Source organism: Toxorhynchites rutilus, chromosome 2 (assembly GCF_029784135.1).
Source record: "Toxorhynchites rutilus septentrionalis strain SRP chromosome 2, ASM2978413v1, whole genome shotgun sequence".
NCBI classification, from domain to species: Eukaryota; Metazoa; Arthropoda; class Insecta; order Diptera; family Culicidae; genus Toxorhynchites; species Toxorhynchites rutilus.
In genome coordinates, this window is record NC_073745.1 from 247,056,181 (window position 1) to 247,120,765 (window position 64,585).

At 37.9% G+C, this 64,585-nt stretch overlaps 2 protein-coding genes and 1 long non-coding RNA gene across 3 annotated transcripts; 1 reads left to right on the forward strand and 2 right to left on the reverse strand.

Moving 5' to 3' along the window:
* Nucleotides 1-2,716: 2,716 nt before the first annotated feature.
* LOC129767482 (uncharacterized) lies at nucleotides 2,717-39,559 on the forward strand. The gene is made up of 6 exons (XM_055768450.1): nucleotides 2,717-3,278; nucleotides 24,647-25,012; nucleotides 25,115-25,200; nucleotides 25,265-25,571; nucleotides 38,060-38,346; nucleotides 38,405-39,559. Exons 2-6 carry the CDS (start codon nucleotides 24,763-24,765, stop codon nucleotides 38,495-38,497), a joined length of 1,023 nt encoding a protein of 340 aa, XP_055624425.1. The 5' UTR covers nucleotides 2,717-3,278; nucleotides 24,647-24,762; the 3' UTR covers nucleotides 38,498-39,559.
* LOC129766793 (uncharacterized) lies at nucleotides 12,536-57,368 on the reverse strand. Its single transcript, XM_055767389.1, has 4 exons — nucleotides 57,104-57,368; nucleotides 55,600-56,940; nucleotides 13,210-14,058; nucleotides 12,536-13,139 (listed from the first exon to the last, which is right to left on the reverse strand). Exons 1-4 carry the CDS (start codon nucleotides 57,185-57,187, stop codon nucleotides 12,693-12,695), a joined length of 2,721 nt encoding a protein of 906 aa, XP_055623364.1. The 5' UTR covers nucleotides 57,188-57,368; the 3' UTR covers nucleotides 12,536-12,692.
* On the reverse strand, nucleotides 50,182-51,047 carry LOC129767483 (uncharacterized). The gene is made up of 3 exons (XR_008741524.1): nucleotides 50,710-51,047; nucleotides 50,530-50,642; nucleotides 50,182-50,468 (listed from the first exon to the last, which is right to left on the reverse strand). It is a non-coding gene; the product is annotated as an uncharacterized LOC129767483 (long non-coding RNA).
* Nucleotides 57,369-64,585: the final 7,217 nt, after the last annotated feature.

A 64,585-nucleotide genomic window follows, 5' to 3' on the forward strand; every position in this document is an offset into this window, starting at 1 on the left:
CTGATTATCAGCTAGAAAAATAAACTGAAACGGTTGGAATTTTCCCGGAAACATGTTAACAAGCCCAAAGACTTTTGGGAAAAAGTACTTTGAACTGAGGAATCGAAATTTTAGCTTTTTAACCCTCCTGTACTCGCGAGCAAAATCATAACACGTATACTCGCGCACGGTGTCACAGACCGAAAATTGAACTTTTCTGTAATGTTGTTTATTTGAAGGAGAGGGTATGATTGAATGAAAAAACTCAAAAAAATATGTTTTCTTCATCTTTATTATGTTTTAATAGTCATCCAATTCAGCCTCCTCAAAACAGAGTAATTTTTGATACTCAAACACAAATAACAAAATTCGAATTTTTCACTGTTTTAAATTAAAAGTAAACAACTGAATATAATTCATGGAAGTACAAAGAGCTATAAAACAACATAAAAACGTATTAATCGATTGTGGTTTCATTGAAGTAAGAATCAGAACATAGCGTAACTGCATGCTCGAAACAAACATATGTTTTACATGTCGCGCAGTTGATTCTAGATAATTCTAGATAGTTACCAGATGATAAAGGTTCTGGAATATAAAGTTTGCATATTTCTAATATTCTTTGTCTATGTATTCTTGGTAAACTAAGAATTAATGCCTTTTTTTAGATGGGGCATGAAAAAATGATATAAAATGATTTCTAAGAACTTCCTTTTCTTTTCTTGTTTTCTTTTTTTTTTATTTAAATCGTTTATTTTTACAGGCTCAGTTACATAGGTTTAAAGGAGCCGAACTCCTTACTGTATTGTTACTAGTATATATACATTTTTCCTTAATTCTAATGTTAATAATATAGGAAACCGATTACTCGCGGTCAACTCGAGTTTAGAAGGGTGACATATTTTCATCAGGAAAAGGAGGGGATATGAGGATATGTTGACAATGATCACACTCACACTCTCAATCACACTCATCACACTCAATTCTTAAACCTATCTTATATCTAATATGTATTTACATTTCATCTTATTCTTAAGAAGGGATCCGATCTCTCACAAAGGAAAAGGAAAAGGAAAAACTAAGGGTATAAGGACAATCACACACGAAGATCTTGTTTTCTTGTCGATTATAAAAAATATCCCCGAAACTGTAACTGTTAAAAATTAGCATAAACCACCGATTAGTTTATAGTTTACTGTTTACACTTATTCCACAAGTGAAATTTTCTCACAAGTGTGTTTATGTATGACCATTATATTATAGTTACGAAAGTTAAACATTTATATTATGCTTTTGAACGTAGAAATCTAACGACGAATAGTTAATATACGGATCCGTTCAATCCAGTTACAAAAAGAACTGAAATCAAATAAGAATAGTCCGGTAATGATCCTATGCATTACATGCAATAAATATTCCACGCCATACTGCTAGGAAGACCAAAGCCTATTTCCGTTCACTTGAATGGCCTCCACAACCCTGATGATCTCATCCCGATCGAAAACCTGTGGACCATTCTCGACAACGAAGTGGTGAAAGATGGTGTCACTAACAAGGACACTTATTACATAGTTTTCCAGAAGGCGTGGAACCAAATCGACCTTCAGCACCCTCAGAACATGGTCGATAGTATGCCCAAACGTCTTCAACAATACCGCACAGCTCTGACTGTCATAACATGAAGAAACGAGAGTTCACTCAAAGGTTTTGAGTGATTTCAATATTATTTTTTTTGGGGTGGGCTATTATTTTTGTCAACACATATTTGCGCACATGAAAGAAGTCATGTAAGGGAGTAAACAAAATTTAACAGTAATGGCAAAGCTTGTTAATTACTTGAAAGAGTAATAGTTATCAATCAATTTCATAAAATTTCGGTAGTAGTTTTTGACAAAATAGTCCAGAAATTTAGACAATTTTCTAAATATCCAAGGTGGGTTTTTATGCATATCACTGTAGGGCGCGTTGATTTATTTAGGAATAAAAATGGATTTTTGTGACGTAACGATTACGGCTACACAAACCCCCCCCCCCTCCCCTTATGTCACATTAAGTAACAGCACATCAACTCCCCTCCCCACCCTACAAGCGTTACGTAATTTGTACAAGAACCCTAACGAGAAACTTGACAGCCCTAATTAGCAGTACGTGGAAACGTTGATCTGGGAGGTCCTACTCGAAGTAGGGTAATCTCCAGACGTTGCCCCCTGATTATCAATCACTCCGTTTGATGCGCACCAGCTGGGTGACAGATACATTGGAAAGAAACAGAAACCTGAATCTATTCTCAGATCGCCTCAAAAAATGATCATGCTGACTTAAGAATAGGAAAAATAGAAAGAATGCAGATTCCAAAAAGTCGATCGATCGAGCGGATGATGGGTTGATCATTTCGTGTGATGCAGTTTTATCGTAGACACTGCTGTCCGGGAGAAAAAAAAGAGCAAGTTTCGAATTACGTAAATTGTTCAAAACATAACTGTTGTATTTTGATGAAAATTTCATATTTGAAGAATGTCACCTGATAATCTTGAATCATTATAATAATTTTTAAACAATGTGATACGAACGAATATGATACGAAATATCCTTTGAGTTCATCTTATATCTTTTTACAGTTATTCGTATAATGTGTGAGAGTGTCAAGGTTCTACAACGCATAAGAGAAATTGCAAGTATTCTGTCAGTCAAAGATTCAAGCATGCGCAGATCAACTGTATGTGTAATGCACGGTGTTTGCCATTCACAGGGATATGACGGATTGTCATTACTCATAGTGTGAAGGATTTTCTGTTCAATGGAAATTGTACGGAATTGCGACGGATGCTTCAGCAGAATAGAAAATACTTTTGAAGTTTGAAGTGAAGAACACTATCGCCATCTAGTCGTCAAAATACCGTAAAGATGCTGTCAATGAAACCTGTCATCATGGTCTGTCTCTCAAAGAGTGTATACGAGGAAAACAACCCCTAAGACGAACTTGAGAAAATCATTGTGGTAACAGTGCATTTTGGAGAGAATAGAAACCCATCCATATTTTTCCATCCTCTTGAGGAAACGAAAAGAAAGACAAAAGTGCTCGGCAGTTCTGGTGATTTCCATTAACTAAGCTTTGATTTCTGATCATAAACTGAGTATTAGCTGAGTGTTACTCCAACAAAAATCGATTCTTGTAATGTTTGAAACTATGAACCACCACACATATCAACCTGTCGAAGGAAATAAAACATTTTGTTCAAGCTTCTTACGTTTGTTTAGTATTCTTGAACAAGCTTGAACAGATAGACGCAGTTAAAAAAGTGAGTATACCTGGAAAATTTACTCAAATTGGTTTCATTCGAGGATACAAAACATGCGCAAAAAAAAATTTTGGGCTTTTTTATAGTGCTTTCGTTTTCCTAGGCTATCTAGAACAATTTTCTTACGTACATAGTATTATCTCGTCTAGTTTTTATGCTTCGAACCCAGTCTTGTTGTCCCGCCAAGGGTTTTTTTTTCGCTGTATTAGTTTGCGTGTTTTGCTGTACAACCCAGCAGCTGTGAGTATCTGGTTTATGTCTTAATTAAGATATTTAATTCCTTTACCCTTGTGCTGAAGATGTCTCGTTTAATTGAGTCATGGTTATATAGCGGCGGGTTGCGAAATGGTGAACAGGAAAGTTGAACTCTGATTGGTAGACAAAGACAAATCTACGTTAAGGCGCAGTACAATAACATTTTGAAATATACCCATGACAAGGAAATCGATTGAATTGATCTGTTTTATAATTTATTTCGAATGATAAACATTGTTCACCTTGGAGTGAACGGATGAAAATCAATAATCATACATTTGTCTTGTATCGACTATTCGAATAATTATGGTTATTTTCATTCATCGTCAAAAAAATCTTGATCCACATTTCCTTTTTTGTGATATAAACAACCTTTTCGTGTTCATAAATTGATGTTTGATCGCTTATAAGAAAATATTAATCAAAGAAAACTGAATTTGTGAACAAGTGGAACGGATTATTAATAAACTAGAAAAAAATATGGTTGTTCTGGCCTTCGGTATTTCAGGACATTAAGAGAGCTTTTGATACGGTTTCCATAGAAATTCGTTGGTGCTCCCGTGGCCGAGTGGTTAGCGTCACACCTAACATGCTGGGGGTTCGGGTTCGATTCCCGTTCTGGTCGGGGGAACTTCCTGAAATTTTGAATAATTTGTTGTCGGAAAAGGGAATGAACCTCACCCCTGGGTAACTGACAACTTCCAGAAATAGTTATATGGGTCTGCCCCAAGGCTAATATCTCAGCCCCTTTCTTTATAATTTTTAGGTGAATGATATTGACAGTTGTTTGGCAGAACAATGTACGCTAAGGCAGCTTGCAGATGACGGTGTGGTTTTTGAAAGAGGTACACAGTTCGAAAATTTGTAAAGACCATTGCAAAATTCCTCAGACTATTGGTCTTCTTGGGCAAAGAACTTAGGGATCGAACTTTCGCCGCTGATAATAGAATTCGTAGCGTTCACTCGAAAGCGGTTCCCAGCCCTATTGCAACTTAAGCTCACATTACGTATTTGAAGCAAAAATTTCAAAAGAGAGTCAACTTTCTCCCCTTGATTTTCAGCACGTGGTGCGGAGTTCATCAGGGAGCCCTCATAACACTTTACATAACAAATATTCTGTCTATTCTGGATCAAGGATGGAAAACAAGGGAGCATGATGTGATTTACGATTAATCGCAAACTGCACAGATCGCAATCTGTGCAAACTGCGACTAACTATTAATCCTCTCCCATCATAACCAAATGATTTTCTCTTGGTAACTCTGAGTTGACCAAAGCATTGCTAGACTGAAACTAGTTCGAATAATTGAGTTACTCTCCTTCCTCGTTTTGTTTACATCTCCTAACAAGAAATTGCTCCATGGGAATCAGTATCTCTATGACTTACGCTTTACGACTCTAGCTCTCTCGTCCTGGCGTTCAATTTTCCTCTCCGAGCGCGTTTACTTCGATGAAACTGAGGAAAAAATGCGCTACAGCAGATAGGACGACATTAATGTTTAATGTTCCACAGAGGATTTCTCGGATGGTGTTCAAATTCATCTACAAGAGACTACAAACAATAATCCCCCTCAAATCACTAATTTTATGAGTTAATGTAAATGCGTTGTTGGTCAAGGCTATTACGATATCGAATACGTGGTCTTGCGAGATATATTTTTCCGCCAGCCCAAATACAGAACACTCCTTTCGGGCTAGAGTAAACTGGTGGCTATAAAAGACCTCAATTACTTTGATTTAATCAAAAACATAAATTAGCGCAAATATGTCAACATGTGTTTTTTGTGTAAGCACGTAAATATTTACTCATAAAATTTTAGAATTGTGGAACTCTACATAATTTGTATGCAGATAGACTATCCACAGTTTGTGGGGGGAATACTCATACAACTCAAATGGGTAATGATTATCTGCTATCACAAAGCTGAGAATTTTTTTTTGACGTTTTGTTTTACTACTGATTCATTAAAAAAAATTAAGCTTTATTCTAAAATGTTTTCTTATCCTGAGACTAGCACACCATACTGCACTGCTACTAAAACCTTAGGTAAACCTCAAGGGTATTTTTTTATCCATTTTCGGCGAATAATCAATAGAGTGCCGTGTTATGAAACATCAGAACAATAGCAAAAACAACATCACGATCATAAAGTGTTGGTTCGGTTATTCCGAACATTCCGACATTGGAATATATCCCATCTGATCATTTTTAGGAAGGACGACCTTCAAAAGATAAATTTATCTTGGGAACATTAAATTGATGTTCATGACTTCCAGTCGGACGTTTATCCGCTCTGATAATAATTGTGTGGTCCTCACAAAGCATATATTCCAATGCCGTCAGTTCACTTAAATTCTTCGCATACCGTTTGATGTTTAGGTAGGATGTTGATAATCATTTTCTGCGATACCTGAAATTAACCAGATTCAACCAAACAAATCTGCGGACAAAGCAGTATGTACACTCAAGAGATGCAACAAGTTTGATGGGATATGAAAAAAAAAACATTGGTCGTTCAATAAATCTACTGCCACATATGTCGGAAGTCCACGATATATGAATAACATATGTCCATACTAATTCATTACATTTATTTGCAACGAAAAACGTAACCACACAGAATTGAATTAATCAAATATGTGATCCGTTTTATCTACAGAATAAAAAAGGATCTTAAATTCCATTGAATTCGAAAAGTGTTTCGTGAAATCACTAATTGAATTATTATTAGAAAAAATATTTGAAGAGAAATGTGAATGTTCAGAATTATTGGAATCTAAAAAACAGGAAGTGGGTTATATCTTTGGTATAACCGCAAGGGTGACGTAGGACTATCGTTGATTTAGAAATCATTTGTTTGAAGTTGAATCTAAAATTCTGAATGAATGAATAAATGAATATTTGGGGGACTTCGAAAACGAGAGCGTTACGTTGGAGGCACAAGGTTTTATGCATCCAATATTGGATACAAAAAACCTTGTTCTGAAGAATTTTTTGCGTGAAATTCGTCGCTATCAGAAGTCGACCGAATTGCTGATCCACAAGCTACCTTTGCAGCATTTGGTTCGTGGACTCAGGCTCAGGACTTCAAAACCGACTTGCGCTTCCAAAGTTCCTCGGTTATGACGCTGCAGGAGGCCTTTTCGAACATACCAATTTGTGTGCTATCCATACAAAACGCGTCACATCATGCCCAAGGTCATCCAGCTGGCCCATCGTATCCGAGGAGAGCGTGCTATATTAGCTTAGCATATAATCAACGGCCCTTTTCAAGGCTCCAAATTTGATGGATTAAAGTTCAGAAAAGTTTTCTACAGGCCGAACTGAAAGGAGCATTTAGCGAAAATCGTGGTGTCAATGATAATTTGATACCGATAGGCGCCATGGATATGGACTTGATAGTGAAGAATATGAAATACATGACATGATGTAGTGAATATTTCCCCATATCGAAGAAATCACTTTGATGAAACTGCATTATAAAATTATTTGTGTACGAATGCCGCAATCGATGATCGACTCTAATTTGCGCTGGGTAATTTCCTCGGAGGACTCGATTCCTCCTTTGGGCATTAATAATCTCTTTCTGGCAAAACGAAGTGGTATGAATCACATTATTCGAAAGATAAAATGAAGAAGTTTTCTGCCAATTTCCTTCAATCTCCAAACATCTCTTTCTCCCTTTCGTCGTTTTTGCGTTCGCTAATCCTTTCTCACAACACCCATTTCTCGTTTGAGAAATTGTTGAGTAAACATCGTTTGCCAGTGCGCGTAGAGCTGAAATTCCTAAAGATTCATTGCACCTCTTATAAATTGCCGAAAGATATAGTCTTACGTTGACTTGATTGAAAAATCCAAGAGGAAATGTATTTGGTCGCAGCATTACATGAGTAGAAAGCAAATAATCGCTCGAAAATGACTTGATTTTCGCGATGTGAAACATTTTCCGTTTTTCATGTTATGCATCCAATATTGGATACGAAAATTTTCCACTGATGAGGAAAAATAATATTCAGAAGCTTTCCTGTTAATTGCGATTGATTGAAAAATCACAAAACCAAATGTATTTGGTTGCAGTGTTATATGAATAGAAAACATCAAAAAACTCTTTCGCATGAATGCATTTTTCAATTCCCAGGGGAACTGGCAGATTATTTTTCAGCAACGATGATAGCAACAAGAGTTCCGCGCGTGTATATGTGTGTGGCGGCTGCTCCGATGTTTCAAGCGGAACCGTGGCATCACTCTCCTCTTGATGGATTCCCTTCTGGCCATAGGTGCACAAACAGGCTCTTGGTGACACCGCTCGTCAGCGCTTTCATGATAAACGAATTTAGCTTCACCACAACAGCGACAACATGCTCCAATCGCTGTTCAATTATAACTGAGTGGGTTTATGAGCGGCGCTCGCTTATATTCCGATTGGTGATTTCAATAGCCTGTTTTGAAAGTAATTTTAAGGCTATTGAAACAAGTTTTTGGATGAAAAAGTAACAAATATATAACGCGTCGACATTTTATTTTTCGAATGAAGTGTTTATCATACCATTTCGTTCAGTTGTTTAAGAACTATTAACGCTCAAAATCTCGGTCTCCGGCGTAACGCTTTCATTTTCGAAACATTGATTTTACACCCCGATATAGAAATGAAAGACGTAGTCCAACGTCAAAAAGATTTTGGGCGGGATGAGGTTCGCCCAAATCTGCTGGTAATCAAATTAATCAATTGCATCCATTACCCGTCTGCTGTTTATCGAGCGGGAGACGACAGCAAAATAAAATCGACACGAGACTGAGTCAGCCACTCACTGCGGTCAGTGCAATAGAGAATTAAAAATCATTCGACGAGTGTCGTATAATTTCAATTGATCGTCTCTTGTACACTTTCCGATCAAGAACTCACCATCCGCTCTATGGGATGAGATTAATTGTTTGTGGCTTGCACTCACGATAAACCTTGAGTAGTAGAAGTAATACTTCGAGAGTGCATACAGTGGGGATTCCTCTTTCATATTGCTTTTTTGAGATCTTGGTAGCTCACCGTTCCAAGTATTCTCTCTGTGTACATATGAGGGATAAAAGAGCATCGCCTGCTGGGGGTGATTTAAAAACATCCGACTAGAGAGAAATACTTATTCATTGATCGTTGAATGTGATTTTTTACTATCACTGTTCTGGAGTATGGCTCTTTCTGCTTTCTCTCATTTTTCTAAAATTGGAACGAATTTAATATTGTTGTCTACGTATAGCTCTCGGCTGTGTACACTTAACGCATAACATGAGTTTCGAGGTTCTTGCAGGAATTACACTCCTACAGAACCGATTCTGGGAGCTTTCTCTTAGAACACTGGTGATAGGCAGAGTCATGAACGCACTTGCAATTGAAAACTTTGAAAAAAATCTTTATCTAAATATTCAATCTCGGTTTAAGAGAAATGATCACCACTATATTTCGTCAGATATTTGTCTTCCATCGTTTACACCAGACCGTGTTTGCTCACTTCACCATCAGCAGTTCCTCAATTGAATACGATTTGACGATGAAACAAGCAACCAACTACCATTCCCTATATTTTTATCGAAAATACCAAATTGCATGAAAAGTTACTTCACTGATGGATAACGCCTCAATGGATCCTCTGGTTTCGGCGATTTCAATGAAAATTATTGCGCCTTCCATAAACTGCCGGAACTTTGTTCCGTTTATGTTACTTAGCTGGCAACAATCGACTTCTTGTTGGGTATGATCTCCGACAATCCTGCAGACCTTTTCTTTATTTTCCCGGATAGTCTCAGTTCGCTTGAGGGGCGTTCACTAGTTTTCATCGACTGGATAGATGAAAACTAGTGGGCACCCATCTTATTTCCACACAAAAGTGAGGCAGCAGATGAGTGAATTGATCGAAAGATCTTATGAGTTAACCTTTGCATGGGTTCCCTCTTTTTGCTCAATTCCTGGCAATGAGAAAGAGGACACTCTCACAGAGGCGGATGTCCAGGAAGGCAAATTGTTTGATAAATAGATACTTTGAGTTTTTCCAATTTTTGCGTCAGAGTTCCCTCTTCAATTGGCAAACCGATTGAGACACTGAAAGTCTTGGGCGGTGGTTACATTCAATTATACCAAATGTTTCTCCGAGAGCGTGGTTCAAAGGTTTGGACGTAAGTTGTGACTTCATTCGTGTAATGAGTAGACTTATGTCGAACCACTACTCGCTAGATGTCCATCTCCACAGTATAAATCTTGTTCAAAGCAATCCCCTTTATTCCACGCGACGAATGACAGGAGATAACAAAGTTTCTCGTTTTATTTTGGAAGCCACCTTACATTTCAGCTCCTTTTTGATACCCGAATCGATAAGATATGCGGACACGACTTCAAATTTCACCTAGTAACAAACTATAATCACACCATTCACCTGCGAGAACATCGTAACATGAGCCGTCTCACGTCATTCGCCGCGCCGAATTAAGGGGAATGTCTGTCGGTGTGGAAACGGTTACGATGGCATCGGCCACGCAGTTTGGCAATATAGGGATAATTACGCCAGAAAGTACCTTTTGAATACACTCGAGGCACAAGAAAGACAACCCTATGTTCCTATCAGAAATGTGTTGGGATTTCGGGACATCGGCTATATGCAGTCGATCTATGTGTTTGAGAAAGAATTTAGTATAAGAATTTAATGCTTTTGTGTTCTTATTTTTGGTTATTAGTTTGTTTGTCTTGTCCCCTCATCTCAACGTCACCCACCATCGACAGCCAGATGCTATCCCTGGTCATTATGTACAATGCTACATTGCGTTGTCGGTTGAGAGCAGGGATGCCAGGTGATTTTTTCGAATGTCTTCACAATCATATCGAAGAAAACTAAATTTCATAATTTACTTTTGAACGAAATTTGTTAGGTTACTCAATGTGTATTCTAATTGGTATTGGTACTTCGTCCCGCCCAAAATTTGCAATATTTGCAAAATTTGCACCTGCCCCCCCCCCTTCCTCAGAAAGGTGGGAGGAGTGTTGAACCACTTTAGAAATTTTTCTTGCCACCTTAAACCTCCACATGCCAAATTTGGTTCAGTTTGCTTGATTAGTTCTTGAATTATGCAGAATTGAATGCTTCATTTCTATTGCAGGATCCTCCTTCGTGTCTCCTAAAACATTCGCATGACGAACTTGGCTCCATTTGCTTGATTAGTTTTCGAATTATGAAGAAATTTGTCTTTCATTTGTATGGCAGCTCCTCCTTAAAGAGGGGGGTGGAGTGTCTAACCACCGTAAAATATTTATTACACCCTAAAACCTCCACATGTCAAATTTGGTTTCATTTGCTTCATTCAATCTCGAGTTATGCAGAAATTTGTGTTCACTTTTATGGTAGCCCCACCTAAGAGAGGGGGGAGGAGTATCTAACCACCATAGGATCATTTATTGCACCCTAAGACCTCTACATGCAAAATTTGGTTCAATTTGCTTGATTAATTCTTGAGTAATGCAGAAATTTGAGTTTCATTTGTATGGCAGCCCCCCTCTTAGAGAGAGGGGTGGAGTTTCTAACCACCATAAAAACATTTATTGTACCCTCAAACATTCACATGCCAAATTTGGTTTAATTTGCTTGATTAATTCTCGAGTAATGCAGAAATTTGTGTTTCATTTGTTTCACTTGCCTTGAGGGGTTTTGAAGTTTATTTCAATTAATGTGAACGAAAAATATATTCCGCAACTGCGAACTGAATTTTATGAGTTTATGAATGATAATTAGCTTGATATACTTGATAATTAGCCAAAAGTCACTGTTTGGTGCGCATTATGGTCTGGTGGAGTCATCGGGCCGTTTTTCTTTGAAAATGAGGACGGCGAGACGGTAACTGTGAATGGTGAGCGCTATGGCCGCATGTTAATCGATTTTTTTTTGCCACAAATTGAAGATATGGATACGGATGACATGTGGTTTCAGCAGGACGGCGCCACGTGCCACACAACACGACCGAACATGGCCATATTGCGAACGAAATTTGAGGGACGCATAATTTCGCGTTTTGGTGATGCCAATTGGCCGTCCAGATCATGCGATTTGAACCCGCTAGACTCTTTTTTTGTTGGGTTATGCGAAAAACCGTGTCTATGCCAACTCTTCGCAAACTCTTGAACATTTGAAAGACAACATTCGTGAAGTTATGACCGATATACCGCCCCATATGTGCCATATGTGAAAAGTCATCGAAAATTACCTGTTCCGGGTCAAGGTGTGCGAGGAAGCCCTAGGTGGACATTTGAATGATGTTGTATTTCACACATAATGGCATAAACCAAACTTTAATTTGAAATAAAAGTTTCATCGAAATTCTAATTCTAAGTGTGTTTTTTTTTTTCAACTTACTTTCGGAATTTAAAGTTGGAAAACCCTGTACTTGTGGTTTTTATGCTTGGAAAAGCGAGCGAATGACACTGAGACAAAAACCCTACTTCTTTTGACGAATAATAGTTAGAACTTTATGGAAATAATACCTCTGAAAAATTCACATACGCTATAATAATGAATTATGTACATTTATTTCATAATGTTTTCACAGAATCAAATGTCTTCACAGTAAGTCAAATGTTTTCAAAATGAAGAATGTCTTTAAACCTGGCATCTCTGGTTGAGAGAACGATTCCTCATATTCATTTCCCTGACCTGACCAGTCCCATAAAATATTGTTGTTCCTCCAATCTTGAGTAAACCGTGAGTAATCGGTCGAATCATACTAAACATAAAATTAAGTGGAAATTTTGCATAAACAAATCTTGAATTAGCAGCTCCGCAAAGCTGATGCGATTTACAAAAAATGAACTGGAAAAATAAAAAAATATATTGTTTGTCAACTTTGCGATAGACTGTATGTCTGGTGAATACACTGGGCGTAGAAGAGTGTTCATTATGTGATTGAAGGAAACAATGTGATATTTCATCCCACAATTTCGATGTTCTGATGAAATCTTCTTCATCTTCAAGAACTCTATTACACATTTACTGTATTTCTGCAGCGAAATTTACACTAAGTTGATCAATAAAACGATAGATGAATCCCATTCAGTTCAATGAGATAATATCAACTATACATATCTCATTTCGTAATGTGACAGTCGGGGACAGAAGCAATAAGCCATCTGATCAATTCAGAAAGATACGATCACTTCCTTTCCCTATAACTGCAATGCTGACTTTTTGTTCTTCTGCGTCAATACCTACTCCATCGCGGTTCGATAGGAACCATCTGTTCCATGCAATCTCCACTCCGATCAGTATTATCGCTGCAGCGTACCCCGCCGCGACGTAAAAATAAGCATACCGTAGTTCGATCAGACCAACCGAGTTGAACGCTAATGACCCAGATTCGCAAACGGGCTTCTGAGATAACCATATTCTGTTGAAACGACGAATGATGCCAACTTCTTGCTGTTTCACAAGACGTTGTCGAATGAGTTCCCTATACTTGCTGCCCTTCACCACAGGTATACCGAATGGGGGCAACCTAATCGCCTCCAGTTCATGAAGTTTACACGTGTCCAGCTGAGTAAATGTATTCTTTATCAATTGGTAACCGGCGTTTGACTCAACCTTGAAAAATTTAATACATTAACTTCCAAACTAAAATCTCTCCATTACTCGTCAGTTCTTAAAAACAAACCTGGAAAGCATAGAGCTCGTTCTTCACCCGTCCCATTCCAACGTCAGCTTCAGTAAACGCTGCCTTTCCTTGTGGTGTTATCTTTTTCCGGAAAAGTTTCTGCACGGCAGGATCCTTGCTTTCGTTGAAATACACCCAGCCATACACGGTGTCCATGGCGCCTACTTTCAAGGGTGACGCGGTAAGATCTGTCACCGACATGATGGCTCGACTTGGACTCTGGAGCAAGGCAACAATACTCGCGGAATAGGAGGTGAAAATGAAAAAGCTAGCTAATTTTGCGAAAAAGAAGAGTAGTTTAGTTCCATTGAAGTGGGTTAGCAAAGCATAGCTCTGCTGGCACATTGTTCCAATCATAAAAATCAACGATTCTATCGGTGTGAAGGGCTCCGATTTCGAAATTACTTTGAAGACCATCAGCGAAAGCCAATAAATGATAACGAATCCACAACAGGAAAACCATACACCCACACTGAAAGGTAACTCGAAAATGTTCGACACCAGTGAAAGCGGCGGTTGTTTGAAGAATATACCAGTTTTTATAATTAGCGTCACTATTGTAAAGTCTACCACTTCCATACGCTCAGTCCTCATCAACACTCCAAGGCATCCGAGCTCGATGGACTTGTTTTGAAATTTGCCCATAACTCCCGTAAACGATTCGTTGATTTTCCACCCAACTTGATCGACCTGAATCAAGTTGAGGGTGAAATTCAGATCGTACATCAGGGTTTGGATCAGTGGGTAATTTGTCCTTGTGAATAGGTCGTGTATGGTATCCGAGCGGTCGTCAAATCCATTAAAGAACTCCGGGGCAGTTATCTGTAACGATAATGCATTTATGTTTATCATAGACAAGTCAATGTTATAATGTTAGCAATGTTATCAGACTTCTTATTTATGCATAGAATTGAAATATACGGCACAGTAATAGCGCCTATGAAATAAAACTAATAAACTGAAATACAACGGATTCTAATAAAGCGAACGAGAAAGCTGCGGTAGAGATAGTATATAAATTAAAATAGAATAAAATAGATGGTAGATATAAATATTTCTACTATAGACGAATTTCATTTTGCAGTGAAAAGTTGGGGGTGTAAAGACATTTGTTATTTAAGCATCTTTACATACTTGAAAACCTCAAAAAAGAATCAAAATTTTTTTTCCAAAAACTTACACTGAAAAAAAATTAAAAACGTATTTTTATGAAATTTCAAAAAAAATATGAATAGCCCATACCAAATTACCAACATGTGGATCACAACTAATGCTAATTTTGTTCAAAGTGAAGATACCGATATAGTATATTCGACAAAGTTTTAGATCTAATTAAAATACGGACTCTAGCCGATACGAGAATTTGTATTAGGTATGTTATTCACATCTTTGTAAATAGAAAAAAAGGTTTGCAGAAGATATCAATCGCAATAATATACATACAAAAGTGTTACGTGTAGAACATTAGTAGTAGTAATTGTTCGAAGAAAACATGAAAAAGTAGTTGTTAGAAAAATTCTGTCCCTATAACAGTACCCTTCTACTGATGTATTGGTGACTTGTTGATAATTGTATGAACTGTTCATGTAATGTTCATTTTTTTTTAAATATGTTTTTGAGAAAAATGAATCTTAATTTCCAGAATAATTTTCAAAAATTATTTTTAAGACATTTTCTTTAATATTCCTCAATGAAAGATTAAACCATTGCCTATATTATATTCATTCATTGATCAAATTTTCGTTGGTTCTACCTTTTTTAAATTTTAACTAAAAAACTATGCCTATACAATTGAGGTCAGAGAATGAAATATATGAAATCATTTAATGTTTCTTTGAATAATATCAAACAAATTGTTGAAAAAAATGATTCATTGGAAAAAATATTTTGAAAGTTATAATTCATTCACCCTTCGGCTGGAGGAGGCCTAGATGTTGAAGTCCGGATGTAAAACTTCTTAATTTTGGCGAAATGGAGAAATTGAAACATTTTGAATACTTCTGAACAACGAATGGTATATATTCGCGATACTTCACAAACAAAAGTTGGATTTGGAATAAAAGTGTGGTATTGGTATGGAACTTTCTAAATCCAATTACATCTTCGAAAACATGTGTCATATTTTATGCTGTGCATCGGGCTATGATGCTGTTTGTAGTTGTGTCCGACTTCTCATGTTGCAGTTAGAATGCGAAAAAATAGTTTAGCTGGAGAGAAGGATAAAAAAAAATTGGAAGGGAAGGAACACTTGCTCTTCGCCTGCATTATGGGTTTCTAACATCATTTGTGCTTGAGATGATCGACAAACTGAAAGTGTATGCTATTCTTTGGTATCACCGGTATCACTGAAAATTTGATGCATGGCCATTTGGCATTTAGGCATATTATGAATACATCACAGAACAATTTAGCAGTTCTACTTCAATTCACCAAAAATATAAATATATTCATTATATAAGTTCGCGCTAGTGTAAACGGTTGTTGCGATTTCTATAAATCTCATCATATTTCTTCACTAGAATATATCACTAGTCTAAACCCACCGTAAGTCTGATGAACAAATCACATGTCGTAGTTGATCTCAATTGAATAGTTCAACCGTTACCCTGGCCTGTCGGAGACAGTTTTTGTCAAGAAAATAACTATCGAGCTCTAGATGAAAATTTTCCCCTGAATTCGCTCCCTGGACCATTGTGTATTGGTGAGAATCGATTTTTTTCCCATCTGTTTTATTTTTATTATTAGGCTCATTCAGCTGTAACAGAGCCGAATTTATTGTGTACATTTTTACTCATGTTCATGATGATAATGATGATGGATTAAAGAGACTTCAAACTTTGGGAGTCCATTCGTCTTCTCATGTTGAATATTACACAGTAGCCATATAGGCGTAAAAGTATTCCTATCTCATCGATACACATTTTTATCTACTACACATTAGCCATTTAGGCGTAAGAGTATTCATTCCTATTCTACCGATACACAACGCATGTCGCATTTTTCGGCGTAAGAATATCTATATTGTTCTAATGTTCACAGTTGGACGCAGCAGGACTGTTGATATAAGGCTTCCATTGAGAATCGAATGACACGAGTCATGTTTAGGTCCTCAGAAACTTCTTCAACGACGATTCGACGATTGACCAATACTATTTTCTTCACTTCATCAATATTTTCGTCTGTTGTTGACGTGCTCAGGTGTCTTGCTCACTCTTTTTCGGCAGTTTGAGAACATTTAGTACCACCGATAAACATTGCTTCAATTCAAGATAGCTTCGCCATATACCACAGTCAATATTCGAAATGTGGCCGGGTATTATTTTTTTTTCTCACAAAAAATTATGAATCAAAAACGAGCCAAAATACGTGCAAGTGAAGCAGCTCTAAAAAATTAGCTGAGCATTCAAACAAATATTGAAAATTTCCTCAACACACACGACAATCCTGTTCTGTTTTGACCGGATTTGACATTCCGTGTTTGTGTTTGCGCGTTGAATATTGACCGTTAAGCATTGAGCGGTTTAGGACCACAACATTTATGAACCATACCGATCAGTAGAAAATATGGTTAGACTTAGAGTTCAGAATTATAGCACACATTTCAATGCTGAAGTCTCCAGAAAAACGAGAATAATGAAGGGTCATTGCAATTTAGGGGGGTTGCGTCAGAGCCATCATCTTCTATCCAGTTTTTATCCTCGGTTACGATCCGAGGCAAAATGACTTTCTTTTGTACCTGGCAAGCCAAAATTTGCAAATACTTTTCGGTTATTATTATTATCTGTTAATCAAATCATGTGGAACCCATCTTCATGACTTTAGAACATCGGGAAACGGTAGATTGTTCAACATTTGACTGTCCTGTAAGTTGTTGTTGAATCCGTTCATCGTGTTTGCAATTCACTTTTTTCATCGTTATGGATAAATTACTATCATTCTTGACTTATGCAATATAAACTTGATAAAAAAATAGAGCAACAGAATTTGAAGTCGAAATTTCTCGAAACCGTGTAACGTGGAGAAAAATCAATGCATGAAGATGGTATGTACATCATTTCAAAGCTTCAAATTTCAAGTTTTGTAATATTCTGCGAACATATTTTCACCTTGGTGTACAAAAATATCGGGAAGAAATAAAGAATCGATTTCTCTCCGTTCTTCCATAGGACCAACGCAATTTTGTGCAAGCTAATTCAATAGGAAATTCATTTAAACTTATCAAATTTTGTTTAACCTTATAAAGTTCTTGAAGAACCTTTCAATTGAAAGATATTTCTGTTTAAATGAAACAATAACGCTTCGTATTTTATGACGAATAATTCGCCCCACAAACCGAGAGGCAGTTTTGAAAACTCCAATGAAATATGTACAAGTCTAATTCATTGTTTTGAGAAAAAAAATATTCAAATTGTTTGCATCGATTTCAAAAAAGCACCAAATTTTTTCTGCAGTGTTTTAGAAAATATTCTTTAATTTTTCAAATATTACATTAAGTTCAGATGTTTGAAGATAGTTTTTGAGCCTTGTGTATCCTTTGAACCCCTGTGGATGTTTCATATTGATACGTTTAGCCTTTTGTTTAAGCCGATCGATCAAAGTTTGGAGCATGTTAGAGGAGCACTTCATTGCAAATTGTACCAAAAATACAAAATATTATGCGTACTCTCGGAATGAACGATTTATGCTGAACGGAATGAACGTAAAATGCTGTACATTACACCCTCATGCGTTAACTGTTCACGAAGTTACACCTAAAAAATTTCGATTTTGATCCTCTAATTTTATGTAGAGTGTATATTAGGATGCCAATGCAAATGGTCATCTCGAATTTGCAAGCAAAATGTTGATTTGTTCAATAATATAGCCTATGCCAAATGTCTTACAGTTATCTCAAAAAAATGTTTTTTGTGAAAAATTGACTTTTCAGACGAAAAAACGACCAAGTGCAAAAAAAAAATTTTTGACAATTTTTTTTTTTTGACGTGGAACTACGTCTTTCAGGAAGGGTGCCAAATCAGAAAACAGGTCACGTTTTTATGAAATAAAGTTAACGTTAATAACTATTTTCACTGTGGATGAATTCACATGATTTGTATACCAATCGAATCTGAAATTTTCTAAGATTTGTTTGATATGCTATACATTACAATTCGCTAATCACTAAACGGTTGAAATTCATGAAAACTGGAAGAACTTCCTTTTTTCCCATACATTTGTTCTGCCGACTTGTGTGTTAACCCTACCCGTATATCGAATGCTTATAACTCGAACATTTCTTAACAGATCGGAAAGATGTTTGCATCAATTAATAGGAAATATTTCTACGCGTCTATCACAATTAACAAAAGACGGGTGGGTAATGTCGGGGACATAACCGGAGTGACGTAGGACTATACAAAGGGGACAGCTTTTGTTAAATATATATTTTAAATATATTGTTTTATTTTCTTCTCCTATGTGAATACCTACCTATCTACCTTAAAAATGGATTAGTTTACTGTTTACTCTTCATGAATATGTTGATGGTTCTGAAAAGAACCTTTGGTGTTGTGTTTTTGTTATCACTCGATATTCCTATCTTGTTCGGTTAAACCTTCCTGTTTAGCTATTGCGTTTGCCACTCGCCACAGCTTTCACAGTTGGAAAATTTCTTCCCATCCAGCTTGTGACATGTTGTTCAGTAAATTACATTTGATGCGAAGTGCCGGAGAAACACTTTGCCACTCACTGAAACTAATTGTTGCCTTCATGAGCGCCGAACCGAAGCTGCTCTGTTCTTGATGCGGGTTTTCTGATTGTCGTGAGCAGCTTTGCAAGCCAACTCGAGCACTCCGACGGCCGAAACTCTATAATCGCTGTTAGGTATACTGGTGCTCCGGCACCAATCCGTTCGGCCTAGTTACCCTTGCCGAGCAATCAGTGAATGCGACCAACAGGGAACTGGAGACTTGCACGGTTCGAGTGAGACTTTGCCTTTCCCTTAACTTGTCCTCCTTTGTTACGTCCACGATGCCGATGCCGTACAACCACACGGGTTTACGGTTTGAAAGAAAATAAGATATTTTTTTGGGGTCCGCGTGTTTTATACTCTAGCGGTACACACTCACAGGATAGAGACAAATCGGCAGACTCAGCCAGAGGGGCGAGTCCAACGAGACGAACGAATGAGCGTTAAAAGGGAGCGATGGCAAAAAAAATACATTCATTACGATTTGTTCGCTCGTTGAATTCACATGCAGGCTAAAAAGGGTCCTTTTCAGGATCACAAAATTATCTTCAATCTAAAGAGTTTATTGTTTTGTTATCACTCGATATCCCCATCTTGTTCGGCTAAACCTTTCTGTTTAGCGATTGCATTTGCCACTCGCCACAGCTTTCACAGTTGGAAAATTTCTTCCCATCCAGCTTGTGACATATTTTACAGTAAATTACATTCAATGGCATGTCGCATTACCACCACTCAGTATCGGATTGGAGGTAATTTTAACCTGTAATTGAACATTTGCGATGACAGTGGTACAGTGTCGACCTTCAATGTGGGGTCATAATTTGGACCCCGAACTCTATGTTTACAAAAATGTCCAACTAAATATGTCGCATTACTGGTCCGACCAATTAGCTAAATGTCGAGATAAGTGTAAATTACTGTACTTTCAATCTAGAAGCAATTTAAGAATTAGTGAAAATCAATAAGCTCAGATCAACTGCCAAATTCACATATTCATCAGATCCTGGCAAACAAATTATGAAAAAATCAATTTGTGATTTATTATTATTTTGGATATTGTTTTAGAAAGCATTGAACTGTATTTCCTAAACTCTTTTTTGGAAGGTTTAATGGCCCTGAAAAGCGCCTTGTTTTATGGAATGGTTCAAATTTAGAAAACTTAGTACTCATGGTTTTGAAAAAAACCATTTCGAACGCCCTCGATGCCGCCTTGTTCTGGATTTGCCACCAACAAACTTTTTTGTTCTGCTACCTGCTACCGTTTTGCGATTGCGTTTGCCGCTCACCACTCGCTGCAACTGCCTGTTGTCTTGATGTCCACCGAACCGAATGTGTTCTGTTCCGAATGCGGGTTTTATTATCGTCGCGAGCAGTTTTGCCAGCTAACTCAATCACTTCGGCGGCCGAAACTATATAACGCCGGCTAGGTGGACTGGTGCACTGGTACTAACGCGCTCGGCCTAGCTACCCTTGCGGGGAACTCCAGTTCAACACGAGCGGGAACTCCAGATCAAGGTTCGAGCGGGATTTTGCCTTTCCCTTCACTTTTCCTCCTTTACCATGTCCAGACATGGCTGCTTGGGTTGGTTTGTTGATGTGTTGTGATGCGAACCGATGTGGTGTACGGTTTGGATGAGAATGATCGTTACGGCAGCGGAGCGGGGATTTTTAAGCTGACTGGCTGGCTCGAGAATTACGCATGTGTGAGACTGCGACCAATGTTTCGTTCATTTTTTTTCTTTTTCCTTTCCAATCGTGCTTCATTCTATTTCGCTGCTGCTCTGGTTGCCCGTTTTGGTCGGTACGATTTGAGGAGCACAAAATGGACCAATCAAAAATGGGCACATAGTGCATTTGGACAATGCTTGATATTTCACAATTATTCAATTATTTATCTCAAGAAAAATGAAATGTTATTCGTTATGATAGATGCGTAGATATATTTCCTATCAATTGATGCAAACACCTTTGCGATCTATTGAGAAATGCTCGAGTTATAAGCGTTCCAAATCTTGCATTTTTTCCTACTTGTGCAGTGCCTAGATTTCCATTTCATCCCCTATATCTTCCGGTTAGACGTAGTCCTACGTCAAAAAATATTTTTCATGAGATGTACAACTGAATAACTGTAAAATGTCAAGCATTATCTAAACGTCCTAATTGCTAAGTTTTGATTGGCCCGATTTACGATTTCCCCAACACAGACTTCAAAATCGATGTACCTGTGGAAATCCGCTCTGCAAATATACATGCAAGTTGGGGGTATTTTTGTTCCCACCGAGCTGTGTTTCCCTAACACGGACTTCAAAATCAATGTGCCTGGGGGAATCTTCTTTGTCAAAACATGCATGTCGGGGGTATGTTTTCCCACTGAGCTGTGTTTTCCTAACACGGACTTCAAAATTATGTACCTGGGGGAATCCTCAAATACATGCAAGTCGGGGGTATTTTTGGTGTTAATACTTATGTACTCGCTTGTCGTTGTGCAGACCGGAATATGTTTCCCTAAAACGTACTTTTAAACTGAGAAGCCTGGGAAATACGTAAACATGAGATGTGCTATAATTTCAGAGGGAAATGTAAAATACAATGATCGTTTGACAATTCTTCCGTTCACATATTTTGGTAGTCCTAGGCATCATATCAAACGTAAAAGGACGTTCATAAAATTTAATCTATTATTTCGATGCATTCTAAAATGATATTCGAAGTGGTAAACAAGTGGATTGCATCATATAATTGCATAATTATACTTCGAAAATATGCGGTCGTGTCCAAGATACAACCCCTTACTTTTTTTTTTCGAGATGACAGTAAATTTCGGTGTTTCGTGAAATTTTAAGACATTCGGCATCAAAAATATTTTTTATAAACCCCGATTTTTGGAGATTTTTCGGTTTTCAAAAAACTCAAATTTTAACGTCTGCGACACTAGTAAATGAAGCAGGGTATATTATCGTGCAAATTCGCAGCAAGTTCCGAATAAAAAATAGAGATAACTATTTTTATTGGCACTCAAAACCATAAACGAGCGAGAGTTCATTGAACCGCATTCAATTTTGAAAATTAATTTCAAAATGGTACGGTCCAAGTTAGACTTTGCGACCGCAGTACGATCTGTAAGTGCATAGGCTGCAAAATGTCCAGAAAAGGTTCCTAAAGTTTGCGCTGAGAGATTTAGTATAGAAGGGGGCAACTTATGTTAGCATACGTTAGATCGCTGCTGTTGGTAGATCTGGATACAGTCAACAGCAGGCACAATTATCACGGATATCACTTTATTGTAATGTACTGGGAAGACGGATGCAGTTCTTGTAAGTGAGACTCAAGAAGAGATATAGTTTTAGAAGGCCATCTAAATGTATATGTTGGAGATGTATATTTTGTGTTCCCATGTTTAGTTTCAAGAAGGGTAGCGACTGAAAAACAGGAAAAACAGGCTTAACAAAGAAAATATAGGCACCACTTCCGGTGGAATGAATTCGATGAACTTCAATACTAGACTTCCAAATAAATCAGCCAATCCTAATTTCAACATTTGCGTGGTTTTCCAAAATGGCAGAAGTTGTATTATTAAAATGGCTGCAAACTATTTTTTATTAAAATGGCTGCAAGTATTTTTTTTTAAGTAACTGTCAATGTGACAGTTTTTTAATTTTTCGAAATATTGTATCCGGAGAAACGGATAAGGAGTTTTCTTACAAACCAAATGAAATTATTAGCTCCGTTCTAGCCTTTTTTCAGCATCATTCAGCATTGCGTAAATCCATTATTTCAAAGTAACGTGACTGTTATTATTTAAAATAATTTTGAAAATGATCTCAAGATATATTAAGTTAATTAAGTTCAGCTGATCCAAGATGAAGCAAAAAATTATCTGATACGACCCCTCGATAAAAAAGTTTCTTCATTCACCTATCGATTTATGAGCTAACATTTTTATCTAACTTCTGTCATCACTTTCATAAAAACTTTGTGAATTTAGCTCAAACAATCACATTTTAATAAACTAAATATGTGCCTCCTCCATGGGAAGAACTAATCCTCTTTGAAGAAACATAAATCTCTCGTTTTCTTTCATTCTCAAAGCTAGTTTCCTTACTTCAAATTGAACTAAAAACACTGGGAATGGGAATAACACTTACCGCTGTCCCAGAATCCATTGCAAAGCCTTGAAAATCTAGTTTTCTTTCAAATCTTGCATCTAAGGCGCGCAAAGCTCTTTTCATATTGATCAATTTGGTCAAATCCCCGTTTCGATAACTTATTCGATGAAATTCCAGCGGAGCCTGTCTATGCAGTTGGCGAACCTCGAACAAACTCCATGTCCCCCGAAATATCCCAACTACCAAGTGGCTCAACGGGAGGACATCTACATTTCGGAAATGGTCTCTATATTTTGCCTCTATGCTCATGGGAAGAGCAGTGTCACAATCTTCCCTCAATCGATCTGTGTGATTATTCACATCATTCAGAAATAACCAGTGGATATTGGTAGACATAAACGGATTCATGTACTTCTGAAATTTATTAATTGTACTCATGTGCAAAATGAATGTACTCACTAGTATGTACAATAAGTGTTTTCACTCTTTGATCACATCCAGTATATACAACAACTCCGCTGTAACTTCTGGCCGAAACATTGAATTTGTTATAATTTGATACCATTTGTACATAGAATCCATGTTCAGTGTATTCCTTCGCCACGCTGAAACTTACTTCAGCACTCGAGCAACCAATGATGCTTATCGATTTCACTTCTCTAGCTTTGAAGTAACTGATAGAGATATCAAAAAAGTCCTTCAAACTCCACAAATGACACAAGGCGAACAACGTGGAAAATGTAAGCAAATGAAAAGCGTTTCTCGTCATCATTTTTGTTCTCCGTTAGAGCGATGCTAAGATTGAAGGAATTCTGCAAGCCACATAAGTTTACTTCTTTTATCGAGTTCGTGAGCTCATTTCGTATGTAAATATGCTCGGAAATAACTTAATTGTGTTGTTGATCACAACATGCTAATCAAGTGATTATTCCTGGCTGTACGATGTGATTATTCATTCCTGACGACTTGCGTGTTTGAAGATTTTGTTTCCTAGAAGATTTGGATAAGATTCCATGACAACAGTCGAAATCTTAAAGAAAATTGTACTAAAGATTAAGTTAACATCGCATTGGTAACTCATGAACCGATATATCCATCCAGAATAATTCCATAATGCTGACACTATTTGATTGCGTTGACAGAGGCACAATTTTACCGGTTAACGTACATGAACCATTTATTTCGACCATCACATCTATAGGTAAACGGCACAGGCAGAGTTGTACACCTAATATAAGCATCAATGTTCAAACGATTTTCGATTCGTCACAAAATCTCATTGAAATCAATCAACATCACATCAAACTTCTTGATTATCTTGAGTATCTTGATTATCTTTGCATGACGCTTTAACCAGATTCAATTCTAGTTCTTGCACGTATCCTACACTCACTCACTGTCTCTTTCCACACGTTCTAAAATATTAGGAATCCTACTCGGCTATTTCTACCAAATTTCTCTCCACATTGTTTTTCCATATTCTTTCTGTTGTATTGGGCACAGTTGATTTACAAAAAAAGACGCTTCCAGTTGATTACATCTTTTAAGTTTTCTTAATTGAGTACTTTCACTTGTTTCCTTCTCTCCCTTCGTCTAATTTCAGTCCCTAACCGTTCTAAGCAATCCAAATAATCTAAGAAATTACATTTAAATCTAAACTTAATCGACCCACCTGGTGGCCACGTGCCAAACAAACACACACGTTTCTGTCCGCGATCGATGGCTCCCTTTAAGCTCAGATTCCGCATGGGTGGAACCACATCCCGCAGTGCCTCGCAGGAGCAGGATGTCGTAGTTGATAGTCAGGCCAATCAGATCATTCCGAACTATTTGAACAGTAACACACCGATCACTGCCTATGGCAGCAGCACGACCTTAGACTCTGAACAGAATAATGATAGCCTTGTTTCTATGAACAACGACCAACGGGCCCTTATTCAGAACAGGGACTCGTCCGACGAACGAATAGGTAAATCCTTGGTAAACCCATTGTAAAATATCATCCTCACGATTGTTCAAGTGCAGAAGCGTAACCAATTTGCCATTCAACTGATGTTTCCGATCGTTCTAGGATATGTAAATCCCACACTAACGCATACTGAAATTAGCACTATACCACTGAGCCCACCGCCTTCTTACGAACATGTTTTAGAAGAAGTATGTTTTACTATTCCATTGATCAAAATTTCCATTGATGTCTAACAACCAAATTTAACCGCAGAACCGCCTCGCAGCTTTAGATAAAGAAAACAACAAAGCATCGACATTGAACCTGTCGTCATCCAGTTACGAAATGCACGGAAGCAATCAACAATTGAACATCACAACGCAGGAACAGCAGCAGCAATGTTCCGGACAACAGTCACGCCAGGCAACGCCAAACACAACGAGGAAGCAGGAATCGTTTGAGTCCACTCTGTATTCGTGCAGTTCGGCTACATCACCTTCTCAGGAGAATCTACTCGAGTGCACCGGTTCGTGCGATCCGTTGTTCAGCATGGTCAGCCAGGAGCAGCTTTGCGACTTAGGTAGGTTGCCCGAGATAAAGAAATCTATTTCTGTACTTGTTTTCAGCCAAGGATCGTTCTTTTTAAAGACGATGAAATGCATTCGCCGTTTGACATACGACTAAGTTCAAAAGGAAGGTTTGGCGTGTAAAATAAGAGTGTGTTGAAGTCTGCGTCTTGTTATAGCTCCGCAATTGCAGAGTAAATGTTCCGAGGTTTCGCTTTCAGCATTACAAAAGGGAGAAATACCACCTTGTACTAAACCTATGTTTTTTTTCAAAGGTATTTGCTCGAACAGTGACCTGTTATAAAACCAGTGAATATGCTGAAGTCTTTCTCATTAATACTCAGCAATTGTTGAGTGATTTTAATACTCAGCTCGATAAATTTGTTTGATTAGTTAAATTCTACAGCCATCCAATTGGCTATCACTTCCCGGTCTTCCAATTTCTTCAGCTTATTCTTCAATACACAATCAGAAATTCCATAGAATGGTTTTGGACCAGTGAAGAGTGAGTTTGAGCAGGGTCTTGCGAGTTATTCTATCTGTTCATTTCCCTCTATACCTCAATGGTCAGGAATCTAATATAATTGTACCGAACTTGTCTGACTTAGATACCGTTAAAGGCAAATGCATTCCCAGATAATTTTTGACGAGCACTTGAAAGCATTAAGGGCTTTAAGTGCCGCTTGACTATCTGAAAAGATGCAGATATTAGTCTATAATTATTTCTGCCTGAATAACTGTTGGTCAGTTCCCCATAGCTACAGAATTTTTTATTCTGGGACCGTACACTCCAGCACCTGTTCTGTTACGGATTCCCAATGAACCCAATGTTCTTGGTTTGGGACTTTCGTAACCCCAACGCTTATTAAGTGAACGACCGTGGGTTCAACCCAGGACCCTCAATTGGTTAATGTTGTAATACAGCCATTCCATGCCAAACCGCTATAGTGGTTCTCAGATTTGTTTCTTATCGCAAACAATTAGACCCGTATCTTTTCGTTAGGGTGACCTTTTTTCTTTTTAGGGTGGTCCGAAAAATCACTTTTTTCACTTTTTTTCTCAAATTACTTTTTTCAAATTAATAACTTTTGAACTACTAAAACGATTCTAGTGATCGACATATCAAATTAAAGCCAATCACCTCGTCTTTCTAAAAAAAAACACTTCAATTGCAGAACATTAAAATTTTGTTTTCGTTATTATTGATTGTATTTGTTTTTTATGGTTTTTTATGGTCCCGAGACCATGACCAAGGGCGCTATATATTTTTTTATATTTTGACGTAGGACTACGTCTTAAATTAAGGGAGCCAAATCAAAAAACAGGTTACGTTTTTATGAAGTAAAGTTAATGTTAATTATTTTTGCTGCGAACGGATTTTAACGATTTGCATACCAATCGAATCGGAAATTTTTTAAGATTTGTTTTATATGCTATACATTACAATCCCATAGTCTGTATATGGTTTAAATTGATGAACGTTGGAAGCATTCCCATTTCCCCATTTATTTGTTCTGTCCATTTGTGTGCTTTCCCGAACAGAGCTGTTAATAACGAGCAACTTATGCAGCCGCTAGAATAGAAACAGTCGGAGACGAATGAATTGTTGGATTTAAAGTCTCCGTAAATAAAGGAAAAAAGAAGAAGAAAAATAGAAACAACGAAGGGGGATAGCGAAAAGAAAATATTTGCGAAATCAGTAAGATGTCGCTAGCATATAAGTATTGCATCTCCTCTGAGGAAAATTCTCAGAATCTCTTGTGCCTGAAACACCAAAGGTCGCTTATTCTGCTCGTTTTGTGTTTTATGCTTCCCCTCGAGCTGCGAACGCTAGTGAATATTTCACTTGAAGTTTATCGCTGCAACTGTGTGCGTATGTTAGACGCGTATTTGATGCTTGTTGAATGGCGATGCACGGAAGATGCCTCTCGTTAAATACTCAGTGCAATGCGTGCATTGATATAAAAAAACAAATTGCGACATATGACCAACTAGTGTATTGTTCTCGCAAAGGCCAGAATGAATCGTTGCTTCTCGAAATGATTCTACAAAACCACGCAAGCCATTGAACCATTTCAGGGTCCCAAAACTTTTTACTAAAGAGTTATTTATGAACTTTCGGCGTATTGGCAAATAATATCCGAAATGATAAACCAACAAATTTCAAAAAAAAAGATTACGTAGTCCTACGTTCTAAGCGGTCGTGTCCCAGATACAACCCGCGATTTTTTTTTCTAATAAACTGAGGATTTTTCACATAAAATATCTCAAAATAAGAGATGTGTTTCATTTTCGTTTTTAAGTTATGATTTTTCCAATTTAACCGATGGTTCAAAAAATCATTTTTCACCTTTATCTCAAAAATGACTTTTTCAAAAAATCAAAACTTTTGAACTTCAGAGGATTGACATATCAAATTTAAGCACATTAGCTAATTTTTTTTTTGCGAAAATACTGTCCTAGCGAATGAATTGAATTCTAGTTGCATTGACCCAGTATAATCGCATAGAGATATTGATCGAAGACTAAAAACATGTTAACCTTCAAAAATCATAACTTAAAAATGAAAAAGAACACATATCTGATTTTTGGATATGTTCTGTGAAAAATCCTCAGCTTTTAAGAAAAAATATAAAAAATATAGCGCCCTCGGTCTCAAAACCATGGAAACTATAAAAAATCAGATGCAATCGATAATCACGAAAACAAAATTTATTTTCTTCGCAAATGTAATATTTTTCCAAAGAATTCTAGCTCATTGGCTTTAATTTGATGTATTGATCATCTAAATCGGTCTAGTAGCTCAAAAGTTTTGAATTTTTGAGAATAGGAAAAAGAGGAGTAATTTATATTCCGAACTATCGGTTAACTTTAAAACACCATAACTTAAAAAAGACAAAAAACACATCTCTGATTTTGAGATATTTTATGTAAAAAATCCTCAGCTTTCTAGAAAAAATATTTAAAAATATAGCGCCCTTGGTCCCAAGATAATAAAAACAATAAAAAAAAACAAATACACTTAAGAATAGCAGAAACAAAATTCAAATTTTCTGCAACTAAAGTAAGACGAGTTGATTTGCTTTAATTTGTTATGTCGATCATTAGAGTCGGTCTTTCTGTCATTTCGCTATCCAACTCTTGACGAGTAAAGTTCAGTGTCGTTATTGTGCGTTGCCACTTTTACTATTGTGCGATTGGTATAGTGTACGAGTGAAGGTCATTGCTGTCCGCTTTCGAATTGACCTTTTGTGAAGTGGAACAAAGGAAGCAGCGCTCTTGCAGCTTGCAGCCCTTGGCGGCTGTTGAACATTGGCATCAAGACGGGTCTATGGTACTAGGTGAAGCCGTTTCATCACTAAGTTGGTTAGGGGAGCGGTATATGAAAACAGTACGGAAGAAAGCAGAAGGGGAATTTTTTCCTTGAAGTGTGAAAGAGACAGACTGATCACGAGCGAGCTTGAGCACAAGCGTATTGTGTTTTGTTTACAAACAAAACACAGTAGACTTCCAAGATGGCTGAAGAGTGGTTTTAGCAAGTTGGCCCACCTTAGGATATACTTCTATGCGCCTTGATTGGCATAACGGGATCGCCATCGTGTGGCTGTCGTTAACGGGAATTATCATCACGTGACCGTGTGAGCTATTCTTGCGCTATTGTGTTGATCCATAGCGCGTAGCCTCTGTCTCTCCCTGGTTAGGGCAGTAGAGCGCAGTATCGGAACAACTTTTATATTAAGGTACACATATTTAATATTAATATTATTGTTCAACTCATATGTTCATTGCTTAATATTATCATATTTTTGTTTGTTTGTTTTGTTTTTTTTTTTTTTGAGATTATTGTTAAAATCAATAATAGATTAGAAATAAGACAAAAATTTTTGTAAAATGGAGAATAGTGGAGGACCTCCAGAGATGGAGATCTCCGATAATGAATCCCATTCAAGATCTGGGAAAAAACATAAACGAGTCCCTCAAAAAGAAGATAATTCTTCTGGGGACGAATCTGCTCATCCTTCCAAGCCCCCCTCTAAGAAAATAGCAAGCCTCCCTTCTGAACCCACTGTTACTTCCACTCCTCCTCTCCCATCATCGATTTCGCTTCCCCCTTCTGATGTTTCCGATCCAACCCAATCCTCGTCCTCGTCCTCGTCCTCGTCTTCTCCCTCTGTTGTCTCCGCTCCACGTGTCAGAGTTTATCCAGAAGATGCACCTGGAACTGGCCCGTGGGTTGTTTTCCTCCGGCCAAAACCAAAAGGAAAAAGCCTTAACGTGATTCAGATCATGAAAGATCTGGTCAGATACACTTCTGTATCTGAAATTCGCAGGGTTAGACCGAACAAATTGCGGGTTGTCGTGAATGAACGGAAACACGCAAACGAGATTGTTGCTGACCAACACTTCACTCTCGAATATAGAACATTTATACCCTCCCATAACGTAGAAATTGAGGGGGTGATAACTGAAACGGGTCTGACGAGCGAACAAATAAAAAAAGAAGGAAAAGGCAAGTTCAAGAAGCTTCCCTCAATGGAAGTAAAGATCTTGGACTGTCGACAACTCGGGAAACTCTCCCATGATGGGGACCAAACGAAATTTACGCCGTCCGACTCGTTTCGAGTCACCTTTGCTGGTGCCGCCCTCCCTGACTACGTTATGGTGGACAAATTGAGACTACCTGTGCGACTCTTCGTGCCAAAGCCCATGACTTGCAACAAATGCAAGTCAGTTGGTCACACTTCAGATTATTGTGCCAACAAGGAGCGCTGTGCCACTTGCGGAGAGCAACATGAGGGGAAATCCTGCAGTGCGACTGAGCATAAGTGTCCATATTGCGGAGGATCCCCACACGCGCTCTCAGCTTGTGAAATTTACAAGAGTCGCTGGGAGAAACAGAAGCGCTCTTTAAAGGAACGCTCGAAGCGCACTTTTGCGGACATTTTAAAGGGCGCTTCTCCACTGGCCCAACAACAACAACAACCAATCTCAACACACAATATCTTTTCCACGTTGCCAGTTGATGAAATGGAAGCGGACACAGCTAGCGGGGGAACACCGTTTATTTTCAAAGGGAATCCCCGGCGCAAAAATGTGACCACTCCCAAAGTTCAAGAACAAGTCCCCCCGGTGATCCCCCAGTTAGCTTGCCTAAAAAATCGAGTGCAGCGGACAAGCAAAATCAGGTTCCTCCTGGCTTCCGTGGGAATAGTTCACCTTCGAACGACCCAGCACTCGAGGGGACATCAAAAACCCCAACTGTCCCTGTTTTTCCGTCCAGCTCAACTTCCCAATCGGGATTTATACAGATGTCTGACCTTTTGGATCAAATCTTCAAGTGTTTTAATGTTTCCGACTCCATCAGAACCCTTGTCATCCCAATGCTTCCAGTATTAAAGACAATTTTACAGCAATTGATGCAAACATGGCCCCTTCTTGCAATGATTATCTCTCTTGATGTCTAATTTAGATAGAGAGGTCGGAGATATCACTGTTTTTCAGTGGAATTGTCGTAGTCTTATCCCTAAATTGGATACATTCAAATTTTTAATTCATAACTTCAATTGTGATGTTTTTGCTCTGTCCGAAACTTGGCTTTCTTCGCGAGATGATATCTCTTTCCACGATTTTAATATTATGGACCGTGTTGACAGATACGGAGGGGTGCTATTGGGGATCAATAAGTGCCACTCATTTTTTCGAATTGACCTTCCACCTATTGGAGGGATCGAAGCTGTTGCTTGTCATGCAAACATCAGAGGCAAAGACCTCTGTATTGTCAGCTTGTATTGGCCTCCGAGAGCTGCGGTTAGCCGCAAACAACTTGATGACATGTGCTCACTCCTTCCTGAGCCATGATTGATCTAGGGAGACTTCAACTCTCATGGAACTGCCTGGGGGGAACAGTACGACGACAATCGTTCATTGTTGATATATGACCTTTGTAACAACTTCAATATGACCGTTTTGAACACTGGGGAAACAACACGTGTGCCTAAACCACCTGCTAACCCAAGTGCTCTTGACCTCTCGCTTTGCTCGAATTCACTATCGTTAGATTGCAAGTGGAATGTAATCCAGGACCCCAACGGTAGTGATCACTTGCCAATCAAAATTTCCATCACCATTGGGTCGAATTCTTCTGAATCTATAAACATGGCATATGACCTCACAAGACACATTGACTGGAAAAAATATACGGACGCGATTGCTCTAGCCATCAATTCCAGAGATGGTTTACCTCCATTGGAGGAGTATAACTTCCTTTCTCGTTTGATCTATGACAGCGCGGTTCGCGCTCAAACGAAACCCATCCCAGGTTCCACTATTCGTCGAAGGCCTCCTAATCTATGGTGGGATAGCATATGTTCCAAGCTTTATGTAAAAAAATCGAATGCATTTAAAGCTTTTCGGAAACGTGGAACCCCTGAAAATTTTCAGACGTATTTGGACCTTGAAAATCAATTTAAAAACTTGATCAAAGGGAAAAAACGTGCTTATTGGCGAAATTTCGTGGGAGGTTTGTCACGAGAAACGTCAATGAAAAAATTATGGAAAGTGGCTCGAAACATGAGAAATCGCTCTTCAACGAATGAAAGCGAAGAATATTCACATCGATGGATTTTTAATTTTGCACGGAAGGTTTGTCCCGATTCCGCTCCCGTGCAGAAAATTGTTCGAGATATACCACAAGATAGGTGCGATCTTGATTCCGAGTTTTCGATGGTAGAATTCTCTCTTGCTCTCCTTTCATGTAACAATTCTGCTCCGGGATCGGATAGAATTAAGTTCAACTTGCTGAAAAATCTCCCTGATGTGGCGAAACATCGCTTGTTGAACTTATTCAATCGGTTTCTGGAGCATAATATTGTTCCAGATGATTGGAGACAAGTACGAGTTATAGCTATTCAAAAACCCGGAAAACCCGCGTCCGACTTCAATTCGTACCGCCCAATAGCAATGCTGTCTTGTATACGGAAATTGTTGGAGAAAATGATCTTGTTTCGCCTTGATCGATGGGTTGAAACGAATGGCCTACTCTCAGATACACAATATGGGTTCCGCAGGGGCAAGGGGACGAATGATTGTCTTGCGTTGCTTTCTTCAGATATTCAAATGGCTTACGCCGAAAAAAAACAAATGGCTTCAGTATTCTTGGACATAAAGGGGGCCTTTGATTCTGTTTCAATAGAGGTTTTGTCAGACAAATTACACTCTCGGGGTCTGCCGCCTCTATTGAATAATATGTTATATAACTTGCTTTGTGAGAAACATTTGAACTTTTCTCACGGAGATTCGGCAGTAAGTCGGGTCTCTTACATGGGCCTCCCCCAGGGCTCATGTTTAAGCCCCCTTTTGTACAACTTCTATGTAAGCGACATCGACAATTGCCTTACACAAAATTGCAGCCTAAGACAACTTGCAGATGATGGAGTGGTGTCTATCGTAGGATCAAACGAATCCGACCTGCAAGGACCCTTACAAGATACTTTGAACAAATTTTCAACCTGGGCCATTGGGCTAGGGATCGAATTCTCCACGGAGAAAACAGAGATGGTGGTTTTTTCTAGGAAGCATAGACCAGCAAAACCAAAGCTTCAACTTTTGGGTAAACCGATCACTCATGCTATGTCATTCAAGTATCTTGGGGTCTGGTTCGACTCCAAATGTACTTGGGGGGCCCATATTAGGTATCTGAGTAAAAAATGTCAACAAAGAATAAACTTTCTCCGTACAATTACCGGCACCTGGTGGGGAGCCCATCCCGAAGATCTTATTATGTTGTATCGAACAACTATTCTCTCAGTGATGGAGTATGGCAGTTTCTGTTTTCAATCAGCTGCCAAAACACACCTCATTAAACTCGAGCGAATTCAGTATCTTTGTCTCCGTATTGCGTTGGGATGTATGCCCTCAACGCATACCATGAGTCTCGAGGTTTTGGCAGGCGTACTCCCACTAAAAGATCGCTTCAATTTATTATCTCTTCGGTTCCTCATCCGGTGTAAGGTTATGAATCCATTGGTGATCGGAAATTTTGAGCAATTGATCGAGCTAAATTTTCATTCTGGATTCATGAATTCATATCATGAATTCACCTCTATGCAGGTTGTTCCTTCTTCGTATATTCCCAACCGTGTTTGTTTTCCTGACTACATCAATTCCTCTGTACATTTCGATCTGTTCATGAAGGAGAAAATCCATGAAAATCCAGATTATCTTAGATTGGGGTTCGTTCCTACAATCTTCAATGCAAAGTATGGGCGTATCAATTGTGATAATATATACTTTACTGATGGGTCCTCTATGAATGAGTCCACAGGATTTGGAGTGTTTAACGTATTTTTTAGCACCTCACACAGTCTTCAGAATCCTTGCTCAGTGTATATTGCTGAATTGGCAGCAATACACTGGGCGCTGGACAGCGTCGCCTCACGACCTGTTGAACACTATTACATTGTAACGGATAGTCTTAGCTCTGTCGAAGCTATCCGTTCAGTGAGGCCGGAAAAGCACTCGCCGTACTTCCTTGAGAGAATACGAGAAATTTTGAGTGCTTTATCCAGACGCTGTTATGTCATTACCTTTGTCTGGGTCCCTTCACATTGCTCAATTCCGGGTAATGAGAGGGCTGACTCATTGGCAAAGGTAGGTGCAATTGAAGGCGATATTTATCAGCGTCAAATCGCCTTCAATGAATTTTATTCTTTAGTTCGCAAAAATACCATCGCTAACTGGCAACGCAAGTGGAATGAAGATGAATTGGGCCGGTGGTTTCACTCGATTATCCCTAAGGTTAGCCTCAAACCGTGGTTCAAAAGACTAGACTTGAGTCGGGACTTTATCCGCACCTTCTCCCGACTCATGTCCAATCACTGTTCGTTAGATGCACTACTCTTTCGTTTCAATCTTGCCAGCAGCAATTTCTGCGTTTGTGGCCAAGGTTATCACGACATCGAGCACATTGTTTGGTCGTGCGAGGTGTATCTGGTCGCCAGATCGAATTTAGAAAACTCCCTTCGGGCCCGAGGAAGACAGCCCAATGTGCCGGTGAGAGATGTGTTGGCTCGGTTAGACCTTGATTACATGTCCCATATATATGTTTTCCTTAAAGCTATAGATCTTCGTGTGTGATTGTCCCTACATCCTTATACCCTCCTTTCCTTCCTTTGCGGGTAATTCGTCCCCTTGCTATAAATAGTAGAATAAGTTGAAATGTAAATAAACTATAGATATACGAATAGATTTAAGAATTGAGTGCTCATCAACATTGTTACAATTTCCTTATATCCCATCCTTCTCCTAAAAATATGTCACCCTTCTAAACTCGAGTACACCGCGAGTAATCGGTTTTCCACCTTACTAACCATAGATGTAAGAAAATTGTTTCTATATATATATAGTTTTAAAAATATATTTAAGAATTCGGCTCCTTTAAACTTAAGTAACTGAGCCTGTAAAAATAAACGAATTAAAAAAAAAATTAGAGTCGGTCCAGTAGTTCAAAAGTCATGAATTTTTGAAATAAGTAATTTTAGGAAAAAAGTGAAAAAAAGTTATTTTTCGGACCATCCTACAACAGAAATGGTCACCCTAACAAAAAAATTTAAAAAAATACGAGTCTAATTGTTTGCGATTAAGAACAAATCTACAACTCTTCACGAAAATCTGAAAACCACTATATTGGTTTGGCATGGAATGGTCTTTTACAATGGTAGAAGCGAATGAACTTTATAGTTCAAAGCTTCTATAGTAGTATAAATTAATCACAATTTCCTGATTTTAGGGTGCCTCCGTAGCCATAACGGTTGTACGTCCGCTTATCAAGTAAACGACAGTGGACTCTCCAGGACTCTCCATTGAATGTTCTTCCAATAGTTCTTTTTCAAGACAAGAGGCGAATGAATTTTGTAGTTTTATGTCTCTTTTTTATACCTTTTATACCTTTCATACATCAATATTAAAGTCAATGTAGATTGATTAACTGTATTTGAGGCAAAGTTTTGTTAGTTTGAGGTGTGGAATGAGAATACCCAGAAAAGCTTTCCCAAAAAGATTATCGGACTGCACTCGTGTGATGTTTTCTATTTCCTTCATTCATTATTCAACTATAATCTTAATCACTAATTATTGATTTGATTGATTCAAACAAATATTTTATTTTTTGACGTGGGACTACGTGAAAGGGGCCTATTTCAAAGTATGGGGTGGAAAATGTGAAAGATTTTGAATGTGTTTTCAATTAGGGGATGGATTTTTATCGATACACAAATTATTTTCTCTTAATTACTTAATTTTTTTCTCTTAAAGGGTGTGTCACATCGAATTGCATCACGGAAAAAACGCTGTAGAAATTTAATTTTTAGGAATTATATCTTCAGCTTTCGCTTATAATCAGATAAGAGTGTATAGATCACGTTGGCCATGCTTCTCTGTCAATTTTTCGTAAATTTGGAAAAATGTCGTCGAACGAAAAAGAGCGTCGTGAATTAATCCTGTGCACTCATTTCGCGAATCCGGAGTTGTCACATCGGGACATCGGTAAGATGCTGGGAATCGTCCAATACACGGTCAGCAGAGTACTAAAACGATACTTCGAGAACCTAACCATCGACCGGAAGGTGAAGAACGGCAAAAATGGATGCTCCGTCAGTGAAAAAGATCACAAGCGCGTAGTTAAACAGTTTAGACGTGATCCGAGAAGTTCGGTCCGGGATTTCGCCAATAAGCTGAATTTGTCAAGTTCATTCGTCCAGCGGACCAAGCAGCGGGAGGCCCTTGTACATTCAAGTTTCAGAAACCGCGACGAAAGGCAAAACATGGTGGGGAAGACGCGAGCCCGGAAGCTGTACACCGAAATGCTGACGAAGCCGCATTGCCTGGTAATGGACGACGAAACCTACGTCAAAGCGGACTTTCGTCAGCTGCCGGGCCTGTTGTTCTTCTCCGCAGAGGACAAATTCAGCGTTCCGGAGGAGATTCGCAAGCAGAAACTATCCAAGTTTGTCAAAAAGTACATGGTGTGGCAAGCGATCTGCTCTTGCGGAAAGCGGAGCGCCCCCTTCGTGATGACCGGCACGGTAAACGGGCAGGTTTACCTTAAGGAGTGCCTACAGAAGCGCTTACTACCACTATTGAAGCAGCACGAGGGCCCGACCATCTTCTGGCCGGATCTCGCTTCGTGCCACTATTCAAAGGACGTGTTGGAGTAGTACGAAGCCAACGGGGTCACCTTCGTACAAAAGGAAATGAACCCGCCCAACGCGCCGAAGCTTCGCCCAATAGAGAAATATTGGGCGATTATGAAGCAGGCCCTCCGGAAGAACCCAAAAGTTGTCAAATCGGAGGCGGACTTCAAGAGAAAATGGATTTCTATTCAAAAAAAAAACTACAACCTGACGTTGTACAGAACCTTATGGACGGGGTAAAGAGGAAGGTGCGAGCATACGGGCTTGGGCTCGAAGTATGAATAAAAAGAAAATGCCAAAAGTTGTTTAATAGTTTTTATTTTACTGTCTAAAATTTTCAAAAGGATCGGTCTACTGGGGGAATTTCTACAGCGTTTTTTCCGTGATGCAATTTAATGTGACACACCCTTTAATATAAAAAAAATATGTTGTTTTCAACAAATCAGAAGCCATGTTCATTCCCAAAATTGCATCGGAATACGATATACTGCTGTTTTAGTCCTTCCACCCAATACCCATATCGTTAGAGGTATCCAACATTGTTGGTCATTTAGAGCCCTAATCAGCAAACCGGAAGTCGAAACAAGATTATACTGTTTTTCCGTTCGTCAGTTACTTTCATCCAGTACCTACATAATTAGGTATGTTTGTTATTTCCGGGCAATTGGAAATAGAATCGCCGGTTCAGGACCATGGAGAGGTCGGCTTAGGACTCCCATTTTTGAATGTGTCGGAAAAAGAGTCTTCCGATTTGGCCTTTGGTTGGTCCCCTTTTTTGGCACACATGAACCACACCGACCAGTACAAAACATAGTTTAAGAGTTATAGTTTTCATCTGCAGAAATCAAAATCCTCCATAGCTCTCATGATGCGATTTGGAAGGAAACAGATCAGATCAATTTTCGACTTTGACTTTGACTGTGTATGTATGGTCGTACCATACAACAAAGCACGAAGCTCTCCATTAGGAGACGAATGAATCGTATGATTTGAACAAAGAAAAAAAGAACCGTGAACAAACAAAAAAAGAAGAAATAAGAAGAAGAAGCTCTCTATGAAATTTTGGCCAAATTCGAATAAACCTGAAGCATTGCAGAATAGTGGACAACAATTGCAATATGACTTGGAAAACCCGGGTCGGGATGCTAAACCGATATGGAGATCTCAGGTCCAGATTTTCACGAAATTTATCTTTAGACCTCCCACAGACTGCCGACTCGGCCGATAGTTTGGTCGGGTTGGGTTGCTAGTGTAATGTATCCCGTCTCGTATACAAAACGTATGACAAATGTTTTTGATTTTTCATTATTTAGCCGAGGAACTGGAGTCTATGCACGTCGAGGAAACCTGCCTCTCGATAGACAACCCCAACCATTCCCTCTCGGATGAGTGCCACTCTTACGACGCCCAGATGTATGATGGATCATCCACATCTTCCATGATTCCTCAACAGGAAATCAAAGGGCCGGAAATTTTGTACAAATCCAGCAAACAATTATATAAAGCAGTTGCCAAAGAGTGTGGTATAACGTGCAAAATGTCTGACCAATGCCGATGTTTGGACTGCCAGAGCCGTTACTTTGATTGCGAATATGACCAGGTAAATGATTAAAAAGGATAGATGTTACTTAACGAATAATTTTATCACTTCTTTACAGAACGAAAACGAGAAAACTGATGGAGGCCTGGGCGCTGGTACGCCAATGTTCATTAGTGAGGTTATGCATGGTACAGCTTGTACCATTCTTTAAACATTGAAGTATAAAATTGTGTCACTGAATAAATGCCTAATGGTCCTACTAAATAATAGCAAACAATCATACAGTCACACCTAACGAAACAAACTGTTGCACAAATCTTACAGCATAACTTATAATGCATAAAATATATAACAGAAATAAAGCCTTTTGAAACATTTTATCTTTGAAAATATTAATTGAAAGATTTCGTCACGACTGCATAGCTATAGTAAATTCACATTGTAAGAAACTACTGGTTAACATACTGTTGAATTACAAATAGCCATGGATACTTACTCAACTCAATGTTCAATGGATACAGAAAAAGAAAAAAAACTAACATTATTGCTAATCAGTGAAACTATCCTAAATAATAGCCGGTAAGGGATTTGAGCAGTAAGAACGCGAACAACGTTCAAGATGATATGAATGGCCTTCACGAAAATGTTCGGAAAACAATGACTCCAGTTTTATTTCATTATCACAAAACGATACTTTATAGTTGTTGTAACATATTTAGCAAATGTATTATCATTTAAAATGTTTTGGTAAATTGCCAACCAAATGTATAGCTCCTAAATTACAGTTTACTCAGCATAGACTTATCCGTTACATGATTGATTTCACAAAAAAAAGAAAAGTAAATTCAGAACGCGGAAAACTTATTATATATTTGATAAAGCGATAAAGTAGTGATACAAAGCATATATTTACAACAATATTTGCCCCAGAAATGTGAATGTAAACAAAAATCTATTATAGAAAAAACTACCCCCCTAGATTCACTGCAGCTCTGAAACGGGTTTTTGATACACTTCAAAGTGATATGGTACTTTGAGGTGGATATCGAAAAGTAAATAGAAGATACCTTAATGTTCAGCACAAGTTTCATGTTTGATCGATCATATTTTACAGTTTCGAACAAGGACGAATATGATAACAAATTTTGTTCAGTTTATCTAGAAGAACAGTACTACAATCCATAAAGGTGAATATGTCGACTTATTCTGAGTAAAGGCAAAAAGCGCATTATTTTATATCGATGAAAATATTCATTACTCTGTGGTATACATAATGTAATGTTCTCCTCATAGAAAAAAATAAAAAGTATTACTAAAAGCGCAAATTGTTTTAATTCTAATAGCTAACAGAAACCGAAGAGTATCAGAGATTATTCCTGCCTCCACATTCCCAAAATGGTCCGCTCAATAGCGGTTCTTTCGTACCGCACTCTCCGTTTATCCCTTAGAGGTGAACGAACTGAAAAGTTTAAAACCTCGTTCTCCGTTTATCGGATAAAATTTACTGGTCCTTTTCGCCTCTTCTTTCTGGGATCATATCCCAGAAGCATAGGAGCCCAAACTGCAAAATTTGACAACTCTTCACGCTTTCCCACCGTTTTTGATGGATTTTAAACATTCAACAACAGCTAATTACATACAGTTACATCTTCATGTCGTCCGTAGAGTATCAGCTGCCATCATCGTCCTCAAATGGTCATCATGTTTTCTCGTATGTTAACCCATTACTGTCCAGGTGTACAAGAACTTGATCCAAATGGCATGAAACTTTCTAGTCCATCTAGGTTTGTCCCGAAACAGGTGGGAAACGCAATATTTTGGTTTGGAGTTCTTTGGATGTTGAGATATCTGACGTATGAAATTTCATACGATGAGCCGGTACAGTATCAAAAATGGAAATCATTTGAATATCGAACAAAATGGTTTTATTTCATAAAATACTTCAACAACCAATTTCATGGTTTATTAGCACTTTCGTGTACTGCCGTTCTACGCATAATTGTCCCACGGTTCATAGGGATTGCATAGAACATAGTACAGTTATGCGTAGAACGGCAGTGTATCGGATTTAGTATCACTGAGTAAAGGATGTGTCACATCAAATTGCATCACGGAAAAAACGCTGTAGAAATTTTATTTTTAGGAATTATATCTTCAGCTTTCGCTTATAATCAGATAAGAGTGTATAGATCACGTTGGCCATGCTTCACTGTCAATTTTTCGTAAATTTGGAAAAATGTCGTCGAACGAAAAAGAGCGTCGTGAATTAATCATTTCGAGAATCCGGAGTTGTCACATCGTGACATCGGTAAGATGCTGGGAATCGTCCAATCCACGGTCAGCAGAGTACTAAAACGATACTTCGAGAACCTAACCATCGACCGGAAGGTGAAGAACGGCAAAAATGGATGCTCCGTCAGTGAAAAAGATCACAAGCGCGTAGTTAAGCAGTTTAGACGTGATCCGAGAAGTTCGGTCCGGGATGTCGCCAATAAGCTGAATTTGTCAAGTTCATTCGTCCAGCGGACCAAGCAGCGGGAGGGCCTGCGTACATACAAGGTTCAGAAGGCTCCTAACCGCGACGAAAGGCAAAACATGGTGGGGAAGACGCGAGCACGGAAGCTGTACATCGAAATGCTGACGAAGCCGCATTGCCTGGTAATGGACGACGAAACCTACGTCAAAGCGGACTTTCGTCAGCTGCCGGGCCTGTTGTTCTTCTCCGCAGAGGACAAATTCAGCGTTCCGGAGGAGATTCGCAAGCAGAAACTATCCAAGTTTGCCAAAAAGTACATGGTGTGGCAAGCGATCTGCTCTTGCGGAAAGCGGAGCGCCCCCTTCGTGATGACCGGCACGGTAAACGGGCAGGTTTACCTTAAGGAGTGCCTACAGAAGCGCTTACTACCACTATTGAAGCAGCACGAGGGCCCGACCATCTTCTGGCCGGATCTCGCTTCGTGCCACTATTCAAAGGACGTGTTGGAGTGGTACGAAGCCAACGGGGTCACCTTCGTGCCAAAGGAAATGAACCCGCCCAACGCGCCGGAGCTTCGCCCAATAGAGAAATATTGGGCGATTATGAAGCAGGCCCTCCGGAAGAACCCAAAAGTTGTCAAATCGGAGGCGGACTTCAAGAGAAAATGGATTTCTGTTCAAAAAAAACTACAACCTGACGTTGTACAGAACCTTATGGACGGGGTAAAGAGGAAGGTGCGAGCATACGGGCTTGGGCTCGAAGTATGAATAAAAAGAAAATGCCAAAAGTTGTTTAATAGTTTTTATTTTACTGTCTAAAATTTTCAAAAGGATCGGTCTACTGGGCGAATTTCTACAGCGTTTTTTCCGTGATGCAATTTGATGTGACACACCCTTTATGGTACCGGAAAAAGCACTCCGAAGGGTGCAAACCCATATCACACTTCAAGCAAATATACGTCGTACATCGGTTGCAATACGCACACCTTCGTTGGGTACCAGTTGGAGTCGTATTAATGAAATGATTTATTCCGTCAAACCTAACTTCGGATGACTTCGAGTGTTTAGGCTTGATCTGCATGAACTCGAACCTTGCTGGATTTATGTCACTCATCCGAATTTAAGGACATTTTTCCCAGTGTCTGGCTCTTCGCTTCTTGCTGCTGCCCGAGGAGCATTTTTGTGATTGGCCTTGTTCAATGTTGCTCTCGACATTCACTTGTTTGCCAAAACGGGGAGGGCCGTTCTCCGAGTCACTATCTCCAGCATCCACATCGCTGTCTCCACCGCTTGGGGGCACGATGACAAAGTCAATATCATTTGTTGACAATAGATTTTCGAAAGCGTCTTCGTGCAAATCAATCAGATAATTGTACAACTCCTCCGGATTATCGGGAAGCTGATATATCTTAATGAGAAAAAAATATACCGTAGTTGCACAGCGTATGAAATTGTATACGCTCAAAAGTAAACATAGATTCTTTTGCGGTTTCATAATTTTCTTCGGATTTTTTGCTAGATATCATTTTTTACACTTGTCTAGTAGTATTGTGTCACAGGTTTTAGCAATTTAGATAAAGGATTCTAAGGTAAAACTTTGATAAATTTACGTTTACTTTTGCGACTCCATTAAACTCGAACTTTACAAGCTTCAATACACAACAAAACAACAAAAATGACAGATAAAATGACACTGACACAAAAAACAGTCTTAAATTGGCATGTGGTATCATTTAAAAAGCGCTTAACACTTTAGTTTCATCAAAAACAGTTTATCAAAAACGGGCATTTTTGCATATTAGATTTCATACGCTGGGCATTAATGGGTTAACCGAGTATATTTTCAGGACTCAAATCAAGGAATCAGATTATTCAAAACCTACGACGATTACCATGCATACACACCTGTAAAGATTGATTTACATGCTTCAATAGTGACGGTTTAGGATAAGAAGTCAATAATTTATTATCAGTTTTGACGTAGGACTAGAGCTTAGGACAGACTCGCTACTCGCATTCTCGCATTCAATTCAATCTTGCATGGATTTTTATTGCATACAATTTACTTTTGTACTCAGATGAACTTGAGAGATGCAATAAATTCAGAGGGAAATGTTGAACCCAAATTACATAAGCTTAAAGTTAAACTTAAGCAACTAGCTTCTTCGCTGAATGTCTTGACCGAATAATAACTCTAACGAAAGAGCGATCTGCGCTGTAAATTTAGGATTGTTAAAAACGTCTAGTGGTATTACTATCGATACTGCTTCCTGATCTTTGCATTGAAATGTTAATGAACAATCTTACCCGTCTAAATTCTTTTTGGATAGTCTTCTTTCTAGTTGCCAGCTGTTTCTCCTGTATTAACGTTCTCGCCTGTCAACACTCACTATCAAATATGTACGAAATATGTAGGAGACATTCCATGAAAGTATGTCAGTATGTGATGTTTTCAACTAGCGAGGCAATAAGTTATACAGGGTTTTCCATTTCGGGCTTCCGAAAGTATACAGCGCTGCGCTGACAACCGTTTGACATAGCTGTCAACCAAAGCGTCATATCGTTAGTTGAATGTCTGCCATTTTACAATATGGATCGTTTTAGCATCGCACAACGTGTTAATTTTGTTAAATTATACTATAAAAATGATGAAAAACCGGCAAATGTTTTTCGAGCATTACGGACGGATTTTGGTCGTCATGGACGGCCTACAGAGCACATAATCGCTAATGTAGTGCGTAAATTCGAACAAACTGGATCCGTAGCGGATATTGTGAAACCTGTGCATCATCGTAATGTGGAACCAAAGATGTGGTGATCACTGTACTATCATCACGACTTCAATTCGGAAAAATTGCTTGCAGTTCGACCGGTCGGAAGCTTTGTCAAAGTCCCTTTCGATCAGAAGCTCTTCACTTACCTGCGCCATACCAAGTGACAATATGCGTTTAGTGGTATGATCCACCAACGATGGCAGTGAAGTTTCTGCAGATATTGCGAGCATTCTTCAGCACTCCGGAAGACATCGTTCGCAAGCTTCAATCATTTATGTATTACCATGTAGTCAATCAGTACAACTATTGAAATATATAAATACATACCTTTTATAATAGGAATTAATCTGCGGAACATTGCACTGCTTAGTTGATCTACGTAGAAGAGTTCCCATCAATGAATGAAGACAAGACTTCATCTTCAATTTAAATCGTTTAGATTCGTTGTGAAATTTCCATGCCCGCCGAATTTTGCTCGCTAGTGTAGGAGTTGTTTGCAATGCTGCATTTTCAATTTTTAAAAATGCATATTTCCATATAATAACTATTCGCCGATATATTCGTCGTTAGATTCATATGTTCAAAAGCAAAATATTAAAGTTTGACTTTCGTATCGTTATTCGGTAAATATAATAGTCATACATATACACACTTGTCAAAGAATTTCACTTGTGGAAGAATTGTAAACAGTAAACTATAAACTAATCGGTGGCTTATGGTAATTTTTAACAGTTACAGTTTCGGGGATATTTTTTTATAATGGACAATATCGACAAGAAAACAAGAAAAAGAAAAGGAAGTTCCTAGAATTTTTTTTATTCCATCTTTTTATGCCCCATCTAACAAAAGGCATTAATTCTTAGTTTACCAAGTAAACAGAGACAAAGAGTATTAGAAATATGCAAACTTTATATTCCAGAACCTTTATCATCTGGTAATTATCTAGAAGGTCGTTATATATCCTTCCCTTCGATAAAAGACCCCAAAAACACGCAACAACTGCATGAAATGTAAAAAAAAATATGTTTGTTTCGAGCATGCAGTTATGCTATGTTCTGATTCTAACTCCAATGAAATCGCAATCAATTAATATGTTTTTATGTTATTTTATAGCTTTTTATACTTTCATGAATTATATTCAGTTGCCTACTTTTAATTAATAACAGTGAAAATTCGAATTTCGTTATTTGTGTTGGAGTATCAAAAATTACTCTATTTTGAGGAGGCTGAATTAGATGACTATTAAAACATAATAAAGACGAAGAAAACGTATTTTTTGGAGTTTTTTCATTTAATCATACCCTCTTCATAAAATAAATGCCAATAAAGCCTGAAAAATACACAATGACAAAATTACAGAGAAGTTCAATTTTCGGTCTGTGACACCGTGCGCGAGTATACGTGTTATGATTTTGCACGCGAGTACAGGAGGGTTAAAGACGGTCAGCCTATGAATATTGTTTTGTGCGCTGGTGCCTGAATCGTTCAGCATCTGCATGTGCTTCTCATTCCTCCTGCGTTCATCGTGCATGAATTCGCGACCCATGTTCTAGAGTCTAGGGTAAGTTGGGGGAATTTGGACATACGGGGTGATTTGGACCACCCCTTTATCTCAAAAAGTTCGGTTCAACTTGGATTTATTATAATGTCATCTCCTTCCGAGGTGAACATTACTTATGAAATTCGAACAGTTTACTGGACGCTAAATTAATCGGCCCCGATCCTCTCAATTTTTTTAAATTTGTTCGTTTTTTTCAACAAAATCATAGTTCTGAAACATGCTGCCCGATTGAAACAAGTTTTTGAGAAATCAATTAAAGTAAATGATTTTGGTTTGTCCAGTCGAAAATATGATCATGGTTTGCCCACTTTTTTGAATGCTCTAATTCAGCGCTCCTGTGTCAAATAAGGTATTCGTATGTTTTAAAGCATATAAATAAAATTGTCTTTTCATGATTTACAGTAGTTTTATAATATATTTTTACGGAATCACATGTTTTAAAGGATTATCAAATATACCTTCTATTTATGTCAATGCGCCCCTCATTCGAGCTAAATTTCATCGATCACCAGATGATTATTTGGCACGTATTCAGATCTTTTTCTGGATTATAACACTTATAAATATTGTAAACAACATGCTTGCACACCATTTGTATCAGATTTACAAAGCTAAACCATTAAATTAACGCAAATTGATGAACTCAATTCTGATCATGAGTTGTTCAATTCAATAATGTTGTTTTGTCCACAGAATTTCTATGGCAACTGCTTGGCGCGCTGAAGTTTGTTTATTGTTTTCTTTCGCGCATAGCAGAAATAAAGTTTCTCTGTGTTGAGTGTGTCGAGGGTAACACTTTTAAAATGTCCAAGAAAAGGCAATATTCTGAAGAAAGCCTAAATTATGAATAGATCAATATGATGGCAGTAAACTCAAGCAATGATAAATGCAACATCTACTTGTGAATTCGAATGTTTTCATTCAAAAATTGTGATTTTTAAAACCGGTCAAACCATGATCATTTTTTGGACAAACCATGATCAGAGATGGTCAAACCATGATCATAATTCTTCTTTAAGGGAAATCCGTAAAAAACATAAAAATTTGAATAATTTCAACACCTTATGGTAGTATTAGCAACTAGAGACTTGGGACTTTTCAACAAACCCAAACTCGTATCGAGTATGTGTGATTTTCATGAAGAAAACTCGATTTGCATTTACTAGTTGCGTAAAAACACCCCAAATCGGACAAACCGAGATCATTTACCCTAGCTTTCTATGAAATTTCATCTTGATCAACGTACTTTCTAGATTTGAATTATTTTAAGGCAAAAAATTGGACTCAGGAAAAGTTCAACAATTCTGTCCTTGTTGAGAATTGACCATATACGTAGAAGGATTAAGGATTTTTTCCATGAAATATGATCCTCTATCACCTCCTGAAATATTCCGAATCAGTTACCTAATTCCATGTATATTTTTATTAGAGGACTGGCTCAACTATTTTCAGTTGGGCAACTAGTAACAGTTCGGCTGAAAGTTCATAAGGTTGACGTCTAGATGGCGCCTCTTGCAAAAATCTACTTGACTATCACAATGCAACATCTTTCAATGGATACGTGTCAAAATTTGATAGCAATCGGTCGATTGATTCGTGAGTTACAGCATTGTGAGTGAAACAATTTCTGTTATTGTGAAAAAATAGAAATATCACGAATCAATGAAAACGATGGCCAAATTGCAAAATTCCACCGTATTCTCAAGATCTGGTCCCAGCGACTATTTTCTGATCGCAGACCAGGAGAGAATGCTCGCTGGCAAGAAATTCAAAACCGATGATGAAGTGATTACCGAAACTGAGCCTATTTTGAGGAAAAACCGAAAGAGGACTATAAAAATGGTATCAAGTTGTAAGATCGCTATAATCGCTGTATCGCCCTCGAAGACAATTATGTTGAATAATAAAATAGAATTTTGCAAATAAACTGTTACTGTGTTACTGCTACTGTGTTACCTTATAAGCTTTTCAGCCGAACTGTTTGTGCATTAGTATTCTTATACAAATGTAAATATTGATTCCTAGAAATTGACGAAATTAAAATATTTTGGAACATTCATTTTACACGCAATTCTGTATGAAAAATTATACAGAAACTATACTGTTTTCGAGATATAACAAAATTTATAGAAAATTATCTTTGATGAAAAACCATTTAAGCATATGATGAAATATCAACCATTAAATCGTTTAATTTTTATAGTTTTGGGCTATGAGCGACCCCGTAACTATAAATGTTCGATCATAGGAAATAGCTTGGTTATTCATAGTTTACGTGAGATATTTTACGAATACATATTTCACTGAAAAAGTTCAATGATATGGGGTTCTGGAAATTTTTTTTTTATATTAACTTATATCCTTTAAACGGGTATGATGAGTTAGGATGCAGAACCACATTCTAACATGCACACGAGGAACTGGAAACTATTCAAAAATGTGCACCATTAAAGCCATCACCACCCTTTTCTTCTATTGATTAAATTTTTCAGAAGAGGACAAGGAGCCATCAGTTATCAGAGCATTTTTGAACACAAGTCTAAATAGGATAGATCTACATAGTTATAAACCTAAGTCTGATAAACATATAACTACAATAGAATATAGTATGAATAAAAATAGCATTTACTCCTACATTGTTACGTTGTCCGGAATATTGTTTGTAGAGAGTTGTGATAACTTTATAGTCAGGTAATGTAAATCAAGTATCTTATGACGGGTGTTCAGTTCTGCTTATTTGTAGGGAGGGGAATGGAGAACGGACAAGTGAATTCGGGGAAGTGAAACAGACAAAATAATAACATAATTATTTCTAAAGAAATCATATACCGTTCTAAATCATAATTTTATATTAGGCTGTCAAAAAAGTCCTGCGGTATTTTTTTTGAATTTTCATTTGTTCATAAAATTAGTTTTAAGTCAAATATGCGCCGTTTTGTTCGATGACTTGTTCCCAACGAGATGCCAACTTCATAATACCCCTGTTATAGAAGCTCGCTTCCTTATTGGCAAAAAACTCGGATAGCCAATTTTCACAGGCCTCTTTTGTGGGTAACTTCTGACTACCTAGGTCGTTCGCCATGGACAAAAACAGGTGGTAGTCACTTGGTGCAAGGTCCGGACTATACGGCGGATGCAAAAGAACCTCCCATCCGAGCTCCCGGAGCTTCTGGCGCGTCACCAAAAAAGTGTGTGGCCTGGCGTTGTCCTGATGGAAGACAATGCGACCTCTGTTTATCAAAGATGGCCTCTTCTTCATGAGTGTTACCTTCAAGCGGTCCAGTTGTTGGCAGTACAGGTCCCAATTGAGCGTTTGGCCATAGGGAAGCAGCTCATAATAGATTATTCCTTGACAATCCCACCAAACACACAGCAGAATCTTCCTGGCCGTTAATGAGCTTTAGCTTAGCCACCGTCTGAGCCGCTTCAGCGGGCTTCGACCACGACCGTTTGCGCTTCGCGTTGTCATAAGTGACCCACTTTTCATCGCCAGTCACCATCCGCTTCAGAAACGGGTCGATTTTGTTGCGATTCAGCAGCGATTCACATGCGTCAATACGGTCAAAGATGTTTTTTTGCGTCAACGTGTGTGGCACCCATACATCGAGCTTCTTTGTGAATCCAAGCTTCTTCAAATGGTTAATAACGGTTTGATGACTTATCCCCAGCTCTTGGCCGATGCAACAGCTGCCGGTCTTTCTCGGCTAATTCAGCGATTTTGTCGCAATTTTCGACGACAGGCCTTCCGGAGCGTGGCGCATCTTCGACGACCTCTACACCAGAACGAAAACGTTGAAACCATCGTTGTGCGGTGGAAATGGAAACTGTATCGGGTCCATAAACTGCACAGATTTTATTGGCAGCTTGAGATGCATTTTTGCCTTTGTCATAGTAGTACTGTAAAATATGTCGGATTTTCTCTTTATTTTGCTCCATATTTGCGACACTATAACTCACGAACGACTTAACCAAACAAAACACTGTCAAGGACTATATTATAGCGCGTAAAAATACCTTTCCAACAAGCTATAGTATGACTCGATACAATGAATACAACTAGAACTACGCGCTTACAACGACACCTCGCGGAAATACCGCAGGACTTTTTTGACAGCCTAATATATATATTTTACTTTGTAATAATATCTCGAAATGCTTAATGCACTGATGATAAAACTATAGAATTCACATCCCAATGCTTTTTTAGAGTAACCCCTTGGTTTCACTATCTTTTTAAATGAGAACTACATTTGAATTATAACATAGTAGGTAAAAACTTAACAGCAGTACTCATTATTGGTTGTGTTTGACGTTCACTTAGCGTGAGCATGTAGAATTTAACCGTTCATTTATATTTAAATTTCTCTCGTGTTTCATCAGTTCTCATCGTGGTTATCAGTTTACTGATATTGCTTGGTAAGTGTTTCGCAGTTGACTATTAAAAATACTCAAGCATAAATTTTTCTCCAAAAAATTAGAAAACTAAATGTACGATATTTGAATCGAACTTTTCCCAACGATTCATATTTCGGACACTTGCAATAGGTCATACTACAATGTGAGTGTTTAGGCTTATTATGAATGCATATTGTACATTCATATAATACATCAAAATATTTAGAAATCATGTATAAATAATACACATGTTTTTCAACCTCATACCAGCAGCTAAATATGAGGGACTCTGGATAATTAGTGGACAATGTGCAACTAGATGATTTTCTAACAGAAGAAACGTTGATTCCTCCCTATGCTGCCGTGTATTCCGGCAACTCATCAACTCACGGTAAAAGTAAGCTTCAAGTTACTCCTGCAATGACCACAAGCGAATTTTGGAATATGTTGAATAAAGACGCAGAACCTGCGAAGAAGTTGATTGAAATGACTATTTAAGCGCCAAAAACTTGTTGAAAGGAAAAGAGAAACTGAGTTGAAACGGATAACCTTGAATTATTTTATTACTTTGAACAACAAATAACTTGAAATCGAATATATAATTATTATTTAAACAATATAACCCTAACGATTGCGCTCCCGTGGCCGAGTGGTTAGCATCTCACATTATCATGCCGGGTGTTCGGGTTCGATTCCCGTTCTGGTCGGGGGGATTTTTCGTCAAAGAAATTTCCTTCGACTTACACTGTGGTCACGCGTATTCAAGAGCTTGCCCCTCGGAATACATTCAAGACGTGTTATTTGGCTCACGGAATCTCAACTAAGTATTAATAAATGACGCTAGTTAATGCATACGTTAAGACGGCAAAAGTTCCACAGGGAACGTTAACGCCATTCAAGAAGAAGAACCCTTACGATATTTTAAACCAGTGGTGGCCAACCTGCGGCCCTCCGACATTGTCCATGCGGCCGGCAGCCTGATTTGAAAAAAAAAACATATGAGCGGAATTAAGAATATTGTTGAAAATTCTTCCATACAATTAATTAAAAATAACGTTGTGAGTAATTCTTGTTGATCGTGTGTATCCAAGCTGATCATTTTCTGTTTTCTTGTCCGTTTTTTCCGCGCTAATTTAAGGGAGTATTCTAGTCTAGAAATTTGAAAAAAATCAATTATTTTCCTTCATATTTCTATAGTATAGGCATTCAAGAATATACCCTTATCGAAAATCCTATTATTTACCGAGTTAGAGCCATTTTAGTGATGCGGTATCTATCCTGTTACGGCCATAACAATGAACTTCAAATGCGTTTTTCTCGACCCTAGTTTTTTTTTCAAACTGACGTACACGATATCTCAAGCTCTACTGAACCGATTGTTGTCGAAATTATATGGATACAATCTGCAGGCACCCCCATTGACCATCTTTGTGTTGTTACAGAATAACTACGTCCACGCAACAATCATCAGCGATGGAGATCGATCCACGGTCGAAATAAGATCGATTCATCCATACAACTGCTCTGCTCTGCAAGAAACATCGGGCTGCTGTTCTATAAATAACTCAACAATGGATCAACGACTGTCACCGCTGTCCAGTCTTAACTGGATAAAGGAAGAACAGATAGAAAACTCTTACGACTAAATGGCTACTGTGTAAATGTGTACCATTGCAATGGTATAGAAGGGAATACTCTAACGCCGAAAAATGGCAACTGTGTAATGTGCTAATTATAGATATGATAAATATGTGACATGTACACGATTAAAATTCGGCTCTGTTACAGCTAAAATGCTAATGAGCCTAAAATAAACAAAAGGGATAAAAAAAAAATCTGCAGGAATCGCTCTATCGCATAAACCTCTAAAAAATAATATTTTTTAAATTTCACCATTTTTAAAAAGATGGGTAACGTATAAAAAAAATCGCATTTTGTTTTTCAAACGCCCGCCATTTTGCCAAAAAAACATGTTTAGACTTGTCCGAGGTTCATGCGATAGCGACATCTTTATTGATTCAGAATCTGTTTGATTTTTTTGTTTCAGATAACCAGAGCTCACTTCATCAGCTCTTAACTATTCTAGTTATGAATATTTTTTCCCCGTTCAATTTTTGTTTTTTTTTTGTCAAAAGATAGATGAACAAATAATCATATAATGAATAGTAAAAATATTCTTTTTTTTATTTTTCCGGAGCGCGAAAAAACGTCCGAAATTTGTGTTTTTACACTAGAATACCCCCTTAAGCTTCTGACAATTGTTCTAGTTAGTACTCAAAGGACTTTTTTCAAGTTTTTGGTTCTGTTCTGCTCACACTCGCATAAATTCGAGCAAGTAATGGCAGTTAAACCGGGTTTATGCGTTGTCAGTTACTTGGTTGCGAGTAAACGTCAAACGTTTCGAAGAATTACGAACGTACCCATGCCGTGAAATTTGACATTTGATTTGTATGTGTGGGGTAAACGAGCGAGTACAGGATGTTTGTTGCCACATCCTGTGCTGGAAAAATGGCTGAGTTAGGAGCGAAAATTGTTTGTTTGTTTGTAAATTTGAAAAGACGAGCTGCCGACTATGTATTTTATTCAGTGGTGACAGATTAGGGAAGGATTTCGATGTTACCGAGGAATTGGCTTGCCTTTTTCCTATGATTCGAGGGTGTCTTGATGGATATCATCAAAATCACCAATCAACTCACACGCATTGTATCATCGTGAGTTCCAAGGTTCTTTTCTTTTTTCTTTTCCTTTTTTTCACACGAAAACAAATTCAAGTTCAAAAAACAAATGGGAAATTTCCATTTTACCCATTTTCTGACATTGAGAATTTCTCAAATGTCGACAATTTTTCTCGCAGTTTTTGACACTTCAAAGCACATGTAAGAATTCTCCAATTTTCTCCACCCAATCCAATTTTGATTATGTATATGCCAATGAAAACATGCTTATAGAACTCATTGAAACGCAGTGTGATTTAGAGCTGTGTGACAAATTTAAAAACCATGATGTCTCGGATATCCACTCCGGATTTATTCCAAGATTACTTCTTTGTTTGAATCCACAAATATTTGTGAGCAATTGTTTCAGTTATGAAAGAAGTGAAATCACAGTCAAGGAACAAAATCACTGACAGTTATTTGAAACACGGCTCGTATCGCTATGTCTCACAGCTAATTTAGATAAAATGGCTCAAGAAAAGTAGTTTGAGTGAAATCAAAACGGTGTTGGAGTTTGTTTGTATTTAAGGATTTTCTATTTTGAAACAAACAAAAAATAATGTAGAAACTTTTTGATGATTGAAAGAACGTCCAATTTGATCGTGATACCGTATTCACATTAGCAAGCATAGCCATAATTCTGTCAGTGAAATCGCGACTGCTCTCAGCAGAGAATTTTGAAGCGAAGAAAAGTGGTAACACTGTAGTCGTACAGTTCGATGTCCCACTTCACTCTCATCAAGTTTCGTGGTCCCATCCGTACTTGTTCGGTTTCCTAGCAACGATAAAGTTCGATCTGTACGAGAAGCGCGTGGCAACTGCCACGTTATTTAAGTGCGGGAAAACGGCAAAACAGATCTATGAGCTGCTCAAACCGTTTTCTATCAATGAACGATTCGTGTTCCATACACTACAACGGCCCAAAAAGGAAGCTCGAGGTCGATACGGCTGCACAATGTTATCTACGTTGTTCATGAACGCGTTCAATGCAATCATCTTCAGAAACAAAAGCGTTCATCAGTCGAAATGAATTGGATAACTTAATTGGAGCGTACATCGATGTGTGAGTCATTTATTGACGCCAAGATGATGCGAATATGTTTGGAACGATGCAAAAAACTCCTACAACGGTTAAAAACGAGACTAGCAACAAACCTACCAGACTCCATCTCAGCAAATGGAGGAGCGTGCCTTTGGACGTTTTCATTAGAATTACCTATCGTTGAAGAATTCTATCGAGAAGCTGCAGCGATTGACGGTTGGCCTTAGCGTTTTCGACTCTGCATGAAAAGAGATGACCAAATAATTTCGCCAAAAATGTTAATTCTGGATACTTTTCAGTTTTGGGTTATGAGTTTTACAGGTATAGAATTGAATGCTTTCTAATCTAAAATAAAAAGTGAGTAAAAGAAAGTACCAGTTATATTTATACGTGTATTTTAGATTTCATTATGAAAAGAAGTGAGAAAAAAATTATTGCGGCCCGCGGCTAGAATCAAAATTCCAATGCCCAATGTCTGTACCTGACCACCACTGTTTCAAACCATAACAAACAACATAAACGCCAGGGATTTTCAGGGAAAATAGAGGATGGGGTAATTGTTGCAATTCCTCACAACTCACATTTGGAACTAACGCCCGTAGGTAGCCAACAAGATTGCTCATTGCGTTGTCGGGGGATCGGGGGACCAGGGACCAGTAAAATCGAAATAACATACTCATTTTAGTCGTAAAATTGTTTACTTTTTGACTATATTCACTGTTTATGTTTTAAGCAAAAAAAATATTTCCTGTTTAAAGTTATACAACATAACATATATCGCAAATAACTATTTTGCGTAATATGCATTCGAAATCTCTTAACCCTTTGCGGTCCTATTATATTTGGGCATGGGTGTCGTACTGATCGGAATTATTTTTCCTTGAGAAAGCAGTGATACATGCAGGATTATGGAAGATAAATACTTATTTATTATTTTTTTGTGAAATATACATATGTACTAACTTAACAATGTGTTTTGATGTGGTGTTTTGATATTAAATTATATTTTATAATTCGTTTTCGTGAGAAATTTTTCAGAACAGTCTCCAAGAATAAATCATATGAAGTATAATCAATGCATTATTTTATTTTTGTTATCCGTTGAATATGAGACACTTTTGCCATTGATGCAATAGATGAGTAATAAATGCCAGCAATGTGTATCCGAAAAGATCATCACTTTTCACTTTTAACAATGTTTTTTTTTACATGGGATTATTCAGATGACATAAGCCACTTATGCAAACAATTATTCTGCTCTTTAAAAACAACTACTTCAACATAATTTAAACCAGTAGTTATTCAAATAATGATTTCTGCGCATCCGAAATGATCAGAACTTTCCACTTTAGATTAACAAAGATTTTGTCGCTTGAGACACATATGCGATTATTCATGAGACATGAGACATTTATGCAACCAGTAGTTCTGATCTTTTAGAACAATCTTTTCCATCATACCAAAGTGTTACAATGGCTAAATTCTGCAGTTATGATTTATGTCCCACATTCCTATGCATTCGACGAATTGTACGTTGCTTTGTGTGAGTGACTACTTTGTTTGAAACCGAGTACCGTTATCTATTACTCATAGGAGCACCGTATTGATTCGTAAACAGGTTCACTAGACATGAAGCTTTGTTTAGGAAATGCTTAAACTGATACTTGGTTGAGTAAAATATAAGATTAGCATGGTTTCTTGCTATGATGGCTGAGAGCAGACAAACGACCAGAACGGTAAAAAAGGTATGGTGACTGAGAGCAGACAAGCGACCACAAAGAGTTAATGAATCGTTACAAGCCTCATTGTTAATTTCGTGGAGTGATTTCCCTATATAGAAATCAAAGGCATAGTCCTACGTAAAAAATAGAAGTATGGGTAAAGAGGTAAGCATTTGGAATAATAGATATTTATGATGGCAATTCAAAAATAATACGAAATGAAAATTTCGTGAAAAAATGTTTTGGATAGGGACACATAATTATGACTTATTCTCATACCTATCAAATATGCACGAAAAAATCATAAAAATCGTTCAAGCCGTTTCGTTGGTATTCGTCCACCAACACCGTGACACGAATTTTTGTATAATAGAAGACGACAATTTTCTCGATGCAATTTTTGCCGAGGCATGAAATATTTATTGTAATTCGATAAAGGAGGATAAAAAATTTTGATGAAGATTGCCTGACAATTAAAACTTTATTCGATTACTTCCACTGACTTAAAATAGTTTTCTTCAATCGCGGTGTTCTATTTATTTTAAATCTAAATAATGGCAAATCTCCGGGGGTGGGGGAATGTACTACTCTTACAATATTAACTATATCTAAAATATGTTCATGCCATTCAATCCAAGAAAATATAACTAGGTTCTTTTTCTTCTCCTGCTTTTTGTTCATTTAGTTTATTATTCTCTATTAACAAGGTTTTCCTCGCAGCATTTCGATGCCAAATACTCCACAAAAATTCCCCGCAAACAACCAAAATCGCTAAAGCAAAACCCACCGCCATAAAAATGTATGAATACCGTATTTCTCTCAAGCTAACTGAATTGAATGACGTAAAACCGTTCTCACATCTTGGTTTTCGAACACTCCAAATATGATTGATTCTTCTGATAATTCCGACTTCTTGTAATCTTATCAATCGTTGCCTGAATATCTCGCGATATTTGCTACCTTTCACCAACGGAATCGAAATAGGTGACAGTTGAATAGCGTCCAGTTCGAAGATCTTGCATGTCTCTTCTGCGGTGAACGTTGATTTAATAATTTGGTAGGCTGCATTCGCTTCAACCTGCAACGGATAAGCCAAACAGAAACGGGTGACTACACTCAACGTGAAACTAGGATAGAATGTAGTAGCAACCTGAAAAGCATACAGCTCATTTTGAACTCGTTTCATCCCATCATCAGCTTCGGCAAAAACTCTCGCGCCTTGAGGTTCAATTTTTCTACGAAATAGCTCCTGCACTGAGCTCTGCTTGCTCTCGTTGTAATAACGCCAGCCGTACGCGGTTTCCATGATACCGACCTTCAGTGGGGATGCGTTAAGATCTGCCACCGAGGTGATGACTCGACTCGGGCTTTGCAGTAAAGCAACGATGCTTGCAGAATATGACGTAAAGATGAAAAAACTCGCCAGCTTAGCGCAGAAGATCAGTAGCTGTGTTGCATTATAATGTGTTATCAACTGATAGCTCTGCTGACACATTGTAGACATCATAAAAGTCAATGACTCTATCGGTGTGAAGGGTTCCGATTTAGTCACGACCCTAAGAACTATAAACGAAAACCAGTAGACGATAGTAAATGCAAAACAACACATCCAAACTCCCCAACTAAATGGTAGCTCGAAAATGTTAGTCAGCAAGGAAAGGGGAGGTTGCCGGAAAAGCATACTAGTTTTGATTACGAATGTCACAATTGTGAAATCGACTACTTCAATTCGCTCATTTCTCATCAACATCCCGAGGCATCCAAGTTCGATGGATCGGTTCTGAAACTTGCCTATCACACCACTAAAGGTACCATTTTTCTTCCACCCACCGGTGTCCATTTGCAACATGTTAATAGTGAAGTTCAAATCATGCATCAAAATTCGGATGAACGGAAAATTTGCTTTCGCATACAAATCGCGAACGACATCTGTTTGATCGTCAATTCCTTTGAAGTACTCTGGAGCTGTTATCTGAAATGAACAATAATGTACAAGTATGTTGGTCGAGAAGAACAATTTCTAACAACATTTAGATTTCACGTTGGAAGTACTATCCAGTAATTGACTCACTTATGCATATCCACATGAATGAAAGCAGGCCCATCAGACCCATCATTCAAGGAAATCCACTTACCGTAATTCCGCAGGGTATTGCAACTCCTTCTAAGTTTTGCTTTTTTCTTGACACCATGTCCAATTGCCGTAGAGCCTGCCTCATAACGTATACCGTAGTTAAATTTAGACCAGTATAACATATCTCATTAAATTTCAGCGGGGCTTCCCAATGGGGCTTGAAGACGTCAAACAATTTCCAACCTTCGAAAAATATCCCAATAATTACGCTGCAAGCGGGAAATATATGTAACTCGCGAAATCGGTTATTGAAGAGATTTCTGTGTTCCGAAGGGAATAACTCCTGAGCTATTTCGTTACGATGTTCACTAGTTAGCGATATGTTGTCCAGAAACAGCCAATAGATATTTGTTAGTAGTAATGGATTGATAATTTGCTAAAATTGAAATTATTCGTTCTTTTGAAATAAATATTTCATATAAAATTCAATCGGAAACTAACGTGTTCTGCGCGATTCGTCAGGATGTGATCACATCTAGCATCCACCACTATTCCACTTTTACTCCCATTTGAAACGTTGATACTTCGGAAGTCTGACACGATATGGATATAAAAGCCATGTTTCATCAATTCTTTCGCGAGAATAAAATTTTCCTCGACATTAAAGCAACTGACGGCGGTGATCGACTTTACATGTCTTGCAGTGAAATAGATAGTTGTTATATTCAACAAATTTTCATGGTTCCAAGTTTCACCAGATGCACCCAATATGAAGCAGAACATTAAACTTAGTGCTCCCTTCTGAACCATTGCGGTTGTGTTATGCTGAGAAGAGATGAACTTGTAATTTTACTTTTCACAGCCGGCTGATTTTATCAGATTTGAAGTCCCTGCGTGGCCACATGTGTTATTTTTTATTCACATTGTTTTGAACATTAACGTAATTGAGTTGTTGTTCACTCTACGTAAGGAGAATAAGCGTAATGGTTAACGTTAACGACGAAAATACGACAGTTTTTCTCTTGACAATTATTGATTACAAAACCATCATTGCGTTTTCCTCGAGTGCTGAAGGTAACTGAAGAAGATTGTGCTCATTCTGTTAGAACCCTGCTCCTTCTTCCATCTCCGTTGGATCATCGTTATGTTTTTTGTAATAAATTTTGTCAAATATATACCGGGAGTTTGAGTTTTAAAGAAAATATTTTATTTATCATCTAGGGGAAGACTAGTAGAGATGGACACCTCAAGTAAACGTTGTTTTTTTTTTGTGAATTTCACAAAAAATATACAGCTATCTCACCACTAATTGATAGTCTAGGTCTCTATATATAATGAAATTTGTGTTTGAGGCAAACATTTCGCAAGATGAAAGTGTCAGGCATCTTTGAAAAAATAAAATTGAGTCGGAAAAGACGGAGACTTGGCGGGAAAGATGGACACCCGGACACTATCTGAAAATTCAACTTTATGTACTCGATAAATTTTGGAGGCCTTGAAAATTATCGAACAAAAAGGCTTGACTAAAATCATCTAGAAGGACTTGTAAATTTTCTCATTTTTTCATGTCTAAAATAGCTTACGGCATTCGGAATAGCAAATTCGGATTACGTTTTGAAAACCGCCTTGTTGATTCGCCTATGATATGGTTGGTTGCATTTGCAAACGTAGTTAGTGGACATGTTTTAAAAAAATGAAGGAGGAGATAATCAAATTGTTTTCAAAACAAAATTCCTTTCCCTTCGGTGGAAAGTCCGTCTGACCCGACATGATTAGTATTTTTTTTTCATCAATATTTGTGCAGTAAAGATGATGTAAAACTTCACCGCTGATTCGATAAACTGGAAGAGAAGTGAAGATAGAACACTCACGTAACAAAAAATACCCCATAAAATTACTCGATAACAATGCGAACTATATTTTCTGCAGACGAAAATTTACATCGAGCTGGTCTTTGTTGATTACTTTTTTGTTTTTATTTACAATTTTAACAGAAGCCAAACTATGTGTACACAGTAGGTGTCAAAGGTATTGATACACTGTATTCCTAGTTTGTACATCATTAAAATTTAAAATAAAAATGTAATTTATCAATGCATCTTTCCCACCCTGTCCGTCTTTTTCGACTTTCAGCTAAATTTATATTATCACTTTCACATTGGGCCCCTCCTGAGGCAACACACGTTGACTGTTTTTACAACGAACAATTCAGTCATCGAAACACGTTTTATAGCTGTATTCAGAAATTGCCTGTACTGTTAAAATGAGTCCCACTAGTCCCCAAATTTGAATTTCGGAAATAGGAAAAAGTTACACGAGGCCATATATGTACATTCTGTCCAACTTCTATAAGACCACCCTGATTCTATATCGTTGCAACACAAACAGTTAGAATTTCAACAAGATACATTCATACATTGTTGAATGCTTAGAATAAAGTATATTTAACGTAAATTTCGTTCAAAAGAGATGTTTGTTTATTTATTGTGCTTAAATAGGATGATTTCAGCTGTCCAGTTTCTATAAGACCATTTCAAAATTTATAAGTATTATCAATGGAAAATTCAAAACGATCGGCTGATTTAAATGTCAATAATATGTAACCTTGCCATTTCGGCTAATAACCTTGAAAATCAGTGTTGGATTACTATTTACACAATTCTGCTGAACGGATTCATTGATATTTTTCCATGTTTCCAAAATTGGGACCCTGAGCTCTTCAATCGTTGTGAACCGCTTTCCCTCAGCGTAGATTCTTAGATTCTGCGTACAAGGATCTCCTGAAGATTTTCAACAGGATTCAAGTCTGGAGAACTAGCCGACCAGTCCAAAAACTTAAGTTTTTGGTCCTTAATCCATTGCTCAGTTTACTTGCTGGTATGAATAGTAGCATTGTTTTGCTGGAATGTGATTTTTTGTGACTATATCGGTAGGAGAGAGGATTCCAGAACATGTATGTAATCCTTGAATGATGTGAAAGCTATCTTGAGCTTCCTGGTTGCACAGAATCCCGCCCAAACCATGCACGAGCCTCCATCAAAATTCCTGGTTGAAAAATACTGTTCCTTCTTCCGTAAATCACGCCAGTACCCGTTGGAACCATCAGGACAATTCAAATTTTCGTCAGTGAAGATAACCTATACATTGAAAAACTTCTCGTTATGGTAATATAGCGAAATGTATTCTTTTGGAAACATTCTTTGTCACAACATACCATATCCCACAGTCGGTTCATGTGAGCTTTGACAAAACTCAGACGCCTTACGATGTGGGATGGTATAAGATAAGGAGCCTTAAACCTTTAAGCCCTCTTTATGTGAGGACTTTTTACCTTTTAACCAAACCAAAACTAATTGTCACCCGAGAAACATTTAAATGAAAATACAGTTATACCTCGATATAAGGCAATTTTATTTTTTTCTCGTTACGTTATATCGAGTTACGATATATCGAAGCAAAAAACTTTTTTTTTTATTGATGCAAAACTGTTTATGATTACTCAAAAATGCGCAAAAGCTAATTTTCTATCACCCAACAGTATTTATAAACCTTTCTTATGCCCATTGACGATAATTTTCGTAGACAAACATGATCAGTTTTAAGTAGAGGAAAAGGTGAAATTGGTTTCAATTAGTGATGAAATGGATGGTAGGTTGGCTGGATACCGGATAGCTTCAAGGCCTGATTGTCGGATATTCGGGTTTTTATTTGCGAATACGAAACTGGATGACACTGCATTTGTGCATGAAACGAATAAAGGATTAAATTATAAAGAAAAAAAAATATTTTAAAATAAAAATAATGAACTATGAATACATTTCCCGTTTCCGTGGATATCCTTTAATAGAAATCCAAGTTTACTGGAAGTAATCTTTAACAGGTTTTTTTCTGATAAGGATTCAACTACTTAGGAGAAGATCAGAATTACTCAATTGCAACCTTTTTAGACCCGAAGATTTAGTCAGACTATTTAGGAGTTCTTGAAATGTAAACAGTCTTGCTGGCAATGTTATTGTAGTACATAAAATATCTTGCGACGAATCTTCTGAAAGTAACAGCTCATTGTCATCTTCAAGACCTGTAAATGAAACAAAAGAGACGAAACTGAATCAAACCTTATACCCGAAACTCATGACATACCTTTTGGGACTGTTCCAACGAAGTGACAAATGAAAATAATTGTTAGCGTCGCGTTCAGGAAAAAAATCCCGTTGCCAACGAAATCGATGAAATAGGAAAACATTTTAGGGGCTTAGAATGAAAGGGGTGTAAGTGATTTGATCGATTTCTCTACATCGACTCTCTCTTTGGATCATAACTTAGCTGCAAATACATTCCCAGCTGTTTTTATCAACGTGGAAAATAGGTCAGAACCTCATCTATCGGATTCTATAGCAAACTTAAATTGGAAAGTTTTTGCAGTTGAGTTATTAACTAAATAAAAAGATGATGAAGAGAAAACGATCAAGTCACTTACATCCCTTGCATTCTGAGCCCCTCATTTAGAATCGATCGCAATCACGATCCTTATATTTGGTGATCATTAAAATCTAAGCAGTCAATTAAGGGCAAGGATTACTAGAGTTTATCTTTCAGCTCCTTGCAGTAGTATTATAGCGAAGACTATTCTCTGAAGTTAGCCTGGTTTACGAAGCAAAGAGTAATCGGTTGTCATCAACTGCCGAAAATTTATTATAAATTCATCATAATAATAACCACTGGGTAAGTTTGAGTACAGTTAATAAATTAATGTTATGAGTAAATATTGATTTCATTTTTAAAAAATCTTAAATGTAATCAAACATTATTTTTAATCATGGATAAATGGTTTTGCTTTTCCTACCTATCAGACTCAACAACTCATGAGCCGGGCCAACTTCTTTTACTTCCCTTCCGAAGGTAGACGTTGAGATCTTCCAATTTTGGCCAAAATTGTCTTCCAACATGTCGCGATAGCGCTCTCCATTCGCGTTGACGGCGGAATGGCGTCGACATCTGGATACGATATTAGTTTGTATGAGGCCAACTATTCTCTATCAGATTAGTCGACCCTAAGGCAGTTTTAAATTGCTAAAATTTGTATGAAATTTTTTTCTTGGCGTTATTTACCTGCTAGAAGTACGTTTTTCTGGCCCTAGTTTAAACTATTTTCTATGAATATTCTCACCAAAACTTACCATTATAATACAAAATTATCTTTAGACACAATTTGTGTATGATATTTCTTCACTACTTGCAAGCAAAAGTGATTTTCATTTACATAGAGTACTAATTTGGTTTGGTAAAAATAGTTTTCATTCATAATTTTTATATTAAAAGCACGTTCATTTCTTCTACAAACCCATATTGTCATGCCTACTCCCCCGTTTCGTAATACGAAGCTCAATGCCGTCAGAGCGGATTGACGGTCGTTCTCATCGACGAAGAAATACGATCCAATCACCCATCCGGCAAGAAAACCACAGCAAACAGTTTTTTTTTTGCGGATGCAATGATGTTCCTTAAAGCATATGTTGGTTTACATCTGACCTATAACACATTTTCTGATTGTTGACAAAGCCAGAAATGAGCCTCATCGATATTGTGATGAAAAACATCATTTTCTTCAAGACTCGCCAGAGTCCAATCGGGGAAGTTTCGGCGCTTCATATGGTCAAGACATGGCTCTAGTTCCTGAATCAGTTAATCTTGTTAGGATGTAGCCCAAGATCTTTTGGGAAAATACGCCACAATGAGGATTCATTTGCGGCTGCGATATTTTCGTTGCTTCGTGCAGGGCGACTTCTCTTTGCCACGGGAACATCCAACAGCGAAAATGTAGACTCAAATTTGATCACTAAACTATGCACAGCCTGCCGGCTGAGACGATTATCGAGGCCGAAAATTGGAGTAAGGGCTCTTAAAGTTGCATCCACCGACTCCGAATTTCGGTAATAATGTTTAATAATTATTAGGCGTTGGTCGTTCGTGTACTTCATCATGCTTCTGACTAAAGTTTTGTCATTGACAGATCATTAAAATGTTTCAAGGGTTCGTTCACAAGAAGACACAAAACTGTCAAGTCACTGATGGATGACCCTCCCCATCTCTCAAACCATGTTCTCGAAAAAGGTCGTTCTGTGGCTGACGATTAGCGGGAGGGGAATGCCCAAGCGGCAGTTCTTTCCTTCGGAGCTTGCAGTAAACGGAGATAAAATCCATCTTTTCATCGGTCATGGCTAAAGTTGACCGCTCAAGTGAGGCCGTCCGGCAGGGCGTCGAAGCATTTTTGTAGAAGGCAGAATAAACGTAGGATTAAGGGAAATTTTGTTCCGTTGAATTATCTTTTGAATTTTTTTTTATTGTCATCCCTAATAAGTAGTTTTAAAGCATAGGTTATCTATTTCAGGTCCCGAAATGCTCGACTTTTCCGCTACTTCATTTCTTTAGATGGTTTTAGATATTTATGGGCTTTAAAAATAGTTACGAAGAAAACTGACATAGTTTATATCTCTAGAAACTATTCAATCGAAATAACTTATAAAATATCCCAGTAGTTTTCCAGTATCTTTCAACAAAATTACATCTTTAACGCTCCCTTGGCCGAGTGGTTAGCGTCACAACTAACATGCCGGGTGTTCGGGTTCGATTCCCGTTCTGGTCGGGGGAATTTTTCGTCAAAGAAATTTCCTCCGACTTGCACTGTGATCACGCGTATTCTAGAGCTTGCCACTCAGTATGCATTCAAGGCGTGTTACTTGGCATAGAAATCTCAACTAAGTACTAATAAAAATGACGCAAGTAATACTACGTTGAGACGGCGAAGTTCCTCTAGGAACGTTAGTGTCATTGAAGAAGAAGAAGAAGAAGACATCTTTAACGGCCCCTCAAACATCTTTATCAAATAAAATAAGTTTCAACCGAAGAACTTACTCACTCACTGTTCTCACTGCAGTAAAATACCTTTTTCAAATCTGACTTGAAACGTGCTGCATCTTGATGCCATTTTTAACACTCCTATACTCGCGCATTGGTCTGTCAGACCGAGAAATCAATAATTCGTTCATTTCTCAGAAAATATCAACACTACGACTTTGCGATTCTCTCTAGCTTCGTTATTCGTCGTTCGTCATCGTTTAGCGTATCGCATGTGTTGTTACAAAGGGGACGTGTGCCACTTTTTTAATACTTTCAGTCTGACACACCGACGCGAGTATAGGAGTAACTTTTTTGGACAGGTGCCTTTTTTCATATTCTAGAATATCGTTGAATAAAATGTTAGTGGCGTGGAATTTTTATTGAATATAATGCATAAGATCATCACCGGACTATTCTTATTTGTTTTCAGTCCCTTTTGAACCTGGAATGAACGGATCCATATATTAACTTTTCGTCGATATATTCGTCTTTAGATTCATACGTTCAAAAGCAAAATATAAATGTTTGACTTTCGTATAGTTATTCGCTAAATATAATGGTCATACATATACACACTTGTGAAATAATTTCACTTTTGGAAGAATTGTAAACAGTAAACTATAAACTAATCGGTGGCTTATGATAA

What these genes read in the sequence shown, in the direction of transcription:
- LOC129767482 (XM_055768450.1), top strand. Translation starts at nt 24,763, where the DNA reads ATGGCTCCCTTTAAGCTCAGATTCCGCATGGGTGGAACCACATCCCGC. An exon ending in ACGAACATGTTTTAGAAGAA is followed by an intron (nt 25,201 to 25,264) that starts GTATGTTTTACT and finishes ATTTAACCGCAG; the next exon opens with AACCGCCTCGCAGCTTTAGA. An exon ending in GGAGCAGCTTTGCGACTTAG is followed by an intron (nt 25,572 to 38,059) that starts GTAGGTTGCCCG and finishes TTCATTATTTAG; the next exon opens with CCGAGGAACTGGAGTCTATG.
- LOC129766793 (XM_055767389.1), bottom strand. Translation starts at nt 57,187, where the DNA reads ATGAGGCAGGCTCTACGGCAATTGGACATGGTGTCAAGAAAAAAGCAA. An exon ending in CTAGTTATATTTTCTTGGAT is followed by an intron (nt 14,059 to 55,599) that starts TGAATGGCATGA and finishes GACTTGTCTATG; the next exon opens with ATAAACATAAATGCATTATC. An exon ending in ACGAGCTCTATGCTTTCCAG is followed by an intron (nt 13,140 to 13,209) that starts GTTTGTTTTTAA and finishes AAATTTTTCAAG; the next exon opens with GTTGAGTCAAACGCCGGTTA.